This window comes from Somniosus microcephalus, chromosome 15, assembly GCF_052327205.1.
Source record: "Somniosus microcephalus isolate GS21.2 chromosome 15, FLI_Smic_1.0, whole genome shotgun sequence".
Classification (NCBI taxonomy): Eukaryota; Metazoa; Chordata; class Chondrichthyes; order Squaliformes; family Somniosidae; genus Somniosus; species Somniosus microcephalus.
The window spans coordinates 15,364,850-15,436,938 of NC_141001.1; the positions used below are offsets into that span (position 1 = coordinate 15,364,850).

At 51.3% G+C, this 72,089-nt stretch overlaps 1 protein-coding gene across 1 annotated transcript; it reads left to right on the top strand.

Moving 5' to 3' along the window:
- The first annotated feature begins 4,190 nt into the window (after positions 1–4,190).
- LOC147106557 (protein FAM180A) lies at positions 4,191–45,233 on the top strand. The gene is made up of 3 exons (XM_086008455.1): positions 4,191–4,408; positions 5,168–5,253; positions 44,204–45,233. Exons 1-3 carry the CDS (start codon positions 4,315–4,317, stop codon positions 44,537–44,539), a joined length of 516 nt encoding a protein of 171 aa, XP_085864581.1. The 5' UTR covers positions 4,191–4,314; the 3' UTR covers positions 44,540–45,233.
- The last annotated feature ends 26,856 nt before the right edge of the window (positions 45,234–72,089 follow it).

The following is a 72,089-nucleotide window of genomic DNA, read 5'->3' on the forward strand; positions in this document are numbered from 1 at the left end:
CGCGTTCTTCTTTTTATATTTTTCGACGCCGCTCCGTCTAGAACCCGGCTGTATCTTTATCCTCTCTCTCTCCGGTTTGTTTTCTTTTTCTCGACGCCGCTCGGTGTTCAACCCCCGGCTGCGCCCTGCGCTCTTCACCCTTTGTCTTACCCCGTCGACGTTGCTCGGCTTTCTCTCCGCCGTCGGTCGGCTCCAGCTGCCGCTGCTCGGGAAGGGTCTGCACTGGACCTGTCGTCGGTCTCTTGCTGCTCGTCATAGAAACATAGAAACATAGAAGATAGGAGCAGGAGTAGGCCATTCGGCCCTTTGAGCCTGCTCCGCCATTCAATGAGATCATGGCTGATCATCCAAATTCAGTACCCTGTCCCTGTCTTCTCCCCATATCCCTTGATCCCTTTAGCCTTAAGAAATATATCCAACTCTTTCTTGAATATACTTAATGAGCTGGCCTCCACCACCCTCTGTGGCAGAGAATTCCACAGGTTCACCACTCTCTGGGTGAAGAAATTCCTCCTCATTTCAGTCCTAAATGGCTTACCCCTTATCCTTAGACTATGACCCCTGGTTCTGGACTCCCCGGCCATCAGAAACATCCTTCCTGTATCTAGTCTGTCCAGGCCTGACAGAATTTTATATGTTTCGATGAGATCCCCTCTCAATCTTCTAAACTCCAGTGAGTATAAGCCCAATCGACAAAATCTCTCCTCATACGTCATTCCTGCCATCCCAGGTATCAGCCTGGTGAATCTTCGCTGCACTCCTTCCATGGCAAGAACGTCCTTCCTCAGGTAAGGCGACCAAAACTGCACACAATACTCAAGATGCGGTCTCACCAAGGCCCTGTACAACTGCAGCAAGACATCCTTGTTCTTGTGCTCGAACCCTCTTGCTACGAAGGCCAACATACCATTTGCCTTCTTAACCGCCTGCTGCACCTGCATGCTTACCTTCAGCGACTGGTGTACAAGAACACCCAGGTCTCTTTGCACTTCCCCTTCTCCCAATCTATTACCATTCAAATAATAATCTGCCTTCCTGTTTTTGCCACCAAAGTGGATAACCTCACATTTATCCACATTATAGTGCATTTGCCATGTTTCTGCCCAATCACCCAACCTGTCCAAATCGTGCTGGAGTTTCACGACATCCTCCTCACAGCATACCCTCCCACCCAGCTTTGTGTCGTCTGCAAATTTGGAGATATTACATCCAATTCCCTCGTCCAGATCATTAATATATATTGTGAACAGCTGGGGTCCTAGGACCGATCCTTGCGGTACCCCACTAGTCACTGCCTGCCACTCGGAAAACAACCCATTTATTCCAACTCTTTGCTTTCTGTCCGCCAACCAGTTCTCTATCCAAGTCAATACCTTGCCCCCAATCCCATGTGCCTTAATTTTGCACACTAATCTCTTATGCGGGACCTTATCGAAAGCCTTCTGAAAGTCCAAATACACCACATCCACTGGTTCTCCCTTATCTATTTTACCAGTTACATCCTCAAAATATTCCAGTAGATTAGTCAAGCATGGTTTACCTTTTGTAAATCCATGTTGACTTTGTCCGATCCAGTCACTGCTTTCCAAGTGCACTGCTATTACATCTTTTATAATGGACTCTTGCATTTTCCCCACTACCGATGTCAAGCTTACCGGTCTATAATTCCCCGCCTTTTCTCTACCACCTTTTTTGAATAGTGGCGTAACATTAGCTACCCGCCAATCCATGGGTACCGTACCAGAGTCTATCGAGTTCTGGAAGATGACCAGCAATGCATCTACTATTTCTAGGGCCACTTCCTTAAGTACCCTGGGATGTAGATTATCAGGCCCTGGGGATTTATCGGCCTTCAGTCCCATCAATTTTCCAGCACCATTTCCCTACAAATACTGATTTCTTTCAGTTCCACCCTTTCATCAGACCCTATGTTCCGCGGTATTTCTGGGAGGTTATTTGTGTCCTCCTTTGTGAAGACAGAACCAAAATATGTATTTAGTTGGTCTGCCATTTCTTTGTTCCCCATTATAAATTCCCCCGATTCTGACTGCAAGGGACCTACGCTTGACTTCACCAATCTTTTTCTCTTCACATATCTATAAAAGCTTTTACAGTCAGTTTTTATGTTCTCTGCAAGCTTACTCTCATATTCTATTTTCCCTTTCTTAATTAATCCCTTTGTCCTCCTTTGTTGAATCCTAAACTGCTCCCAGTCCTCAGGATTATTGCTTTTTCTGGCCAATTTATATGCCCTCCCCTTGGACCTTATGCTATCCCTAATTTCCCTTGTTAGCCACGGTTGGGTCACCTTTTTTGTTTTATTTTTATGCCAAACTGGGATGAACAAATTCTGTAGTTCATCCATTCAGTCTTTGAATGTTTGCCATTGCCTATCCACCGTCAGCCCTTTGAGTGCCTTCCCCAATCAATCCTACCCAACTCGCTCCTCAGACCATCGTAGTTTCCTTTATTTAAATTGAGGACCCTAGTCTCCGAGTCAACTACTTCATTCTCCATCTTAATGAAGAATTCGATCATATTATGATGGCTGGGGAACCACAGCCTCCCCTGCGAAGTTCAATCTCTGCCTGACGGCTGGGCGGTTGCTCGTGGTCGACGCCCGTGTTCCTGGCCTCAACTATTTTTTTTTTTATGTTGCAGGTAGATTCGAATCGACAATCGTCGCCACTGTTGGATCCGTGATTCAGAGGATATGCTGGTTTAAATAATCACACAGATGCTGCTCATTAACAATAAACAGGTCTTTACTGGAGGAGGGTAGTCTCAAGACTGGGGCTACAGAGGCATGCGCAAAGCTTATATACCGGTGTGGTCACTGCCGGCACTACAGTATACAGGAGCTGTAAAAGTAGTTCTGACTTAAAGGCACATACACTACAGTTCTCAGGACAGGGCCTAGTTACCTGGGGTGTTACTCGGGACAGTGCCTAGTTACCTGGGGTGGTACTTGGGACAGGGCCTCGTTACCTGTGGTGGTACTCGGGACAGGGTCTAATTACCTGAAGTGGTACTTGGGACAGGGCCTAGTTACCTGGGGTGGTACTCAGGACAGGGCCTAGTTACCTGGGGTGGTACTTGGGACAGGGCCTCGTTACCTGTGGTGGTACTCGGGACAGGGTCTAATTACCTGAAGTGGTACTTGGGACAGGGCCTAGTTACCTGGGGTGGTACTCAGGACAGGGCCTAGTTACCTGGGGTGGTACTTGGGACAGGGCCTAGTTACCTGGGGTGGTACTCAGGGCAGGGCCTAGTTACCTGGGGTGGTACTTGGGACAGGGCCTAGTTACCTGGTGTGGTACTCGAGACAGGGTCTAGTTACCTGAAGTGGTACTTGGGGCAGGGCCTAGTTACCTGGAGTGGTTCTCGGGACAGGGCCTAGTTACCTGGGGTGGTACTCTGGACAGGGTCTAGTTACCTGAAGTGGTACTTGGGACAGGGCCTAGTTACCTGGAGTGGTCTCGAGACAGGACCTAGATACCTGGGGTGGTACTCGGGACAGGGCCTAGTTACCTGGAGTGGTTCTCTGGACAGGGTCTAGTTACCCGAAATGGTTGTTGGGACAGGGCCTCGTTACCTGGGGTGAGTCCACTTACAGCATGAGTCCTGGACTAATACTCCTGCCCCACTGTACACTGACACTCTGATACCTGCTTCTCACCTCATGCTTCCACTGTTGCCCCCACAATGTTGTATGGGTTATCGTTCTCTTTCCCACCCCCTCCCTCTGCTCCGCTGCCATCCTGCCCTCTGCTCACTCAAGTTCCACACTGCCCCCTACTCGTGTCCTGTGGAGTCTGTCCAAATCATTCCAGTTTTTGGTGTAATTAAAGCTGAAATATCTGAACAAGTCTTTGTCGGTGTTTGCAACTCCCAACAAAAATATATAGTGGGTGGACAAGCGATCCCCGTGGATAACCTTCACTTCATCTCTGTCCCTACACTGTCACACTGTGGTAAATAGAAGCAGTTTCTAAATAGATTACTCCTTGTACTACAGCACATCTCTTGTCCACTGTTGCTAAGGTTATGCTGTTGCCAAGAGGTGTGGAGGATTAGTTCTACTGGCAGTGCAATGCGATATAAAATGGATAGTGGAACAGGAGCCCCTGAGAGAGCATTGCTTGCCAGGGCCTCGTCTTGAATCCCAGTCCCAGCTAACTGCTGCCAAGCTGTGTGTCTGATTCAGAGAGTAGGAATGTGTTGAGGAGTCGGTGTGTGGAGGGAGAAGAGGAAGAGCGAACGATCAGAGTGCTGCAAGGGTGCAAGGTTTCAGCCCAGAGTGATCTGAAGAGGATGAGGATGGGAGTGAGACTGCGCTGGTCCCTGATGGTCTGTCTCTCATTCACTGCCAGTCTGTGCACAATAAACAGCCTGAAGAATGATGCAGGTCAGCTCTTGTACACTCGGCACTCCTATAGCCCTACCTCCATTGCTCTTCCGTTTCATTCTCATTTCTTTTGAAAGTTTCCTGCTGCGGGCTCAATTACTTTCTTCCCCCTTTGGTTTCAATTCTCGTACAGTGGGAGGGGTGCCAGGGACCTGGGATCAGGAAAATCCCAACACCGCTCTACGGCCGGTCGCTGTATGTACGGGAGAGAAAGACAGGGCCCTGGGGATCTCCTACCCAGTGGGCACGGATAGACCCAGGAAGAGTTTGTAGAATCAGTGGAGCAGGATGAGCCCTCATCCCACAGTGACTTGGGACCAGCTGCCAGGCTGTTGTGAAGCATTTCTCAGCTGCAGCCTTCCCCTGTTCCCAGAGCTGGGACCTGGGTACTGTGCTGGGCAGTCAACAGGGTCCTCAATCAACCTCTCACCGTGCTCTAAAAAACTGTTAATAAACACAGGGAGCTACACACCCACAGGTGTAAACAATGTGGTACAGCTTCCAGACCTGAGTGTTTACCCATGAGCTTTAATTACTGGGTATTAATCCAATAATGTTCATTACTGACAGAATTTACTCACTAGATTCGATTACTGATGGTAGTTACCCAGGAGCTTTAATTACTATGGGGTTGATATGGGACTCGGTGTGGTGGTGGTTTTGCTGGGGTTCTGGTGGGTGGACTGCTGCTGATGAGTATGTGTGAGGGGTGGACTAGATTGATATACATTGCGGTCATTGCCTGTTGTTTGGTTGCAGACCCATTTTGGCGACAAGGTCAATTCGTTCAAGAAGCAATAGTTGTGTTTCATCGAGATGTTGAGGATACCTTCCTGATGTATGAGGTATAGTTCCTCAGAATCTGCTGATCACAGCAATGTCACACGTATACCCACACAGGCATCACAGGGAAATCATGTTTGACAAATTTGCTGGAGTTCTTTGAGGATGTAACGAGCAGGGTGGATAAAGGGGAACCAGTAGATGTCGTGTATTTAGATTTCCAGAAGGCATTCGATAAGGTGCCACATAAAAGGTTACTGCACAAGATAAGAGCTCACAGTGTTGGGGTTAATATATTAGCATGGATAGAGGATTGGCTAACTAACAGAAAACAGAGAGTCGGGATAAATGGGTCATTTTCAGGTTGGCAAACTGTAACTAGTGGGGTGCCGCAGGGATCAGTGCTGGGGCCTCAACTATTTACAATCTATATTAATGACTTGGATGAAGGGACCGAGTGTAATGTAGCCAAATTTGCTGATGATACAAAGATAGGTTGGAAAGCAAATTGTGTGGAGGACGCAAAGAATCTCCAAAGGGATACAGATAGGCTAAGAGAGTGGGCAAAAATCTGGCAGATGGAGCTTAACGTGAGAAAATGCGAGGTTATCCGCTTTGGTAGGAAAAATAAAAAGCAGATTATTATTTAAATGGGGAGAGGTTACAAAATGCTGAGGTACAGAGGGATCTGGGGGTCCTCGTACATGAATCACAAAAAGTTAGCATGCAGGTACAACAAGTAATTAGGAAGGCAAATGGAGTGTTGGCCTTTATTGCAAAGGGAATGGAGTATAAAAGTAGGGAAGTGCTGTTACAACTGTACAGGGCGTTGGTGAGACCACACCTGGAGTACTGTGTACAGTTTTGGTCTCCTTATTTAAGGAAGGACATACTTGCATTGGAGGCAGTTGAGTTCAGAGAAGGTTCACGAGGTTGATTCCGGAGATGAAGGGGTTGTTTTATGAGGAAAGGTTGAGCAGGTTGGGCCTATACTCATTGGAGTTTAGAACAATGAGAGGAGGTCTTATTGAAACATATAAGATTCTGAAGGGACTTGACAGGGTAGATGCAGAGAGAATGATACCCCTCGTGGGGGAACCTAGAATTAGGGGGCATAGTTTCAGAATAAGGGGGCACCCATTTAAATTGGAAATGAGGAGGAATTTCTTCTCAGGGGGTCGTGAATCTTTGGAATTCTCTTCCCAAAGACATCCGCTCACACAGACACACGCTCACACAGACACACACGCTCACACAGACACACACACTCACAGACACACTCACTCACAGACACACACTCACACAGACGCACACACACAGGCACACACACTCACAGAAACACATTCACAGACACACACACTCACACAGACACACACTCACAGACACACACTCACAGACATGCTCACACAGACACACTCGCTCACACAGACACACACTCATACAGACACATACACTCACATACTCACACAGACACACCCACTCACAGATAGACACTCACACAGACACTCACTTACAGACACACACACTCACACAGACACACGTGCTCACACAGACACACATGCTCACACAGACACACCCACTCACAGACACACACTCACAGATACACACTCACAGACACACACACTCACACAGACACACACTCACAGACACACACTCACAGACACACACACTCACACAGACACACACTCACAGACACACACTCACAGACACGCTCACACAGACACACTCGCTCACACAGACACACACTCACAGACACACACTCACAGACACGCTCACACAGACACACACGCTCACACAGACACACGGACTCACAAAGACACACACACTCACACAAACACAGAGACTCACAAAGGCACACACACTCACAGACACGCTCACACAGACACACACACTCACACAGACACACACTCACAGACACGCTCACACAGACACACACGCTCACACAGACACATGGACTCACAAAGACACACACACTCACACAAACACAGAGACTCACAAAGACACACACACTCATACAGACACACACACTCACAGACACATTCACTCACACAGACACACATGCTCACACAGACACACAGACTCACAAAGACACACACACTCACACATGCTCACAGACACATGCTCACACAGACACACATGCTCACATAGACACACGCTCCCACAAACACACACTCACACACACACACACACACTCACACACACACAAGCTCAGACAGACACACGCTCACACAGACACATGCTCACACACACATGCTCACAAAGACACACACGGACACAGACATACACACATACAGGCACACCCTCACACAGACACACAGACACAAACACTCACGGACACACACGCACAGTCACTCACGCTCACACAGACACACACTCACACAGACACACACTCATGCAGACACACCCACTCAGACACAAACTCACACAGACAGACACACTCACAGACACACACTCACACAGACACACACGCTCACACAGACATATGCTCACACACACATGCTCACACTGACACATGCGGACACAGACACAGACACTCACACAGACACACGCTCACACAGACACACACTCATACAGACACACCCACTCACAGACACACACACACTCACAGACACACCCACTCACAGACACATCCACTCACACAGACACACACACTCACAGACACACTCACACAGACACACTCACTCACACAGACACACACTCAGAGACACACACACTCACATACTCACACAGACACACCCACTCACAGATAGACACTCACACAGACACACCCACTCACAGACACACACTCACACAGACACACACACTCACAGACACACACTCACAGACACATGCTCACACAGACACACTCACTCACACAGACACACACACTCGCAGACACACTCGCTCACACAGACACACACACTCACACAGACAAACGCACTCACACAGACACACACACTCACACAGACACACACACTCATACAGACACACATGCTCACACAGACACACCCACTCACAGATAGACACTCACACAGACACACACACTCACAGACACACACTCACAGACACACTCGCTCACACAGACACACACGCTCACAGATAGAAACTCACACAGACACACACACTCACAGACACACACTCACAGACACACTCGCTCACACAGACACACACGCTCACAGATAGAAACTCACACAGACACACACACTCATAGACACACACTCAGAGACACACTCGCTCACACAGACACACATGCTCACACAGACACACTCACTCACAGAGACACACTCAGAGACACACACACTCACATACTCACACAGACACACCCACTCACAGATAGACACTCACACAGACACACACACTCACAGACACACACTCACAGACACACTCGCTCACACAGACACACACGCTCACAGATAGACACTCACACAGACACACACACTCACAGACACACACTCACAGACACACTCGCTCACACAGACAGACACGCTCACACAGACACACACGCTCACACAGACACACCCACTCACAGATAGACACTCACACAGACACACACACTCACAGACACACACTCACAGACACACACGCTCACACAGACACACACGCTCACACAGACACACTTGCTCACAAAGACACACACGCTCACACACGCTCACACACACACACAAGCTCACACAGACACACTCACTCACAAAGACACACATGCTCACACAGACACACATGCTCACACAGACACACATGCTCACACAGACACACGGACTCACAAAGACACACACACTCACACAGACATATGCTCACACATACATGCTCACACTGACACACGCGGACACAGACACACCCACTCACAGACACACACTTACATGACACACCCAATCACAGATACAAACTCACACAGACAAACACACTCACAGGCACACACTCACACTCGCTCACGCAGACACACACTCTCGCAAAGATACACACGCTGAAACAAACACAGGCTCACAAAGACACACACACTCACACACACACACAAGCTCACACACACACACACTCACACAGACACACACACTCACACAGACACACTCGCTCACACAGACACACACACTCACAAAGACACACACGCTCACAGACACACACGCTCACAGACACACATGCTCACACAGATACACACACTCACACAGACACACTCGCTCACACAGACACACACACTCACAAAGACACACACGCTCACAGACACACACACTCACAGACACACATGCTCACACAGATACACACACTCACACAGACACACATGCTCACACAGACACACTCACTCACAGACACACACACTCACAGACACACATGCTCACACAGACACACTCGCTCACAGACACACACACTCACAGACACACGCTCACACAGACACACGGTCACACAGACGCACACGCTCACACAGACACACTCGGTCACAGGCACACACACTCACAGACACACTCGCTCACACAGACACACACACTCACAGACACACACACTCACAGACACACACTCACACAGACACACGGCCACACAGACGCACACGCTCACACAGACACACACGGTCACAGGCACGCACACTCACAGACACACGCTCACACACACACACACTCACACAGACACACAAACTCACACAGACACACACGCTCACACAGACACACATGCTCACACAGACACACCCGCTCACACAGACACACACACTCACAGACACACTCGCTCACACAGACACACACACTCACAAAGACACACACGCTCACAGACACACACGCTCACAGACACACATGCTCACACAGATACACACACTCACACAGACACACATGCTCACACAGACACACTCGCTCACACAGACACACACACTCACAAAGACACACTCGCTCACACAGACACACACACTCACAAAGACACACACGCTCACAGTCACACACGCTCACAGACACACACACTCACACAGATACACACACTCACACAGACACACATGCTCACACAGGCACACTCACTCACAGACACACACACTCACAGACACACATGCTCACACAGACACACTCGCTCACAGACACACACACTCACAGACACACGCTCACACAGGCACACGGTCACACAGACGCACACGCTCACACAGACACACTCGGTCACAGGCACACACACTCACAGACACACTCGCTCACACAGACACACACACTCACAGACACACACACTCACAGACACATGCTCACGCAGACACACGATCACACAGACGCACACGCTCACACAGACACACTCGGTCACAGGCACACACACTCACAGACACACGCTCACACACTCACACAGACACACAAACTCACACAGACACACACGCTCACACAGACACACATGCTCACACAGACACACACACTCGCACAGACACACCCGCTCACACAGACACACACACTCACAGACACACTCGCTCACACAGACACACACACTCACAGACTCACACACTCACAGACACACAAACTCACACAGACACACATGCTCACATAGACACACTCGCTCACAGACACACACACTCACAGACACACGCTCACACAGACACACGCTCACACACTCACACAGACACACAAACTCACACAGACACTCACGCTCACACAGACACACATGCTCACACAGACACACACGCTCGCACAGACACACCCGCTCACACAGACACACACACTCACAGACACACTCGCTCACACAGACACACACACTCACAGACTCACACACTCACAGACACACGCTCACACAGACACACGCTCACACAGACACACACGCTCACACAGACACACGCTCACACAGACACACGCTCACACAGACACATGCTCACACAGACACACACGCTCACACATACACACACTCACACAGACACACACACTCACGCATACACACTCTCACACAGACACACACACTCACACATACACACTCACACAGACACACACGCTCACACAGACACACACGCTCACACAGACACATGCTCACACAGACACACATGCTCACACAGACACACTCGCTCACAGACACACAGACACACATGCTCACACAGACACACTCACACACAGACACATCCACTCACAGACAGACACTCAGACACACGCTCACACAGACACACTCGCTCACACAGACACACTCGCTCACACAGACACACACACTCACAGACACACTCACAGGCACATGCTCACACAGACACACTCGCTCACACAGACACACTCGCTCACACAGACACAAACTCATACAGACACACGTGCTCACAGAGACACACATGCTCACACAGACACACCCACTCACAGACACACTCACACAGACACACACTCACAGACACACACACTCACACAGACACACACTCACAGACACACACTCACAGACACACATTCACAGACACGCTCACACAGAGACACTCACTCACACAGACACACACGCTCATACAGACACACGGACTCACAAAGACACACACACTCATACAGACACACACACTCACAGACACACTCACTCACACAGACACACATGCTCACACAGACACACAGACTCACAAAGACACACACACTCACACATGCTCACACAGACACACATGCTCATAGACACACACTCATACAGACACACACACTCACACAGACAAACACACTCACACAGACACACACACTCACATAGACACACACGCTCACATAGACACACACTCAGAGACACACACTCACACAGACACACACGCTCACACAGACATATGTTCACACACACATGCTCACACTGACACACGCGGACACAGACACAGACACTCACACAGACACACGCTCACACAGACACACACTCATACAGACACACCCACTCACAGACACACCCACACTCACAGACACACCCACTCACAGACACACCCACTCACACAGACACACACACTCACAGACACACTCACACAGACACACTCACTCACACAGACACACACTCAGAGACACACACACTCACATACTCACACAGACACACCCACTCACAGATAGACACTCACACAGACACACCCACTCACAGACACACACTCACACAGACACACACACTCACAGACACACGCTCACAGACACATGCTCACACAGACACACTCACTCACACAGACACATACACTCGCAGACACACTCGCTCACACAGACGCACACACTCACACAGACACACTCATACAGATACACATGCTCACACTGACACACACACACTCACACAGATACACACACTCACACAGACACACATGCTCACACAGGCACACTCACTCACAGACACACACACTCACAGACACACATGCTCACACAGACACACTCGCTCACAGACACACACACTCACAGACACACGCTCACACAGGCACACGGTCACACAGACGCACACGCTCACACAGACACACTCGGTCACAGGCACACACACTCACAGACACACTCGCTCACACAGACACACACACTCACAGACACACACACTCACAGACACATGCTCACGCAGACACACGATCACACAGACGCACACGCTCACACAGACACACTCGGTCACAGGCACACACACTCACAGACACACGCTCACACACTCACACAGACACACAAACTCACACAGACACACACGCTCACACAGACACACATGCTCACACAGACACACACACTCGCACAGACACACCCGCTCACACAGACACACACACTCACAGACACACTCGCTCACACAGACACACACACTCACAGACTCACACACTCACAGACACACAAACTCACACAGACACACATGCTCACATAGACACACTCGCTCACAGACACACACACTCACAGACACACGCTCACACAGACACACGCTCACACACTCACACAGACACACAAACTCACACAGACACTCACGCTCACACAGACACACATGCTCACACAGACACACACGCTCGCACAGACACACCCGCTCACACAGACACACACACTCACAGACACACTCGCTCACACAGACACACACACTCACAGACTCACACACTCACAGACACACGCTCACACAGACACACGCTCACACAGACACACACGCTCACACAGACACACGCTCACACAGACACACGCTCACACAGACACACGCTCACACAGACACACACGCTCACACATACACACACTCACACAGACACACACACTCACGCATACACACTCTCACACAGACACACACACTCACACATACACACTCACACAGACACACACGCTCACACAGACACACACGCTCACACAGACACATGCTCACACAGACACACATGCTCACACAGACACACTCGCTCACAGACACACAGACACACATGCTCACACAGACACACTCACACACAGACACATCCACTCACAGACAGACACTCAGACACACGCTCACACAGACACACTCGCTCACACAGACACACTCGCTCACACAGACACACACACTCACAGACACACTCACAGGCACATGCTCACACAGACACACTCGCTCACACAGACACACTCGCTCACACAGACACAAACTCATACAGACACACGTGCTCACAGAGACACACATGCTCACACAGACACACCCACTCACAGACACACTCACACAGACACACACTCACAGACACACACACTCACACAGACACACACTCACAGACACACACTCACAGACACACATTCACAGACACGCTCACACAGAGACACTCACTCACACAGACACACACGCTCATACAGACACACGGACTCACAAAGACACACACACTCATACAGACACACACACTCACAGACACACTCACTCACACAGACACACATGCTCACACAGACACACAGACTCACAAAGACACACACACTCACACATGCTCACACAGACACACATGCTCATAGACACACACTCATACAGACACACACACTCACACAGACAAACACACTCACACAGACACACACACTCACATAGACACACACGCTCACATAGACACACACTCAGAGACACACACTCACACAGACACACACGCTCACACAGACATATGTTCACACACACATGCTCACACTGACACACGCGGACACAGACACAGACACTCACACAGACACACGCTCACACAGACACACACTCATACAGACACACCCACTCACAGACACACCCACACTCACAGACACACCCACTCACAGACACACCCACTCACACAGACACACACACTCACAGACACACTCACACAGACACACTCACTCACACAGACACACACTCAGAGACACACACACTCACATACTCACACAGACACACCCACTCACAGATAGACACTCACACAGACACACCCACTCACAGACACACACTCACACAGACACACACACTCACAGACACACGCTCACAGACACATGCTCACACAGACACACTCACTCACACAGACACATACACTCGCAGACACACTCGCTCACACAGACGCACACACTCACACAGACACACTCATACAGATACACATGCTCACACTGACACACACACACTCACACAGGCACACACACTCACACAGACACACACTCACAGAGACACACACTCAGAGACACACACACTCACATACTCACACAGACACACCCACTCACAGATAGACACTCACACAGACACACACACTCACAGACTCACAGACACACACTCACAGACACACTCGCTCACACAGACACACACGCTCACACAGACACACTCACTCACACAGACACACACTCAGAGACACACACACTCACATACTCACACAGACACACCCACTCACAGATAGACACTCACACAGACACACCCATTCACAGACACACACTCACAGACACACTCGCTCACACAGACACACACGCTCACACAGACACACACGCTCACACAGACACACCCACTCACAGATAGACACTCACACAGACACACACTCTCACAGACACACACACTCACACAGACACACACGCTCAAACAGACACACTCGCTCACAAAGACACACATGCTCACACAGACACACACGCTCACACAGACACACACGCTCACACAGACACACGGACTCACAAAGACACACACACTCACACAGACATATGCTCACACAGACACACTCGCTCACACAGACACACTCGCTCACACAGACACACGTGCTCACACAGACACACACTCTCACAAAGATACACACGCTCAAACAAACACAGACTCACAAAGACACACACACTCACACAGACACACACGCTCACACAGACACACGGACTCACACAGACACACGGACTCACAAAGACACACACACTCACACAGACACACACGCTCACACAGACACACGGACTCACAAAGACACACGGACTCACAAAGACACACACTCACACAGGCACACACGCTCACACAGACATATGCTCACACACACATGCTCACACTGACACACACACTCGCAGACACACTAGCTCACACAGAAACCCACTCACAGACAAACACACTCACAGACACACATACGCACACAGACACACCCACTCACAGACACACATGCTCACACAGACACACACACACTCACACAGGCACACGGACTCACACAGACACACACTCAGAGACACACACACTCACATACTCACACAGACGCACCCACTCACAGATAGACACTCACACAGACACACACACTCACAGACACACACTCACAGACAAGCACACTCACAGACACACACGCTCACACTGACACACAGACTCACACAGACACACACGCTCACACAGACACACACTCTCACAAAGATACACACGCTGAAACAAACACAGGCTCACAAAGACACACACACTCACACAGACACACACACTCACACAGACACACGCTCCCACAAACACACACTCACACAGATACACACACACTCACACACACACACAAGCTCACACACACACACACTCACACAGACACACACACTCACACAGACACACTCACTCACACAGACACACACACTCACACAGACACACGTGCTCACACAGACACACACTCTCTCAAAGATACACACGCTCAAACAAACACAGACTCACAAAGGCACACACATTCACACAGACACACCCAATCACAGATACAAACTCACACAGACACACACACTCACAGACACGCTCACACAGACACACTCACTCACACAGACACACACACTCACAGACACACGCTCACACAGACACACACGCTCGCAGACACACTCACTCACACAGACACACACGCTCACACAGACACACGGACTCACAAAGACACACACACTCACACAGACACACACGCTCACACAGACACACGGACTCACAAAGACACACGGACTCACAAAGACACACACTCACACAGACACACACGCTCACACAGACATATGCTCACACACACATGCTCACACTGACACACACACTCGCAGACACACTAGCTCACACAGAAACCCACTCACAGACAAACACACTCACAGACACACATACGCACACAGACACACCCACTCACAGACACACATGCTCACACAGACACACACACACTCACACAGGCACACGGACTCACACAGACACACACTCAGAGACACACACACTCACTACTCACACAGACGCACCCACTCACAGACACGCACTCACAGACAAGCACACTCACAGACACACATGCTCACACTGACACACAGACTCACACAGACACACACGCTCACACAGACACACACTCTCACAAAGGTACACACGCTGAAACAAACACAGGCTCACAAAGACACACACACTCACACAGACACACACACTCACAGACACACACTCACAGACAAGCACACTCACAGACACACATGCTCACACTGACACACAGACTCACACAGACACACACACTCACACAGATACACACACACTCACACACACACACAAGCTCACACACACACACTCACACAGACACACACACTCACACAGATACACACACACTCACACACACACACAAGCTCACACACACACACTCACACAGACACACATGCTCACACAGACACAGTCGCTCACACAGACACACACACTCACACAGACACACGTGCTCACACAGACACACTCGCTCACACAGACACACACACTCACACAGACACACACGCTCACCGACACACACGCTCACACAGACACACTCGTTCACACAGACACACACACTTACACACACACAAACGCTCACACAGACACACACACTCACAGACACACTCGCTCACACAGACACACACACTCACAGACTCACACACTTACAGACACACAAACTCACATAGACACACATGCTCACACAGACACACTCGCTCACAGACACACACACTCACAGACACACGCTCACACAGACACACGGTCACACAGACGCACACGCTCACACAGACACACTCGGTCACAGACACACACACTCGCAGACACACGCTCACACACACACACACTCACACAGACACACAAACTCACACAGACACACACGCTCACACAGACACACATGCTCACACAGACACACACGCTCGCACAGACACACCCGCTCACAGACACACAAACTCACACAGACACACATGCTCACATAGACACACTCGCTCACAGACACACCCACTCACAGACACACGCTCACACAGACACACGCTCACACAGACGCACTCTCTCACACAGACACACACACTCACACATACACGCACTCACACAGACACACACGCTCACACAGACACACTCGATCACAGACACACAGACACACATGCTCACACAGACACACTCACTCACAGACACACACACTCACACAGACATACACGCTCACACAGACACATGCTGACACAGACACACGCTCACACAGATGCACACGCTCACACAGACACGCACACAAACAGACACATCCACTCACAGACAGACACTCACAGACACACGCTCACACAGACACACACACTCACACATACACACTCTCACACAGACACACACGCTCACAGACACACACGCTCACACAGACACACGTTCACACAGACACACATGCTCACACAGACACACTCGCTCACAGACACACAGACACACATGCTCACACAGACACACTCACTCACAGACACACACGCTCACAGACACACACGCTCACACAGATACACACACTCACACAGACACACACACTCGCACAGACACACACGCTCACACAGACACACTCGTTCACACAGACACACACACTTACACGGACACAAACGCTCACACAGACACACACACTCACAGACACACTCGCTCACACAGACACACACACTCACAGACACAAACACTCACAGACACACGCTCACACAGACACACTCGCTCACAGACACACAGACACACATGCTCACACAGACACACTCGCTCACAGACACACACGCTCACAGACACACACGCTCACACAGATACACACACTCACACAGACACACACACTCACACAGACACACACGCTCACACAGACACACTCGTTCACACAGACACACACACTTACACGGACACAAACGCTCACACAGACACACACACTCACAGACACACTCGCTCACACAGACACACACACTCACAGACACAAACACTCACAGACACACGCTCACACAGACACACGGTCACACAGATGCACACGCTCACACAGACACACTCAGTCACAGACACACACACTCACAGACACACGCTCACACACACACACACTCACACAGACACACAAACTCACACAGACACACACGCTCACACAGACACACATGCTCACACAGACACACACGCTCGCACAGACACACCCGCTCACACAGACACACACACTCACAGGCACACTCTCTCACACAGACACACACACTCACAGACTCACACACTCACAGACACACAAACTCACACAGACACACATGCTCACATAGACACACTCGCTCACAGACACACACACTCACAGACACACGCTCACACAGACACACGCTCACACAGACGCATATGCTCACACAGACACACTCTCTCACACAGACACACACACTCACACATACACACACTCACACAGACACACACACTCACACATACACACTCTCACACAGACCCACACTCACACAAAGACACACTCACACAGACACACACGCTCACACAGACACACACGCTCACACAGACACACGTTCACACAGACACACACGCTCACACAGACACACACGCTCACAGACACACAGACACACATGCTCACACAGACACACTCACTCACAGACACACACACTCACACAGACATACACGCTCACACAGACACATGCTCACACAGACACACGCTCACACAGATGCACACGCTCACACGGACACGCACACACACAGACAGACACTCACAGATACACGCTCACACAGACACACTCGCTCACACAGACACACACAGACACAGACACATCCACTCACAGACTCACACTCACACAGACACACGCTCACACAGACACGCTCGCTCACACAGACACACTCGCTCACACAGACACACACACTCACAGACAGACACTCACAGATACACGCTCACACAGACACACTCGCTCACACAGACACACACAGACACAGACACATCCACTCACAGACTCACACTCACACAGACACACACACTTACAGACATTCACACCAGACACACACACTCACATAGACACACACTCACAGACCCACACTCACGCAGACACACTCTCACACAGACACACACACTCACACAGACACACACTCACAAACACCCACTCACAGACACACACACTCACAGACACACATGACACAGACACACACGCTCACACAGACACATACTCATAGACACACACACTCACACAGATAGACACATACTCACACAGACACACACGCTCACACAAACACACACACTCACACACACACTCACACAGACACAGACACCCTCGCTCACACGGACACACACGCTCACACAGACACACACGCTCACACAGACACACACGCTCACACAGACACTCACGCTCACACAGACACACACTCACACAGACACTCACGCTCACACAGACACACACACTCACACAGACACACACGCTCACACAGACACACACACTCACACATACACACACACTCACACAGACACACACACTCACACACTCACACAGACACCCACTTACAGACACACAAACACACACACTCACACAGACACACACACACACTCACGCAGACACACACACTCAGACACACTTCCTCATACAGGCACATACACTCACAAAGGCACACGCTTACACAGACACACACGCTCACACAGATACACACTCACTCAGACACACACACTCACTCAGACACACACACTCACACAGACACACACACTCACACAGACACCCTCTCACAGACACACTCGCTCACACAGACACACACACTCACAGACACATACACTCACAGACATTCACACCAGACACGCACACTCACACAGACACACACACTCACAGCCCACACTCACGCAGACACACACACACACAGACACACACTCACAGACACACACACTCACACAGACACTCACGCGCACACAGACACACACGCTCACACAGACACATACTCACAGACACACACGCTCACACAGACAGACACATACTCACGCAGACACACACTCACGCAGACACACACTCACACAGACACACACACTCACACAGGCACACACGATCACAGAGACACCCACTCACAGAGACACTTGCTCACACAGACACACACACTCACACAGACACCCACTCACAGACACACACACTCACACAGACACTCACGCTCACACAGACACACACTCACACAGACACACACACACACACAGACACACACACTCACACAGACACCCTCTCACAGACACATTCGCTCACACAGACACACGCACTCACAGACACATACACTCACAGACATTCACACCAGACACACACACTCACACAGACACGCACACTCACACAGACACACTCGCTCACACAGACACACACACTCACAGACACATACACTCACAGACATTCACACAGACACACGCACTCACACAGACACACGTGCTCACACCGACACACACACTCACACAGACACACACGCTCACACAGACACACACGCTCACACATACACACACACTCACACAGACACACACACTCACACAGACACACATACTCACACAGACACACACGCTCACACAGACACACACGCTCACACAGACACACACGCTCATACAGACACACACACTCACACAGACACACACGCTCACACAGACACACACACTCACACAGACACACACACTCACACAGACACACACGCTCAGACAGACACACACGCTCACACAGACACACGCTCGCACAGACACACACGCTCACACAGACACACACACTCACACAGACACACACTCACACAGACACACACACTCACACAGACACACACACTCACACAGACACACACACTCACACAGACACACAGGCTCACACAGACACACACGCTCATACAGACACACACACTCACACAGACACACACGCTCACACAGACACACACACTCACACAGACACACACACTCACACAGACACACACACTCACACAGACACACACACTCACACAGACACACACGCTCACACAGACACACATGCTCACACAGACACACACACTCAAACAGACACACACGCTCACACAGACACACACGCTCACACAGACACACGCTCACACAGACACACACACTCACAGACACACACACTCACACAGACACACATGCTCACACAGACACACACGCTCACACAGACACACACGCTCACACAGACACCCACGCTCACACAGACACACACACTCACACAGACACACACATTCACGCAGACACACACACTCAGACGCACTTGCTCACACAGGCATACACACTCACACAGACACACACGCTCACACAGACACACACGCTCACACAGACACACACACTCACACAGACACACACGCTCACACAGACACACATGCTCACACAGACACACGCTCACACAGACACACACACTCACAGACACACACACTCACACAGACACACATGCTCACACAGACACACACGCTCACACAGACACACCCACTCACACAGACACACACACTCACACAGACACACTCGCTCACACAGACACTCACGCTCACACAGACACACACACTCACACAGACACACACACTCACACAAACACACACACTCACACAGACACACACACTCACACAGACACACACGCTCACACAGACACACACGCTCACACAGACACACACACTCACACAGACACACACACTCACACAGACACACACGCTCACACAGACACACACGCTCACACAGACACACGCACACACAGACACACACACTCACAGACACACACACTCACACAGACACACATGCTCACACAGACACACACGCTCACACAGACACACACGCTCACACAGACACACACACTCACACAGAAACACACACTCACGCAGACACACACACTCAGACACACACACTCACACAGACACACACGCTCACACAGACACACACGCTCACACAGACACACGCTCACACAGACACACACACTCACAGACACACACACTCACACAGACACACATGCTCACACAGACACACACGCTCACACAGACACACACGCTCACACGAACACACACACACACAGACACACTTGCTCACACAGACACACACTCACACAGACACACACGATCACACAGACACCCACTCACAGAGACACTTGCTCACACAGACACTCACGCTCACACAGACACATTCTCACAGACACACACACTCACACAGACAGACACATACGCACAAAGACACACACGCTCACACAGACACACACACTCACACAGGCACACACACTCACACAGACACACACACTCACACAAACACACACACTCACACAGACACACACACTCACACAAACACACACACTCACACACACACTCACACAGACACAGACACCCTCGCTCACACGGACACACACGCTCACACAGACACACACGCTCACACAGACACACACGCTCACACAGACACTCACGCTCACACAGACAGACACATACTCACGCAGGCACACACGACCACAGAGACACCCACTCACAGAGACACTTGCTCACACAGACACACACACTCACACAGACACACACGATCACACAGACACCCACTCACAGAGACACTTGCTCACACAGACACACACGTTCACACAGACACACACACTCACACAGACACCCACTCACAGACACACACACTCACACAGACACTCACGCTCACACAGACACACACTCACACAGACACACACACACACACAGACACACACACTCACACAGACAACCTCTCACAGACACACTCGCTCACACAGACACACGCACTCACAGACACATACACTCACAGACATTCACACCAGACACACACACTCACACAGACACGCACACTCACACAGACACACTCGCTCACACAGACACACACACTCACAGACACATACACTCAAAGACATTCACACAGACACACGCACTCACACACACACACGCGCTCACACCGACACACACGCTCACACAGACACACACGCTCACACAGACACACACGCTCACACATACACACACTCTCACACAGACACACACACTCACACAGACACACATACTCACACAGACACACACGCTCACACAGACACACACGCTCACACAGACACACACGCTCATACAGACACACACACTCACACAGACACACACGCTCACACAGACACACACACTCACACAGACACACACACTCACACAGACACACACGCTCAGACAGACACACACACTCACACAGACACACACGCTCACACAGACACACACGCTCACACAGACACACACGCTCACACAGACACACACTCACACAGACACACACACTCACACAGACACACACACTCACACAGACACACACGCTCACACAGACACACACGCTCATACAGACACACACACTCACACAGACACACACGCTCACACAGACACACACACTCACACAGACACACACACTCACACAGACACACACACTCACACAAACACACACACTCACACAGACACACACACTCACACAGACACACACGCTCACACAGACACACACGCTCACACAGACACACACACTCACACAGACACACACGCTCACACAGACACACACGCTCACACAGACACACGCTCACACAGACACACACACTCACAGACACACACACTCACACAGACACACATGCTCACACAGACACACACGCTCACACAGACACACACGCTCACACAGACACACACGCTCACACAGACACACGCTCACACAGACACACACACTCACAGACACACACACTCACACAGACACACATGCTCACACAGACACACACGCTCACACAGACACACACGCTCACACAGACACACACGCTCACACAGACACACACGCTCACACAGACACACACGCTCACACAGACACACACGCTCACACAGACACACACACTCACACAGTCACACACACTCACAGACACACACACTCACACAGACACACATGCTCACACAGACACACACGCTCACACAGACACTCACGCTCACACAGACACACACACTCACACAGACACACACACTCACGCAGACACACACACTCAGACGCACTTGCTCACACAGGCACACACACTCACAAAGGCACACACGCTCACACAGACACACACGCTCAAACAGATACACACTCACACAGACACACACACTCACACAGACACACACACTCATAAAGGCACACACACTCACACAGACACACACTCACACAGACAAACACGCTCACACAGACACACACGCTCACACAGACACACACACTCACACAGACATACACACTCACACAGACACACACTCACACAGACACACACACTCACACAGACACACACACTCACACAGACATACACGCTCACACAGGCACACACACTCACACAGACACACGCTCACACAGACAAACACGCTCACACAGACACACATGCTGACACAGACACACACACTCACACAGACACACACGCTCACACAGACACACACACTCACACAGACACACACGCTCACACAGACACACATGCTCACACAGACACACACACTCACACAGACACACACGCTCACACAGACACACACACTCACACAGACACACACACTCACACAGACACACACACTCACACAGACACACACGCTCACACAGACACACACGCTCACACAGTCACAGACACTCACACAGACACACACACTCACACAGACACACGCTCACACAGACACACACGCTCACACAGACACACACACTCACACAGACACACACGCTCACACAGACACACACGCTCACACAGACACACACGCTCACACAGACACACACACTCACACAGACACACATGCTCACACAGACACACACGCTCACACAGACACACACACCCACACAGACACACACACTCACAAAAACACACACGCTCACAGATACACACACACTCACACACACACACGCTCATACAGACACACACACTCACACAGACGCACACGCTCACACAGACGCACGCACTCACACAGACACACACACAGACACAGACACACACACTCACACAGACACACACGCTCACACAGACACACACGCTCACACAGACACACACGCTCACACAGAGACACGCACTCACACAGACACACACGCTCACACAGACACACACGGTCACACAGACACACATGCTCACACAGACACACGCACTCACACAGACACACACTCACACAGACACACACGCTCACACAGACACACACTCACACAGACACACACGCTCACACAGACACACACACTCACACAGACACACACGCTCACACAGACACACACGCTCACACAGACACACACGCTCAAACAGACACACGCACTCACACAGACACACACGCTCACACAGACACACACGCTCAAACAGACACACGCACTCACACAGACACACACTCACACAGACACACACGCTCACACAAACACACACTCACACAAACACACACGCTCACACAGACACACATGCTCACACAGACACACACACTCACACAGACACACACTCACACAGACACCCACTCACAGACACACACGCTCACACAGACACACACACTCACACAGACACACACTCACACAGACACACACTCACACAGACACACATGCTCACACAAACACACACTCACACAAACACACACGCTCACACAGGCACACGCACTCACACAGGCACACGCACTCACACAGACACACACTCACACAGACACACACGCTCACACAAACACACACTCACACAAACACACACGCTCACACAGACACACACACTCACACAGACACACACTCACACAGACACCCACTCACAGACACACACGCTCACACAGACACACACACTCACACAGACACACACTCACACAGACACACACTCACACAGACACACACGCTCACACAGGCACACGCACTCACACAGACACACACTCACACAGACACACACGCTCACACAAACACACACTCACACAAACACACACGCTCACACAGACACACATGCTCACACAGACACACACACTCACACAGACACACACTCACACAGACACCCACTCACAGACACACACGCTCACACAGACACACACACTCACACAGACACACACTCACACAGACACACACTCACACAGACACACACACTCACACAGACACACACTCACACAGACACACACACTCACACAGACACACACGCACACAGACACACACTCACACAGACACACACGCTCACACAGACACACACGCACACAGACACACACTCACACAGACACACACACTCACACAGACACACACTCACACAGACACACACACTCACACAGACACACACGCACACAGACACACACTCACACAGACAGACACACTCACACAGACACACACTCACACAGACACACACACTCACACAGACACACACGCACACAGACACACACTCACAGACACACACGCTCACACAGACACACACACTCACACAGACACCCACTCACAGACACACACACTCACACAGACACACACACTCACACAGACACACACACACACACAGACACACACGCTCACACAGACACACACACTCACACAGACACCCTCTCACAGACACACTCACTCACACAGACACACACACTCACAGACACACACACTCACACAGACACACACACTCACACAGACACACACGCTCACACAGACAGACACACTCACACAGACACACACACTCACACAGACACACACACTCAAACAGACACACACACTCACACAGGCACACAGACTCACACAGACACACACTCACACAGACACACACGCTCACACAGACACACACAGACACACACACCCACACAGACACACACGCTCACACAGACACACACGCTCACACAGACACACACACTCACACAGACACACACACTCACACAGACACACTCACTCACAGACACACACGCTCACACAGACAAACACACTCACACAGACACACACGCTCACACAGACACACACACTCACACAGACACACGCTCACACAGATACACACACTCACACAGACACACACGCTCACACAGACACACACGCTCACACAGACACACACACTCACACAGACACACACACTCACACAGACACACACGCTCACACAGACACACACACTCACACAGACACACACGCTCACACAGACACACACGCTCACACAGACACACACGCTCACACAGACACACACGCTCACACAGACACACACACGCACACAGACACACACGCTCACACAGACACACATGCTCACACAGACACACACGCTCACACAGACACACACACTCACACAGACACACACACTCACACAGACACACACGCTCACACAGACACACGCTCACACAGACACACACACTCACACAGACACACACACTCACACAGACACACACGCTCACACAGACACACACACTCACACAGACACAGACACACACACTCACACAGACACACACACTCACACAGACACACACACTCACACAGACACACACACTCACACAGACACACACACTCACACAGACACACACGCTCACACAGACACACACGCTCACACAGACACCCACTTACAGACACACACTCACACAGACACACACACTCACAAAGGCACACACACTCACACAGACACACATGCTCACACAGACACACACACTCACACTGGCACACACGCTCACACAGACACACACACTCACACAGACACACACACTCACACAGACACACACACTCACACAGACACACACGCTCACACAGACACACACGCTCACACAGTCACAGACACTCACACAGACACACACGCTCACACAGACACACATGCTCACACAGACACACACACTCACACTGGCACACACGCTCACACAGACACACACACTCACACAGACACACACACTCACACAGACACACACACTCACACAGACACACACGCTCACACAGACACACACGCTCACACAGTCACAGACATTCACACAGACACACACACTCACACAGACACACGCTCACACAGACACACACACTCACACAGACACACACGCTCACACAGACACACACGCTCACACAGACACACACGCTCACACAGACACACACACTCACACAGACACACATGCTCACACAGACACACACGCTCACACAGACACACACACCCACACAGACACACACACTCACAAAAACACACACGCTCACAGATACACACACACTCACACACACACATGCTCATACAGACACACACACTCACACAGACGCACACGCTCACACAGACGCACGCACTCACACAGACACACACACAGACACAGACACACACACTCACACAGACACACACGCTCACACAGACACACACGCTCACACAGACACACACGCTCACACAGAGACACGCACTCACACAGACACACACGCTCACACAGACACACACAGTCACACAGACACACATGCTCACACAGACACACGCACTCACACAGACACACACTCACACAGACACACGCTCACACAGACACACACTCACACAGACACACACGCTCACACAGACACACACACTCACACAGACACACACGCTCACACAGACTCACACGCTCACACAGACACACACGCTCAAACAGACACACGCACTCACACAGACACACACGCTCACACAGACACACACGCTCAAACAGACACACGCACTCACACAGACACACACTCACACAGACACACACGCTCACACAAACACACACTCACACAAACACACACGCTCACACAGACACACATGCTCACACAGACACACACACTCACACAGACACACACTCACACAGACACCCACTCACAGACACACACGCTCACACAGACACACACACTCACACAGACACACACTCACACAGACACACACTCACACAGACACACATGCTCACACAAACACACACTCACACAAACACACACGCTCACACAGGCACACGCACTCACACAGGCACACGCACTCACACAGACACACACTCACACAGACACACACGCTCACACAAACACACACTCACACAAACACACACGCTCACACAGACACACACACTCACACAGACACACACTCACACAGACACCCACTCACAGACACACACGCTCACACAGACACACACACTCACACAGACACACACTCACACAGACACACACTCACACAGACACACACGCTCACACAGGCACACGCACTCACACAGACACACACTCACACAGACACACACGCTCACACAAACACACACTCACACAAACACACACGCTCACACAGACACACATGCTCACACAGACACACACACTCACACAGACACACACTCACACAGACACCCACTCACAGACACACACGCTCACACAGACACACACACTCACACAGACACACACTCACACAGACACACACTCACACAGACACACACACTCACACAGACACACACTCACACAGACACACACACTCACACAGACACACACGCACACAGACACACACTCACACAGACACACACGCTCACACAGACACACACGCACACAGACACACACTCACACAGACACACACACTCACACAGACACACACTCACACAGACACACACACTCACACAGACACACACGCACACAGACACACACTCACACAGACAGACACACTCACACAGACACACACTCACACAGACACACACACTCACACAGACACACACACACACAGACACACACTCACAGACACACACGCTCACACAGACACACACACTCACACAGACACCCACTCACAGACACACACACTCACACAGACACACACACTCACACAGACACACACACACACACAGACACACACACTCACACAGACACACACACTCACACAGACACCCTCTCACAGACACACTCACTCACACAGACACACACACTCACAGACACATACACTCACAGACATTCACACCAGACACGCACACTCACACAGACACACACACTCACACAGACACACACACTCACACAGACACACACACTCACACAGACACACACGCTCACACAGACACACACACTCACACAGACACACACACTCACACAGACACACACACTCACACAGACACACACACTCACACAGGCACACAGACTCACACAGACACACGCTCACACAGACACACACGCTCACACAGACACACACAGACACACACACCCACACAGACACACACGCTCACACAGACACACACGCTCACACAGACACACACACTCACACAGACACACACACTCACACAGACACACTCACTCACAGACACACACGCTCACACAGACACACACACTCACACAGACACACACGCTCACACAGACACACACACTCACACAGACACACGCTCACACAGACACACACACTCACACAGACACACACGCTCACACAGACACACACGCTCACACAGACACACACACTCACACAGACACGCACACTCACACAGACACACATGCTCACACAGACACACACACTCACACAGAAACACACGCTCACACAGACACACACGCTCACACAGACACACACGCTCACACAGACACACACGCTCACACAGACACACACACGCACACAGACACACACGCTCACACAGACACACATGCTCACACAGACACACACGCTCACACAGACACACACACTCACACAGACACACACACTCACACAGACACACACGCTCACACAAACACACACGCTCACACAGACACACGCTCACACAGACACACACACTCACACAGACACACACGCTCACACAGACTCACACGCTCACACAGACACACACGCTCACACAGACACACATGCTCACACAGACACACACGCTCACACAGACACACACACTCACACAGACACACACACTCACACAGACACACACGCTCACACAAACACACACGCTCACACAGACACACGCTCACACAGACACACACACTCACACAGACACACACGCTCACACAGACTCACACGCTCACACAGACACACACGCTCAAACAGACACACGCACTCACACAGACACACACGCTCACACAGACACACACGCTCAAACAGACACACGCACTCACACAGACACACACTCACACAGACACACACGCTCACACAAACACACACTCACACAAACACACACGCTCACACAGACACACATGCTCACACAGACACACACACTCACACAGACACACACTCACACAGACACCCACTCACAGACACACACGCTCACACAGACACACACACTCACACAGACACACACTCACACAGACACACACTCACACAGACACACATGCTCACACAAACACACACTCACACAAACACACACGCTCACACAGGCACACGCACTCACACAGGCACACGCACTCACACAGACACACACTCACACAGACACACACGCTCACACAAACACACACTCACACAAACACACACGCTCACACAGACACACACACTCACACAGACACACACTCACACAGACACCCACTCACAGACACACACGCTCACACAGACACACACACTCACACAGACACACACTCACACAGACACACACTCACACAGACACACACGCTCACACAGGCACACGCACTCACACAGACACACACTCACACAGACACACACGCTCACACAAACACACACTCACACAAACACACACGCTCACACAGACACACATGCTCACACAGACACACACACTCACACAGACACACACTCACACAGACACCCACTCACAGACACACACGCTCACACAGACACACACACTCACACAGACACACACTCACACAGACACACACTCACACAGACACACACACTCACACAGACACACACTCACACAGACACACACACTCACACAGACACACACGCACACAGACACACACTCACACAGACACACACGCTCACACAGACACACACGCACACAGACACACACTCACACAGACACACACACTCACACAGACACACACTCACACAGACACACACACTCACACAGACACACACGCACACAGACACACACTCACACAGACAGACACACTCACACAGACACACACTCACACAGACACACACACTCACACAGACACACACACACACAGACACACACTCACAGACACACACGCTCACACAGACACACACACTCACACAGACACCCACTCACAGACACACACACTCACACAGACACACACACTCACACAGACACACACACACACACAGACACACACACTCACACAGACACACACACTCACACAGACACCCTCTCACAGACACACTCACTCACACAGACACACACACTCACAGACACATACACTCACAGACATTCACACCAGACACGCACACTCACACAGACACACACACTCACACAGACACACACACTCACACAGACACACACACTCACACAGACACACACGCTCACACAGACACACACACTCACACAGACACACACACTCACACAGACACACACACTCACACAGACACACACACTCACACAGGCACACAGACTCACACAGACACACGCTCACACAGACACACACGCTCACACAGACACACACAGACACACACACCCACACAGACACACACGCTCACACAGACACACACGCTCACACAGACACACACACTCACACAGACACACACACTCACACAGACACACTCACTCACAGACACACACGCTCACACAGACACACACACTCACACAGACACACACGCTCACACAGACACACACACTCACACAGACACACGCTCACACAGACACACACACTCACACAGACACACACGCTCACACAGACACACACGCTCACACAGACACACACACTCACACAGACACACACACTCACACAGACACACATGCTCACACAGACACACACACTCACACAGAAACACACGCTCACACAGACACACACGCTCACACAGACACACACGCTCACACAGACACACACGCTCACACAGACACACACACGCACACAGACACACACGCTCACACAGACACACATGCTCACACAGACACACACGCTCACACAGACACACACACTCACACAGACACACACACTCACACAGACACACACGCTCACACAAACACACACGCTCACACAGACACACGCTCACACAGACACACACACTCACACAGACACACACACTCACACAGACACACACGCTCACACAGACACACACACTCACACAGACACAGACACACACACTCACACAGACACACACACTCACACAGACACACACACTCACACAGACACACACACTCACACAGACACACACACTCACACAGACACACACACTCACACAGACACACACGCTCACACAGACACACACACTCACACAGGCACACACACTCACACAGACACACACGCTCACACAGACACACTCGCTCACACAGACACACACGCTCACACAGACACACACACTCACAGACACACACACTCACACAGACACACACACTCACACAGACACACACGCTCACACAGGCACACATGCTCACACAGACACACACGCTCACACAGACACTCACGCTCACACAGACACACACACTCACACAGACACACACACTCACGCAGACACACACACTCAGACGCACTTGCTCACACAGGCACACACACTCACAAAGGCACACGCTTACACAGAAACACACGCTCAAACAGATACACCCTCACACAGACACACACACTCACACGGACACACACACTCACACAGACACACACGCTCACACAGACACCCACTTACAGACACACACTCACACAGACACACACACTCACAAAGGCACACACACTCACACAGACACACACTCACACAGACACACATGCTCACACAGACACACACGCTCACACAGACACACACACTCACACAGACACACACACTCACACAGACACACACTCACACAGACACACACGCTCACACAGGCACACACACTCACACAGACACACACGCTCACACAGACACACACGCTCACACAGACACACACACTCACACAGACACACACGCTCACACAGACACTCACGCTCACACAGACACACACGCTCACACAGACACACACGCTCACACAGACACACACACTCACACAGACACACACGCTCACACAGACACACACACTCACACAGACACACACACTCACACAGACACACACATTCACAAAGGCACACGCTCACACAGACACACACGCTCACACAGACACACACGCTCACACAGACGCAGACACTCACACAGACACACACACTCACACAGACACACGCTCACACAGACACACACACTCACACAGACACACACGCTCACACAGACACACACGCTCACACAGACACACACGCTCACACAGACACACACACTCACACAGACACACACACTCACACAGACACACGCTCACACAGACACACACGCTCACACAGACACACACACTCACACAGACACACACGCTCACACAGACACTCACGCTCACACAGACACACACGCTCACACAGACACACACGCTCACACAGACACACACACTCACACAGACACACACGCTCACACAGACACACACGCTCACACAGACACACACGCTCACACAGACACACACACTCACACAGACACACACGCTCACACAGACACACACACTCACACAGACACACACACTCACACAGACACACACGCTCACACAGACACACACACTCACACAGACACACACGCTCACACAGACACACACACTCACACAGACACACACACTCACACAGACACACACGCTCACACAGACACACACGCTCACACAGACACACACACTCACACAGACACACACGCTCACACAGACACACACGCTCACACAGACGCAGACACTCACACAGACACACACACTCACACAGACACACGCTCACACAGACACACACACTCACACAGACACACACGCTCACACAGACACACACGCTCACACAGACACACACGCTCACACAGACACACACACTCACACAGACACACACACTCACACAGACACACGCTCACACAGACACACACACTCACACAGACACACACGCTCACACAGACACACACGCTCACACAGACACACGCTCACACAGACACACACACTCACAGACACACAAGCTCACACAGACACACACGCTCACACAGACACACACGCTCACACAGACACACGCTCACACAGACACACACACTCACACAGACACACACGCTCACACAGACACACACGCTCACACTGACACACACACTCACACAGACACACACACTCACACAGACACACACGCTCACACAGACACACACACTCACACAGACACACACGCTCATACAGACACACACGCTCACACAGACACACACACTCACACAGACACACACGCTCACACAGACACACACGCTCACACAGACACACACACTCACACAGACACACACGCTCACACTGACACACACACTCACACAGACACACACGCTCACACAGACACACACGCTCACACAGGCACACACACTCACACAGACACACACGCTCACACAGACACACACACTCACACAGACACACACGCTCATACAGACACACACACTCACACAGACACACACGCTCACACAGACACACACGCTCACACAGGCACACACACTCACACAGACACACACGCTCACACAGACACACACGCTCACACAGGCACACACACTCACACAGACACACACGCTCACACAGACACACACACTCACACAGACACACACGCTCATACAGACACACACGCTCACACAGACACACACGCTCACACTGACACACACACTCACACAGACACACACGCTCACACAGACACACACACTCACACAGACACACACGCTCATACAGACACACATGCTCACACAGACACACACACTCACACAGACACACACGCTCACACAGACACACACGCTCACACAGACACACACACTCACACAGACACACACGCTCACACTGACACACACACTCACACAGACACACACGCTCACACAGACACACACGCTCAAACAGGCACACACACTCACACAGACACACACGCTCACACAGACACACACACTCACACAGACACACACGCTCATACAGACACACACACTCACACAGACACACACGCTCACACTGACACACACACTCACACAGACACACACGCTCACACAGACACACACGCTCACACAGGCACACACACTCACACAGACACACACGCTCACACAGACACACACACTCACACAGACACACACGCTCATACAGACACACACACTCACACAGACACACACGCTCATACAGACACACACACTCACACAGACACACACGCTCACACGACACACACGCTCACACAGGCACACACACTCACACAGACACACACGCTCACACAGACACACACACTCACACAGACACACACGCTCACACAGACACACACACTCACACAGACACACACGCTCATACAGGCACACACACTCACACAGACACACACGCTCACACAGACACACACACTCACACAGACACACGCACTCACACAGACACACACACTCACACAGACACACACACTCACACAGACACACACGCTCACACAGACACACACGCTCACACAGACACACGCACTCACACAGACACACACGCTCACACAGACACACACACTCACACAGACACACACGCTCATACAGACACACACGCTCACACAGACACACACACTCACACAGACACACACGCTCACACAGACACACACGCTCACACAGACACACACACTCACACAGACACACACACTCACACTGACACACACACTCACACAGACACTCACGCTCACACAGACACACACGCTCACACAGGCACACACACTCACACAGACACACACGCTCACACAGACACACACACTCACACAGACACACACGCTCATACAGACACACACACTCACACAGACACACACGCTCACACAGACACACACGCTCACACAGGCACACACACTCACACAGACACACACGCTCACACAGACACACACGCTCACACAGGCACACACACTCACACAGACACACACGCTCACACAGACACACACACTCACACAGACACACACGCTCATACAGACACACACGCTCACACAGACACACACGCTCACACTGACACACACACTCACACAGACACACACGCTCACACAGACACACACACTCACACAGACACACACACTCACACAGACACACACGCTCACACTGACACACACACTCACACAGACACACACGCTCACACAGACACACACGCTCAAACAGGCACACACACTCACACAGACACACACGCTCACACAGACACACACACTCACACAGACACACACGCTCATACAGACACACACACTCACACAGACACACACGCTCACACTGACACACACACTCACACAGACACACACGCTCACACAGACACACACGCTCACACAGGCACACACACTCACACAGGCACACACACTCACACAGACACACACGCTCACACAGACACACACACTCACACAGACACACACGCTCATACAGACACACACACTCACACAGACACACACGCTCATACAGACACACACACTCACACAGACACACACGCTCACACAGACACACACGCTCACACAGGCACACACACTCACACAGACACACACGCTCACACAGACACACACACTCACACAGACACACACGCTCACACAGACACACACACTCACACAGACACACACGCTCATACAGGCACACACACTCACACAGACACACACGCTCACACAGACACACACACTCACACAGACACACGCACTCACACAGACACACACACTCACACAGACACACACACTCACACAGACACACACGCTCACACAGACACACACGCTCACACAGACACACGCACTCACACAGACACACACGCTCACACAGACACACACTCACACAGACACACACATTCACAAAGGCACACGCTCACACAGACACACACGCTCACACAGACACACACACTCACACAGACACACACTCACACAGACACACACGCTCACACAGACACACACTCACACAGACACACACACTCACACAGACACACACGCACACAGACACACACTCACAGACACACACACTCACACAGACAACCACTCGCAGACACACACGCTCACACAGACACACACACTCACACAGACACACCCGCTCACACAGACACACACACTCACACAGACACACACTCACACAGACACACACGCTCACACAGACACACATGCTCACATAGACACACACACTCACACAGACACACACTCACACAGACACCCACTCACAGACACACACGCTCACACAGACACACACACTCACACAGACACACACACTCACACAGACACACACGCTCACACAGACAGACACGCTCACACAGACACACACACTCACACAGACACACACTCACACAGACACACACGCTCACACAGACACACATGCTCACACAGACACACACACTCACACAGACACACACTCACAGACACACACGCTCACACAGACACACACACTCACACAGACACACATGCTCACACAGACTCACACGCTCACACAGACACACACGCTCACACAGACACACACACTCACACAGACACACACACTCACACAGACACACACGCTCACACAAACACACACACTCACACAGACACATGCTCACACAGACACACACACTCACACAGACACACACACTCACACAGACACACACGCTCACACAGACACACACACTCACACAGACACAGACACACACACTCACACAGACACACACACTCACACAGACACACACACTCACACAGACACACACACTCACACAGACACACACGCTCACACAGACACACACACTCACACAGACACACACACTCACACAGACACACACGCTCACACAGACACACACGCTCACACAGACACACACACTCACAGACACACACACTCACACAGACACACACACTCACAGACACACACACTCACACAGACACACACGCTCACACAGGCACACACGCTCACACAGACACACATGCTCACACAGACACTCACGCTCACACAGACACACACACTCACACAGACACACACACTCACGCAGACACACACACTCAGACGCACTTGCTCACACAGGCACACACACTCACAAAGGCACACGCTTACACAGACACACACGCTCAAACAGATACACCCTCACACAGACACACACACTCACACAGACACACACACTCACACAGACACACACGCTCACACAGACACCCACTTACAGACACACACACACACAGACACACACACTCACACAGACACACACACTCACGCAGACACACACACTCAGACGCACTTGCTCACACAGGCACACACACTCACAAAGGCACACGCTTACACAGACACACACGCTCAAACAGATACACACTCACACAGACACATACACTCACACAGACACACACACTCACAAAGGCACACACGCTCACACAGACACACTCTCACACAGACACACACGCTCACACAGACACACACGCTCACACAGACACACACACTCACACAGACACACACACTCACACAGACACACACTCACACAGACACACACGCTCACACAGGCACACACACTCACACAGACACACACGCTCACACAGACACACACGCTCACACAGACACACATACTCACACAGACACACACGCTCACACAGACACTCACGCTCACACAGACACACACGCTCACACAGACACACACGCTCACACAGACACACACACTCACACAGACACACATGCTCACACAGACACACACACTCACACAGACACACACACTCACAAAAGCACACGCTCACACAGACACACACACTCACACAGACACACGCTCACACAGACACACACACTCACACAGACACACGCTCACACAGACACACACGCTCACACAGACACACACGCTCACACAGACACACACGCTCACACAGACACACACGCTCACACTGACACACACACTCACACAGGCACACACACTCACACAGACACACACGCTCACACAGACACACACACTCACACAGACACACATGCTCATACAGACACACACGCTCACACAGACACACGCTCTCACACAGACACACATGCTCATACAGACACACACGCTCACACAGACACACACACTCACACAGACACACACGCTCACACAGACACACACACTCACACAGACACACACGCTCACACAGACACACGCACTCACACAGACACACACGCTCACAGACACACACTCACACAGACACACACGCTCACACAGACACACATGCTCACAGAGACACACACACTCACACAGACACACACTCACACAGACACCCACTCACAGACACACATGCTCACACAGACACACACACTCACACAGACACACACTCACACAGACACACACGCTCACACAGACACACACTCACACAGACACACACACTCACACAGACACACACGCACACAGACACACACTCACAGACACACACGCTCACACAGACAACCACTCACAGACACACACGCTCACACAGACACACACACTCACACAGACACACCCGCTCACACAGACACACACACTCACACAGACACACACTCACACAGACACACACGCTCACACAGACACACATGCTCACACAGACACACACACTCACACAGACACACACTCACACAGACACACACGCTCACACAGACACACACACTCACACAGACACACACTCACACAGACACACACGCTCACACAGACACACACACTCACAGACACATGCTCACACACGCTTTCTTGCGTACAGAGATATCCACATGTAAGGTCTTGGGAATTGAACATTTTCTGTGCGGTAATAATGAGTTCAAGCTGGCAGTGTTACAGCATGTTTTTTCCAGAGCTCATTTCTTGGATCCTTCTCTCTATTTGCATTCTCAGTCTCGGAGCCTTTTTTTAAATGGGATATCACAGTGCCGCTCATCAGCAGCTCACAGGTAGTTCTTTTCCGTTCATCAAAGTCAGGCTGGACTTTTGTGGGATAGTCCTGTGCATGTACACAATACTTGTACAGGCACCTGTCGAAGTCCATGTCTCTGAGTGAGTCAGGAGCTGTTGACGTGCACTGTGTAAGTACTCTGGTATGTAATAGTCTAATAGCAGCTCCCAGGTCACAGCAAGCCCATCTGCTGGGCAGCGGCGGGTGAATTTGGTGTTGGTGCTGGGTAATGAGATGGGGGTGTGGGGGGGAGGGTAAGGGTGCTGCACTGAGCCCTGGGCGAGGATGGTGCGGAGAGATTGGCTCTGACCGGTCCTGGCCTCCTGCTGATGCTCAGCATTCCTACAGCTGCCTTTCCCATCACCAAGCAGTGCTGGCTGGGGATCGCACGGTGAGGCTGGGCCGGCCGGCAGATCACCAGGAGGAACTCCCGCTCCGCTCCGCTGGGTTTATGTGACGGCAGGGTGCTGACACCTCGGTTACATGTGGAAACAGGAATACACCATAACGCTGGCGGAGAGGGAGCGGATCCCAGCAACTTCCCGCCTGTCTCTGTTACTGTAGCGCACACAATATCCCAGGATGGATAGTAGAATCCAAACATCTGTGGCTGTCGGACAGAGCACTCAGGGCATGGACACACCGTCAGGCACACCGGACCGGGTGTCAGCAAGGTGATTCAAGTCAGGGTTCAGACCTAGGCCCATGTTGAGCCTTGAATTCAGACCCAGGTCAGAGTTGAGGCCTGAGTTCAGACCCAGGTCAGAGTTGAGGCCTGAGTTCAGACCCAGGTCAGAGTTGAGGCCTGAGTTCAGACCCAGGTCAGAGTTGAGGCCTGAGTTGAGCCTTGAGTTCGGACAGAGGCCTGAGTTGAGCCCTGAGTTCGGACCCAGGCCTGAGTTGAGCCCTGAGTTCAGACCCAGGTCAGAGTTGAGCCCTGAGTTCGGACAGAGGCCTGAGTTGAGCCCTGAGTTCGGACCCAGGCCTGAGTTGAGCCCTGAGTTCAGACCCAGGTCCGAGTTGAGCCCTGAGTTCGGACAGAGGCCGGAGTTGAGCCCTGAGTTCGGACCCAGGCCTGAATTGAGCCCTGAGGTCGGACACAGGCCTGAGTTGAGCCCTGAGTTCAGACCCAGGCCTGAGTTGAGCCCTGAGTTCAGACCCAGGTCAGAGTTGAGCCCTGAGTTCGGACCCAGGTCAGAGTTGAGCCCTGAGGTCGGACACAGGTCAGAGTTGAGCCCTGAGTTCAGACCCAGGCCTGAGTTGAGCCCTGAGTTCAGACCCAGGCCTGAGTTGAGCCCTGAGTTCGGACACAGGCCTGAGTTGAGCCCTGAGTTCGGACCCAGGCCTCAGTTGAGCCTTGAATTCAGACCCAGGTCAGAATTTAGCCCTGAGTTCAGACCCAGGTCAGAGTTGAGCCCTGAGTTCGGACACAGGCCTGAGTTGAGGCCTGCGTTCGGACACAGGCCTGAGTTGAGCCCTGAGTTCAGACACAGGCCTGAGTTGAGCCCTGAGTTCAGACACAGGTCAGAGTTGAGCCCTGAGTTCAGACCCAGGCCTGAGTTGAGCCCTGAGTTCGGACACAGGCCTGAGTTGAGCCCTGAGTTCGGACCCAGGTCAGAGTTGAGCCCTGAGTTCAGACACAGGCCTGAGTTGAGGCCTGAATTCAGACCCAGGTCAGAGTTGAGGCCTGAGTTGAGCCCTGAGTTCGGACAGAGGCCTGAGTTCAGCCCTGAGTTCAGACCCAGGTCAGAGTTGAGCCCTGAGTTCGGAGCCAGTCCTGAGTTGAGCTCTGAGTTCGCACCCAGGTCAGATTTGAGCCCTGAATTCAGACCCAGGTCAGAGTTGAGCCCTGAGTTCGGACACAGGCCTGAATTGAGCCCTGAGTTCAGACCCAAGCCTGAGTTGAGGCCTGCGTTCGGACACAGGTCAGAGTTGAGCCCTGAGTTCGGACACAGGTCAGAGTTGAGCCCTGAGTTCGGACCCAGGCCTGAGTTGAGCCCTGAGTTCGGACCCAGGCCTCAGTTGAGCCTTGAATTCAGACCCAGGTCAGAGTTTAGCCCTGAGTTCAGACCCAGGTCAGAGTTGAGCCCTGAGTTCGGACCCAGGTCAGAGTTGAGCCCTGAGTTCGGACACAGGCCTGAATTGAGCCCTGAGTTCAGACCCAGGCCTGAGTTGAGGCCTGCGTTCAGACACAGGCCTGAGTTGAACCCTGAGTTTGGACCCAGGCCTGAATTGAGCCCTGAGGTGGGACACAGGCCTGAGTTGAGCCCTGAATTCAGACCCAGGTCAGAGTTGAGCCCTGAGTTCAGATCCAGGCCTGAGTTGAGCCCTGAGTTCAGACACAGGCCTGAGTTGAGCCCTGAGTTCGGACACAGGCCTGAGTTGAGCCCTGAGTTCGGACACAGGTCAGAGTTGAACCCTGAGTTCGGACACAGGCCTGAGTTGAGCCCTGAGTTCGGACACAGGCCTGAGTTGAGCCCTGAGTTCGGACACAGGCCTGAGTTGAGCCCTGAGTTCAGACACAGGCCTGAGTTGAGCCCTGAGTTCGGACACAGGTCAGAGTTGAGCCCTGAGTTCGGACACAGGCCTGAGTTGAGCCCTGAGTTCGGACACAGGCCTGAGTTGAGCCCTGAATTCGGACACAGGCCTGAGTTGAGCCCTGAGTTCGGACACAGGTCAGAGTTGAGCCCTGAGTTCAGACCCAGGCCTGAGTTGAGCCCTGAGTTTGGACACAGGCCTGAGTTGAGCCCTGAGTTCGGACACAGGTCAGAGTTGAGCCCTGAGTTCGGACACTGGCCTGAGTTGAGCCCTGAGTTCGGACATAGGCCTGAGTTGAGCCCTGAATTCAGACCCAGGTCTGAGTTGAGCCCGGGCTCCCTCTTCCCACCTTCTGGAACCAATCTATGGAACATAGTGCATCCTATTATTCAAGTATCTGAGCAGTGAACCCGAGCTCCTTTGTGTGGAAAGATGGTGATGTACTGTTTTCTGTGTAACTGCTCCTGTTTTTTCAGTTCTTGTTAGGGGGCCTGGAGATTGATGAGAACAGCACTGTTACTCTGAAGGATGAGGAACTATCTTCAATGCACTCAGCCAAAGTGTTCCACAGCATAATGAACACACACGTTCCAAAGACTCCCTCTGCCATCAGGAAAAGGCTGGCTGATGTTTCAAACACAGGAGAAGCTTTGGAAATGGACACATTTGAACAACTGGTGCTGGCGGCAGTCTACACAGCCCATCGAGCACAGCGCAGCAATGAGACGGACAGGCAGGCCTGGGGCGGGCTGTTCTGTCATCTGGTGGCTGCGCTAACCCACGATCTGTCAGAGAAGGTGGTCATGTGTTAGACTCTCAAGTTGTGCCTTCAGATCCCAGTCTGTGAGGGCCCAGTGTCTTGCTCTTTCTGATAATTATCATTCTAACCCAGTTATTACAGGACATCAGTTCAGTGAAAGGAACAAAGCTTGGCTCCCTGATATGGTGGGAATCGGCCAATCAGCATCCAGATGCTCCAGAATGTGTCAATCCCGTACCCTGATAGTTTGCTGCTGTTTTTGTGACACAGATTTTTATAGGAAGACAGACAACCTGTTGCCAGGCAACGCACTGTTGCACACTGATTTATACCAACGGTTGAGGGCCCTATTATCCTCACAGATATATTTGTTATGTTCTCCTAATACAACAAACATCGCCAAACTTTTGCCCTGGTGTCACGATTCCTTCTTTCCTCCAACTCACAGTAAAACGCCTTCCTGCTTCAACACAGCAACTACACTTCACAAGCATGTCGCTGGTAGTAAAGCACTTTGGGTCATACTGAGGACATGAAAGGTGCTGTGTAAATGCAAGTTGTTTCTTTTTCGTTCTCATCAGACGACCCCTGGCACATCATTTGAAAAACAGCACCTAAGTGAGGGGCAGGGTAGAGGCTCCCAGCGAGGTAACTACACCTCAGTGAGGGACAGGGTAGAGACTCCCAGTGAGGTAACTATACCTCAGTGAGGGACAGGGTAGAGGCTCCCAGTGAGGTAACTACACCTCAGTGAGGGACAGGGTAGAGGCTCCCAGTGAGGTAACTACACCTCAGTGAGGGACAGGGTAGAGGCTCCCAGTGAGGTAACTACACCTCAGTGAGGGACAGGGTAGAGGCTCCCAGTGAGGTAACTACACCTCAGTGAGGGACAGGGTAGAGGCTCCCAGTGAGGTAACTACACCTCAGTGAGGGACAGGGTAGAGGCTCCCAGTGAGGTAACTACACCTCAGTGAGGGGCAGGGTAGAGGCTCCCAGTGAGGTAACTTCACCTCAGTGAGGGGCAGGGTAGAGGCTCCCAGTGAGGTAACTACACCTCAGTGAGGGGCAGGGTAGAGGCTCCCAGTGAGGCAACTACACCTCAGTGAGGGGCAGGGTAGAGGCTCCCAGTGAGGTAACTTCACCTCAGTGAGGGGCAGGGTAGAGGCTCCAGTGAGGTAACTACACCTCAGTGAGGGACAGGGTAGAGGCTCCCAGTGAGGTAACTACACCTCAGTGAGGGACAGGGTAGAGGCTCCCAGCTAGGTAACTACACCTCACTGAGGGACAGGGTAGAGGCTCCCAGTGAGGTAACTACACCTCAGTGAGGGACAGGGTAGAGGCTCCCAGTGAGGTAACTACACCTCAGTGAGGGACAGGGTAGAGGCTCCCAGCGAGGTAACTACACCTCAGTGAGGGACAGGGTAGAGGCTCCCAGTGAGGTAACTACACCTCAGTGAGGGGTGAGGTAGAGACTCCCAGTGAGGTAACTACACCTCAGTGAGGGGCAGGGTAGAGACTCCCAGTGAGGTAACTACACCTCAGTGAGGGGCAGGGTAGAGGCTCCCAGTGAGGTAACTTCACCTCAGTGAGGGGCAGGGTAGAGGCTCCAGTGAGGTAACTACACCTCAGTGAGGGACAGGGTAGAGGCTCCCAGTGAGGTAACTACACCTCAGTGAGGGGCAGGGTAGAGGCTCCCAGTGAGGTAACTTCACCTCAGTGAGGGGCGAGGTAGAGGCTCCCAGTGAGGTAACTACACCTCAGTGAGGGACAGGGTAGAGGCTCCCAGTGAGGTAACTACACCTCAGTGAGGGACAGGGTAGAGGCTCCCAGTGAGGTAACTACACCTCAGTGAGGGACAGGGTAGAGGCTCCCAGCGAGGTAACTTCACCTCAGTGAGGGCCGAGGTAGAGGCTCCCAGTGAGGTAACTACACCTCAGTGAGGGGCAGGGTAGAGGCTCCCAGTGAGGTAACTGCACCTCAGTGAGGGGCAGGGTAGAGGCTCCAGTGAGGTAACTACACCTCAGTGAGGGACAGGGTAGAGGCTCCCAGTGAGGTAACTACACCTCAGTGAGGGACAGGGTAGAGGCTCCCAGTGAGGTAACTACACCTCAGTGAGGGACAGGGTAGAGGCTCCCAGTGAGGTAACTGCACCTCAGTGAGGGACAGGGCAGATGCTCCCAGTGGGGTAACTACACCTCAGTGAGGGACAGGGTAGAGGCTCCCAGTGAGGTAACTGCACCTCAGTGAGGGACAGGGTAGAGACTCCCAGTGAGGTAACTACACCTCAGTGAGGGACAGGGTAGAGGCTCCCAGTGAGGTAACTGCACCTCAGCGAGGGACAGGGTAGAGGCTCCCAGTGAGGTAACTACACCTCAGTGAGGGACAGGGTAGAGACTCCCAGTGAGGTAACTACACCTCAGTGAGGGGCGAGGTAGAGGCTCCCAGTGAGGTAACTGCACCTCAGTGAGGGGCAGGGTAGAGGCTCCCAGTGAGGTAACTTCACCTCAGTGTGGGGCAGGGTAGAGGCTCCCAGTGAGGTAACTTCACCTCAGTGAGGGCCGAGGTAGAGGCTCCCAGTGAGGTAACTACACCGCAGTGAGGGACAGGGTAGAGGCTCCCAGTGAGGTAACTACACCTCAGTGAGGGACAGGGTAGAGGCTCCCAGTGAGGTAACTACACCTCAGTGAGGGGCAGGGTAGAGACTCCCAGTGAGGTAACTGCACCTCAGTGAGGGGCAGGGTAGAGGCTCCCAGTGAGGTAACTTCACCTCAGTGTGGGGCAGGGTAGAGGCTCCCAGTGAGGTAACTGCACCTCAGTGAGGGACAGGGTAGAGGCTCCCAGTGAGGTAACTTCACCTCAGTGAGGGACAGGGTAGAGGCTCCCAGTGAGGTAACTTCACCTCAGTGAGGGACAGGGTAGAGGCTCCCAGCGAGGTAACTACACCTCAGTGAGGGGTGAGGTAGAGACTCCCAGTGAGGTAACTACACCTCAGTGAGGGGCAGGGTAGAGGCTCCCAGTGAGGTAACTACACCTCAGTGAGGGACAGGGTAGAGGCTCCCAGTGAGGTAACTTCACCTCAGTGAGGGGCGAGGTAGAGGCTCCCAGTGAGGTAACTACACCTCAGTGAGGGACAGGGTAGAGGCTCCCAGTGAGGTAACTACACCTCAGTGAGGGACAGGGTAGAGGCTCCCAGTGAGGTAACTACACCTCAGTGAGGGACAGGGTAGAGGCTCCCAGTGAGGTAACTACACCTCAGTGAGGGACAGGGTAGAGGCTCCCAGTGAGGTAACTACACCTCAGTGAGGGACAGGGTAGAGGCTCCCAGTGAGGTAACTACACCTCAGTGAGGGACAGGGTAGAGGCTCCCAGTGAGGTAACTTCACCTCAGTGAGGGGCGAGGTAGAGGCTCCCAGTGAGGTAACTACACCTCAGTGAGGGACAGGGTAGAGGTTCCCAGTGAGGTAACTACACCTCAGTGAGGGACAGGGTAGAGGCTCCCAGTGAGGTAACTGCACCTCAGTGAGGGACAGGGTAGAGGCTCCCAGTGAGGTAACTGCACCTCAGTGAGGGACAGGGTAGAGGCTCCCAGTGAGGTAACTGCACCTCAGTGAGGGACAGGGTAGAGACTCCCAGCGAGGTAACTACACCTCAGTGAGGGGCGAGGTAGAGGCTCCCAGTGAGGTAACTGCACCTCAGTGAGGGACAGGGTAGAGGCTCCCAGTGAGGTAACTACACCTCAGTGAGGGGCAGGGTAGAGGCTCCCAGTGAGGTAACTGCACCTCAGTGAGGGACAGGGTAGAGGCTCCCAGCGAGCTACTGGTCCTGTCCAACAGCTATGATCTTATTAAATAGCGGAGCATGCTGGAGGGGCCGAATGGCCTACTCCTGCTCCTATCTTCTATGTTTCTCTGTTTCTATGTAACAGGTGCGATGTACTCGCTACTTGTGAGAACAGCGAGAAAGACTGTGGGAGGACAGCCACAATTCAGGCCAAGGCACCATGGCTCAGAAGCTGTCCAAGTGGGTGAAGAGCAGAATAGAAATGTGGTAGTGATAGGGGATTCTATAATTAAGGGGATTGTTAGCGTTCGCTGCAGCCAAGAATGGGAAGGGTAAGGGATATCTCGAGGCAGCTGGATAGGAACTTTGAAAGGGAAGGGGTAAATCTAGTTGTTGTGGTCCATGTCGGAACAAACAATGTAGGTAGGAACAGGGAGGAGGTCTTGCTGAAGGAGTATCAGGCGTTAGGAGCTAAATTAAAAAGCAGGACCTCAAGAGTAATAATCTCTGGATTACTGCCCGAGCCACATGCAAATTGACATAGTAACAGTCAGATCGGACGAATGAACATGTAGCTAAAGGGCTGGTGTGAGAAAGAGGGGTTCCTTTTCATGGGACACTGGCACCAGTGCTGGGGCAGAAATGAGCTGTATCAATGGGACGGGCTCCACTTTAACCGGGATGGGACCTGTGTCCTAGCAGAAAGGGCAAATAGGGAGGTGGCAAAGGCTTTAAACTAGTAAGACGGCGGAGGGATCTACAAGAAATGAAACCAACCTAAATATAGACAAAACAGGAAAGGAGACTGTTGTGTATGTACCTTTAAGGGAATAACTGGTCTCAGACTGCAGTACCGGCAGTGACCACCCCTGTATAAAAGGCCCTAGCAGGCTTCTGTAGTTTCAGTTTCCAGGTTGTCTCCATTCAGTAAAGACTTGTTATAATCAACTCCTGCAGTCCGTGTCTCAATTATACACAGACATAATACTGGCGACGAGTAAGAAATGAACTTAGCTGCAACTCAGCAGCACCTCAGACGATGTTATTGATGGTCGAAGCCAGAAGAAAGAAAAAAAAAATAATCCAAAGGAACTCGAGAAACGGGCGTCGACTGTGGGCAACCGCCCTCCAAATCATCGAATTGAAAAGTTGCAGGAGAGACTGTCGAGAGCCAGGCTTGGTTCTCCAGTCTGTGGTTTCCCAGCTAATTGGGCTGGTGGCAGGTAGTGCACTGATCCTTCCTGGGCTGCGGCGGGCTAGAGCTCGATCGGGTGGCTCTGCAACGGGGCCGGGCAGCGAGTCGGGAAGCAAAGAGAGAGAGAGAGGGTGGAGCACACAGGGCGCGGCCGGTGCTTCGAAGCCGGGCAGCGTTCGGACCTAAGAAGAGGGAGGGAAGTGTCCCAGAGGGTCCGCTCCATGACGGGAACGGTTCTTCAATTAACGGACCAAATATTGAAGCGCGATAGAAAAATAAAAATACCGCGGAGAGCGGCGTTGGCAGCAGCGATCGGGGAGGCGCGAAGACCATAGGGCGTCGCCATTACAGGATAGTAAAATAAATATAATCGCCAGCAACAGCGTTGGCAGCAGCGGCAGCGGCGGGAAAGCGCGGGAGGCGCCATCTTAACTCGGCAGGGAAGAAGGAAAAGCGTGGGAGGCGCCATTTTGATCCATCGGGGATGAAGGAAAAGCACGGGAGGCGCCATCTTAGATTTTCAAGATGCCAAAGACTGGCGATATCACTGCCTTCGATAATGCAATAGAAGACTGGACCACGTATGTGGAAAGAGTCGAGGTATATTGCGAGGGAAACGAAATAGCCGATGAGAAAAAGGCATCGGTATTGCTAAATTTAATGGGCGCAAGAACGTACGGCCTATTGCGGGACCTGATTACTCCAGCCAAACCGAAGGCGAAGAGTTTTAACAAAATTGTTGCTATCCTACAGGGACACCTAAATCCTACACCGCTGCTGATAGCAGAACGATTTAAATCCCACAGGAGAAATCAGCATAAAAATGAGAGCAATGCTGATTACCTTACGGAACTACGCAAGCTATCAAAGCACTGCCAGTTCGGAGCAGGACTGGCAGATACCTTACGGGACAAATTTGTCTGTGGACTCCTGAGTGAAGGAACCCAGAAGAGGTTACTCTCAGAGAAAGAGCTGACGCTAGATAAGGCTTTCAGCGTGGCAGTATCGTACGAAGCAGCAGCAAGGGGAGCTGCGGAAATACAACAAAAGCCACAGGAATACGGCACCCACGAAATGACACGGGGATTTGCAAAATGTTATCGCTGCGGCAGAACAAACCATGACCAGAAGGACTGCTGGTCCAAGGACAAAATATGCAGGCAATGCGGAAAGATGGGACACATTGCACGAGTTTGCAGGTCTGGGAGAAGACCAACGACAACAAAAAGTCTACTAAGGAACCGTACAGGAAAGTACAAAAGATGACGGACAGTAGTTCCGAAGACCAGATGAGCGATAGTGAATCCGGGAACAAGAGACTAAGCTGTCTCAAACTTCACAACGTAATCACAAAAGAGGATCACCGAGCCATTTGGGTCACCCTCACGATAGCAGGGTCCCAAGTCAAAATGGAATTGGATACAGGATCAGCTCTAACCGTCATGAATCGACGAGAATACGAGCGGCTATTCTCACACATACCCTTGAGAGAGACATCCATTGTCTTGAGGACATATACGGGGCAAAAAGTATACCCCAGAGGAAAAATAAGGGTGCCTGTCGAACACAACGGCAAGAAAATATGGAAATTGTATCTCTACATTCTGCAAGATGGTGGACCACCGTTATTGGGATGTGAATGGATCAGAAAGATAAGTTTAGACTGCCACTCCATTCAGGCACTGACGGTGGCTGGTAAAAAGGATGACGACGTCACTCCTGGACGATTGTCAACAATCTTAGCTGACGCCAAAGAGGTATTTCAACAAGAACTGGGCACAGTTAAAGGCGTAACCGCCTCGATAAAAATAGAGGAGAATGCAATTCCCAAGTTTTTCAAAGCAAGACCAGTACCATATGCAATTCGCCCAGCCGTCGAGGCAGAGCTGGAGAATCTGGAGAATGCAGGCGTGTTATCTAAGGTAGACTGGAGCGAGTGGGCGACACCCATCGTTCCTGTCATGAAGAAAACGTTAAACAATAAGTCTGAGGAGCCAAGGAAGGTTCGCATCTGTGGGGACTTCAAGGTGACAGTGAACCCAGTCCTTCACACAGTACAATATCCTCTTCCAAGGATAGAAGATATCTTCGCCTCACTATCTGGAGGGAAGCGTTTTACAAAAATTGACCTAGCACAAGCATATTTGCAGATGGAGGTTGAAGAATCCTCTAGGAAGTATCTCACGATAAACACTCACAAAGGTCTTTACCAGTATAATCGACTGGTATTCGGAGTAGCATCAGCTCCGGTGATATGGCAAAGAGCGATGGAACAAGTCCTGCAAGGGATTCCGGGGACTCAGTGTTACTTGGACGATATCCTAGTGACAGGTGAAGATGACAGTGAACACCTTGCCAACCTAGAGCAGGTGCTCACTAGACTACGTGAACATGGGCTACGAGCCAATCGCCCCAAGTGCGAGTTTTTTAAGAAACGGATATCGTATTGTGGCCACGTGATTGATGAAGAGGGGTTGCATAAGTCCCCTGACAAAATTGAAGCGGTCGTTAAGGCTCCAGCGCCTGAAAATGTGTCGCAACTGAGGTCATTCCTCGGATTGGTGAATTACTACCATAAGTTTTTGCCGAATTTGTCCACAATTCTGCATCCACTGAACGCCCTACTACAAACGGGAGTAGCATGGAAATGGAGCGATGAATGTAAGCGGGCCTTTCAGAAGAGTAAGGACCTAATCACTTCAAGAGAAGTATTGGCTCACTACAACCCATCACTATCGATAAGACTGGCGTGTGATGCGTCTCCCTACGGCATTGGGGCGGTACTGTCACATAAATTCCTTGATGGTTCAGAGAGGCCGACCAGGAGTTTTAAGATAGGTCAACCAGTTTTGGCCCGGGACTACCGCACAGAGAAATGGCAGCCAGGAACGATCTGTACACGGCAAGGACCTCTAATGTATACCGTGGATGTTGGAGAGAGCATTGTAAGGTGCCATGCTGACCAGATTCTGGAGTCACTGGAAAACGTCAACTCCACACCACGATCTGATACAGCTGGCGATGAAACCGAAGTACCAATTGCATCTACCGCAGAATCGGTGATATTGGAAGCAGACGAACCAAACAACGACATTGATCCTGACTCAACCTTGCCAGAAGAACCTGATCTCCCAAAGAGGCGTTATCCAGACAGAATCAGGAAGCCTCCTCAAAGACTGAACTTATAATTGCTTAACTTCAACCAATGTATCTAGCAACCGTAACTGTAATTGTAATTAGTTATTATTTAGTTGTTAAATGAATGTTATGTACTGTTTATCTAAAAGGGGAGGAATTGTTGTGTATGTACCTTTAAGGGAATAACTGGTCTCAGAATGCAGTACCGGCAGTGACCACCCCTGTATAAAAGGCCCTAGCAGGCTTCTGTAGTTTCAGTTTCCAGGTTGTCTCCATTCAGTAAAGACTTGTTATAATCAACTCCTGCAGTCCGTGTCTCAATTATACACGGACATAATAGAGAGCATAGGAACGAGTAAAGTAAGGGAGGACATTGATGGTCAGGGAAGAAATAGAGTTATAGAACAGGGGGGAGAAATTCGGTATCGCCCCATTTGGGACGCAATTATCGGCCGGGTGCAAAGTTTAGCGCCTGGTGCCAGTTAGCGCCTCCAACTGCAAACTTGGTTTTTATCGCCCCTGGAGGTGATTGGAGCGCTAAGTCAGGTGCTACACACCTCTCTTAAGGCGCTAACGCGAGGCACTACCTCAGAGCGCTGGTGAAGCTCATGTGATGTCAGTCAGCAATGGAATACAGACACAATGGCGCTGGCCAGTTCTTAAAGGGAAGGGTTGATCTTGCTCCCCATCCAGACCCTGCTCATTGTAGCCTTGAATCTCGGCCTGGAGAGACCTGTACATCAATTCTGCTGGAAAGAACAATGGAGAGGTAAGTGAAAGAGCTCAGAGTGCAGCCCCCAAAGTCTCTTCTAAATCGATGCAAGGAAGGTCAAATCAAAATGAACCTGCAAAGTGCTGCTCAGTACCCAAAACTCCTTCACACAGCGTTGAATCTCTCCAGAAGTCTCTCTCTCTCTCAGAATGCGTGGTGCAAAAATGTCGGCATCAAAAAAAGGCAGGAAGCGGTCGCCTTTAAATAGCGCTCCCCCCGTCCCTTCCTGACTGCAAAACACTCCCCTCAACCTGTCGTTGCTAGTGGTAGGTGGTAAGGCAGGGGGCGCCACTCAATATCTGGTCCGGGGCGCTACCGGGGCGTTGCACGCTCGACTGACGTCACGATCTGCGGGCGCAGGAGATCGTGGCAGTAGTGTTTATTGCCGATACAAAATGTCTGGTCAATTTCGCGAGTGGCGCAAACATCACCGCGCCCGGGCACTAGTTGCTTTGCGCCCCATTAGCGCCCTCTTAGGGCGCTAACGGGAGGCGCAAAGCAACCAAATTTTCCCCCCCAGGAGTTTAAACAGATGGTTAAAAATAAAGTAAAAGGAACTGCTATTAAAATGAGTTAAACTGTCTGTACAGCAATGCACACAGTGTCCGTAATAAAATAGGGAAGCTGGAGGCAATCATGCGTTGTGAGGAACCAGACATTGTCGGAATTACTGAGACATGGCTACAGAAAAGTCAGGACAGGGAATTAAACATTGCAGGGTATCAAGGGGAAAAATCGGGTTGCTTTGCGCCTCTCGTTAGCGCCCCCTAACGGGGCGCAAATCCCCTCGCGCCCATGCGCAGCGCCGCTAATGCCCCAGCCGCAAACTTCCTTGCGCCCCCTGACCTATCGCCGGACAATATGTGCAATAGGATCAGGGGGCGGTTTGGCAGCGGCGGCGGCGCAAGTTTAAGGACAGGTGTCAGACGGCCATTTTTATTTTGGTCAACTGCCAGCACCTGCCCCCTTTCACTTTTCTATGCGGGATGCTGGCCGCAATCACTCAGCCCGGCACTCCTCTTTAGTGCCGGCCTGTTTTCACGGCACCCCACTCCCTGGTGATCTAGCAGGGCCCCGATGCGTGCAGTGCTAGGCCCCTCCCCTTTAATCAGGGGAGGAGGCCTGCAATGACACGGTACTATGTGCCACCGCGCATGGTGCTGCTACATGTAGCGCCGTGATATTCAGTAGTAGCGCCTCAAGCAGGAGCTGGAACGCTTTCCAGTAGTGCCCCACCTCCTGCTTGGGGCGCTACTACTGAATTTATGGCGGGAGGGCGATAACTTTTTCGGGGCGCCACCCAATTTTTACCCCAAAGTATTTCGAAAAGATAGAGAGGGAAAAAGGGGAGGTGGAGCAGCTGTACTTATTAGGGATAACATAATGGCTGTAGAAAAAAGCGACGCAGCTATCAGCAAGACAGAAATAGAATCCATGTGGATAGAGATAAAAGATAATAAAGGATCAATCACACTAATAGGGGTAGTTGACAGACCACCTAATAGTGGAAGGGAGGTGGAGGAAGAACTATGCAAACAAATTAGGGAAATGAGTAAAAGACACAGGGGGAGAAATTCAGTTTTTAGCGCCAGCCGCTAGCGCCTTAAGAGGGCGATAAGTGGGTCGCGAAGTGGCTAGCGCCCGGGCGCGGCGCGAACTGCGCCTCTCACGAAATTGAGCGGCGGCGTAAAACCGCAACGCCCACTCACCTGCGCGCGCAGATCCTGACGTCATTTCATGGTGCAACGCCCTTGGTGCGCCCCGAGCCGGAACTTCAGTGGCGCCCCCCTTCTTTCCGCCTGGTGCTCCCAGTGACTGGTTGACTGGAACAGTTCCCAGTCGCTGTGGGGCTGGGGGGGCGCTATTTAAAGGGGGCTCTTCCTGGCTTCTTAGTGGTAGCCATTTTTGCACCACTCCTGTGTGAGAGATTTGCAGAGAGACAAGGGGAGAGAGCTTTCTGCATTGACTCAGCGCTCGCACAGGTACTTCTGGCTTCAGGCCAGAGCTTTGCAGTTGGATTGATTTTTCAGTGCCATAGCCTTGAGTGGCCACATATAATGGGGGCTGCAATGGGTGGAAATGTTGGGTTTCTGCATTGCATTGAAAGGGCTCAGAGACGCCGAGAGAGAGTGCCAATCATGGCCAGGCGGAGTAGGGCCAACAGGCGTCGGCACAGGAGGCCTTACCCTCCCAGGGTATACCGCCAGCAGTTCTCATACCTCAACATGTCTGAGGAGCAGTGTATTTGGAGGCTTCGATTCAGAAGGGAGGTGGTCACTGAGCTCTGCCACCTGCTTCAGACAGATCTGCAGCCTCAGCTGAGGAGCAGGACGTCTCTGTCGGTGGCAGTGAAGGTGACAGTGGCTCTCAACTTCTATGCCACCGGCTCCTTCCAATCCGCTACTGGGGACATTGCCAATGTCTCCCAGTTCGCGGTGCATTGCTGCATCCGCCAAGTCACGAATGGCCTATTCAAAAGGAGTCATCAGTACATTTCCTACCCCATGACCCTGGACAAGCAGCAGGAGCGCACAATGGGATTTGCAAGAATAGCGGGCTTCCCCATGGTCCAGGGCACCATTGACTGCACGCATGTGGCTTTGCAGGCGCCTCTAGAGAATGCTGAGGATTACCACAACCGGAAGTGGTTCCATTCGTTGAACGTGCAGTTGGTGTGTGACCACAGACAGCTGATACTAGCTGTCAATGCCCGCTTTCCAGGCAGCAGCCATGACGCCTTCATCCTGCGCCAGACTTCTGTGGCAGACCTTTTCGAAGCCCCTGCTCACCCAGGAGGCTGGCCTCTCGGGGACAAGGGCTATCCTTTGTGCACCTGGCTGATGACCCCGCTCCGTGCGCCCAGCACCCCTGCTGAAGAGCGATACAATGACAGCCATCAAACGACCAGGAACATCATTGAGCACACAATCGGCGTGCTAAAGCAACGGTTCCGCTGCCTGGACCATTCCGGGGGAGCCCTTCAGTACTCGCCTGAGCGTGTCTCCCATTTCGTTGTAGTGTGCTGCATGCTGCACAACCTGGCTATCCTCAGGACTCAGCCACTGCCAGCAGACATTGGAGGACCACCAGAGGAGGAGGAGGAGGAGCACCAAGACGGGAGGGAGGCACAAAGTGCAAGGGCCGTCCGTCAGTGGCTTATTGCAAGTCGGTTCTAGGCCCCCTCTCAGGGAATGGCTTGTGCCATTGAAAGAACATGAATGGAACCGGTCCACAAACCCTGAGCTGGTCAAGGCAACAAATAGTTCAAAGTACAAACATGCACAATCTGAATAAAGACAATTATTTATTTAACAAACTCTGTGCCCTTCCCGCATGACAAACAAATACAGAGAAACCCCCAAAAAAACAGTCAAACACATAACTGGCTCGAACAACCTGCAGACAATGAACAAAAGAGTTAACCAAAAATGACCATGATCCTCGGCCTTCACAAAAAAAATCACAGCATTTTGCCACACCTCCAACTTTTTGGCCTGCGAGGGTGATCTGCCTCGCTTGCATAGACATAGACATAGACATAGAAGATAAGAGCAGGAGTAGGCCATTCGGCCCTTTGAGCCTGCTCCGCCATTCAACGGATCATGGCTGATCATCCAAACCCGGTCCCTACACCGACAGCCATCCCACCCAAGCCCTATCCCCGTAACCCCACGTATTTAATCCCCCCTAACACTAAGGGTCAATTTTTATCATGGCCAATCAACCTAACCCGCACATCTTTGGACTGTGGGAGGAAACCGGAGCACCCGGAGGAAACCCACGCAAACACGGGGAGAATGTGCAAACTCCACACAGACAGTCACCCGAGGCCGGATTTGAACCCGGGTCCCTGGCGCTGTGAGGCGAGATTGGCCCCTTCCCACCCTGCAACTCCTCCACAATGGGACCCCAGTGGCTGCAGCAAGGCTGGGGGAAGGCTGCTGAGTGTCAGGTACTGAGTCGGCAGATGCCCTTGGGGGACGGCCTGGCCCAGCACTTGGCCTGGAGGGCCCAGCTGCTGACTGCTCCAACTCTGCTTGGGCGGCAGCAGTCTGTCCTACGGGTGGTGGCAGCTGCAGTGGAGGAGTGACAGTGTTGGCAGCAGGAATGCTGCCATCCTGACAGAGCACAGGCACTCCCTGGTCAGACGACACACTGGCACTCGCACGGGGCAGCACTGAAGACATGCGCAGCAATCTGCTGAAGCACAGACTGCTGGCCTGCTGCGGCGCGGCGAGGGCCCCGGCGAATCCTGCCCGATCCAGCGAGGGCTCGTGTGGCCCTAATCTGTGTCTGCATCAGGCCAGCCACTGACTGCATGGCACAACTAAGCACTTGCGTGGAAGCCGCCTGTGCTGCCTGTGCTGCACCGAAGTCCTGCAGACTCCTTGCCTGTGCTGCCCCGAATTCCTGTACACTCCTTGCCAGTGACTCTATGGAGTCAGGCATCCTTGCCACTGCAGCCACAAGGAGGACATAAATAGCCTCCCAGAAATACCGCGGAACATAGGGTCTGATGAAAGGGTGGAACTGAAAGAAATCAGTATTTGTAGGGAAATGTTGTTAGGAAAATTGGTGGGACTGAAGGCCGATAAATCCCCAGGGCCTGATAATCTACATCCCAGGGTACTTAAGGAAGTGGCCCTAGAAATAGTAGATGCATTGCTGGTCATCTTCCAGAACTCGATAGACTCTGGAACAGTATCCATGGATTGCAGGGTAGCTAATGTTACCCCACTATTCAAAAAAGGTGGCAGAGAAAAGGCGGGGAATTATAGACCGGTAAGCCTGACATCGGTAGTGGGGAAAATGCTAGGGTCCATTATAAAAGATGTAATAGCAGAGCACTTGGAAAGCAGTGACAGGATCGGACAAAGTCAACATGGATTTACAAAAGGTAAATCATGCTTGACTAATCTACCGGAATTTTTTGAGGATGTAACTGGTAAAATAGATAAGGGAGAACCAGTGGATGTGGTGTATTTGGACTTTCAGAAGGCTTTCAATAAGGTCCCGCATAAGAGGTTAGCGTGCAAAATTAAGACACATGGGATTGGGGGCAAGGTATTGACTTGGATAGAGAACTGGTTGGCGGACAGAAAGCAAAGAGTTGGAATAAACGGGTTGTTTTCCGAGTGGCAGGCAGTGACTAGTGGTGTACCACAGGGATCGGTCCTAGGACCCCAGCTGTTCACAATATATATTAATGATCTGGACGAGGGAATTGGATGTAATATCTCCAAATTTGCAGACGACACAAAGCTGGGTGGGAGGGTATGCTGTGAGGAGGATGTCATGAAACTCCAGTACGATTTGGACAGGTTGGGTGATTGGGCAGAAACATGGCAAATGCACTATAATGTGGATAAATTTGAGGTTATCCACTTTGGTGGCAAAAACAGGAAGGCAGATTATTATTTGAATGGCAATAGATTGGGAGAAGGGGAAGTGCAAAGAGACCTGGGTGTTCTTGTGCACCAGTCGCTGAAAGTAAGCATGCAGGTGCAGCAGGCGGTTAAGAAGGCAAATGGTATGTTGGCCTTCGTAGCAAGAGGGTTCGAGTACAAGAACAAGGATGTCTTGCTGCAGTTGTACAGGGCCTTGGTGAGACCGCACCTTGAGTACTGTGTGCAGTTTTGGTCACCTTACCTGAGGAAGGACGTTCTTGCCATGGAGGGAGTGCAGCGAAGATTCACCAGGCTGATACCTGGGATGGCAGGAATGACGTATGAGGAGAGATTGTGTCAATTGGGCTTATACTCACTGGAGTTTAGAAGATTGAGAGGGGATCTCATCGAAACCTATAAAATGCTGTCAGGTCTGGACAGACTAGATGCAGAAAGGATGTTTCTGATGGCCGGGGAGTCCAGAACCAGGGGTCATAGTCTAAGGATAAGGGGTAAGCCATTTAGGACTGAAATGAGGAGGAGTTTCTTCACCCAGAGAGTGGTGAACCTGTGGAATTCTCTGCCACAGAGGGCGGTGGAGGCCAGTTCATTAAATATATTCAAGAAAGAGTTGGATATATTTCTTGAGGCTAAAGGGATCAAGGGATATGGGGAGAAGGCAGGGACCGGGTACTGAATTTGGATGATCAGCCATGATCACATTGAATGGTGGAGCAGGCTCGAGGGGCCGAATGGCCTACTCCTGCTCCTATCTTCTATGTTTCTATGTTTCTATGAGCTCAGTGTGCCTGTTCTCTGCCTGGGCACCCATTTCAGTGAGGAGCCGCACCTCCTCTGCGCTCACTGTAGCAGGACTGGAGGCCAGACTCTCCCTCCAGGGAGAAGGCCGCCGAGCTTCCCTACCCCCCCGCATTGCTGCAGCCCGCTGGGCCCCGGAGCTTCACCCTCCTCAGACCCTTCCCCCCTGCTCCCCTCCAGGGAAGACGTGTCCCCATTATGGCCATGGGCTGCCTCAGCTGAGGGTGGCACTGATGGTCCGGCTTCCTCTTCCTCCTCCTCGCCTTCAGAATCACTCACAGTGGCAGCTTGAGGGCCCGCCTCCTCGCCTGGCGAATCAGCATCTGAAAGCAGGGAGGTACAAGAGTTGCTTTAGAGTGAGGACAGGGCAGCAGCGAGGGAGGCATGAGTGCTGCAATGCACTGCATTGGTTCGATAGTGGCAAAGGATGCTGGTGTGAGGCACAAGTGGAAGGAGAGAGGTCAAAAAGGTGATGACCTTACCATTGCTGTCCAGAACGGGGTCGGCATCTCCAGTGGCAACGGGGCCAATCATCCGTCCTGCCATAATCCGTTCCACTCACTGCTCCAGATCACTGAGGTCTTTAAGTTCAGGACGGCCTCCCCCGGTCCGTTGCTGCTGCCTCCTATTGTGTGCCAGCTTGCCCTGCAAGAGAAAGGACGGGCTCTCAGTACAGTGTCAAGCCCTGATCTTGGCTGCACTGCCTCCCATGGTGGAATAGCCCTTGCAGTGTCAAGCCCTGATCTTGGCTGCACTGCCTCCCATGGTGGAATAGCCCTTACAGTGTCAAGCCCTGAGCTTGGCTGCACTGCCTCCCATGGTGGAATAGCCCTTGCAGTGTCAAGCCCTGATCTTGGCTGCACTGCCTCCCATGGTGGAATAGCCCTTACAGTGTCAAGCCCTGAGCTCGGCTGCACTGCCTCCCATGGTGGAATAGCCCTTACAGTGTCAAACCCTGATCTTCGCTGCACTGCCTCCCATGGTAGAATAGCCCTTACAGTGAGTAAAGTGGTGAATGTGCATGTGAGTTTCATGAGAGGCCCATAGGTGTTGGATGAGGGCTGGGCATTGGGGCTTTCAGGACCCTTTGGTCATAAAGTGAGGTGCACATGCAGGGATGAAGAGGATACTGGAAAGGGTACTCACCCTGACAACCCGAGTGAGGTCGTTGAACTTCTTCCTGCATTGCGTTGGGGTCCTAGGTACCATGCTGCTGGAGGTCACTCTGTGTGCCACCTCCCTCCAAGTTTTTCGATATTCGTTGGGCAGCGGCCTCCTGCCACTGTCCGGAAACAGGATAGGTTGCCTGCGCTCCACTGCGCCAACCAGAACCTTCAGGGCCCCCTCACTTAACCGCTGCGCTCGCTCCTTGGCCCTCCCCATGGTCGTAGGCATTACAATGTCGCAGCAGGTCTGTCCAGGCCGAGAATCAGGGCTCCAATGTGCAGAGCGTGGCTACAAGCCAAATCGACCCTCCCCCTTTAAGAGGTGACCGGCGCCAGCGTGCCTGCCTGCAATCGCTAACTGGCCGAACCTGCGCTGCGCCCGCCCTTGGTGGTAGCGCCTCGCCTCTCCGGCTTAGCGCCTTAGGATAGTCGTGCAGCGCCTGCTTTAGCGCAGCAAGAACCTCTTGGGGCGAAGCAACTCAATTTCGCTGAAGGTGGCGATAATTTGCACTGGGCGCTAAATTTAGCGCACGCTCAACTGTAGCGCCCCAAACGTGCCGATACTGAATTTCTAGGCCATAGAATAATAATTATGGGGAATTTCAACTACCCCAAAATTAATTGGACAGAAGAAGTAGGTAAAGGGGATAAGGGACTGGAGTTCCAACAATGTGTACAGGACTCCTTTCTAACCCAGTATGTAAAAAGCCCAACACGGGAGGATTCACTATTGGATCTAGTAAAGGGGAATAAACAACACCAGAAGCAAAAACTGCAAAACAGCTAAAGTGACATCACAACCGGGGAAGGAGCTGATTGGTGAGTAGGTAGGCGGTAAGTGTTTTTAGCAAATAGTCTAATAAATAGAGGCATGGCAGGGCACCTCGATCCCGTGGAATGCACATCCTGTGCCATGTGGGGACTCCACAACGCTTCCCGTGTCCTGAACAACCACATGAGCAGTCAGTGTCTTCAACTGGAGGAGCTCAAGCTCCGGGTTTCAACGACATAGGGAGAAAGAGGGATGAGGTCCTGCAGACATATTTCAGGGAGCTAGGAAAGAGATTATAAAGCAGGACCTCAAAGGTAGTAATCTCCGGATTACTCCCAGTGCCTCGTGCTAGTGAGTATATAGAAATAGAAGGATAGCGCAGATGAATGCGTGGCTGGAGAGATGATGCAGTAGGGAGGCTTTAGATTCCTGGGACATTGGGACCGGTTCTGGGGGAGGTGGGATCTGTACAGGCCGGACGGGTTGCACCTCAACAGGGCCGGAACCAATATCCTCGCGGGGAGATTTGCTAGTGCTGTTAGGAAGGGTTTAAACTAATTTGGCAGGGGGATGGGCACCAGGATGTAACATTAGAAAGGGGAAATAAAGTGCTCAATGGATTGGGAGAGGCAGAGAGCGCTAAAGTAAGAAATAGTAAGGTATTAGGTGGGGTCAAGCTAAGAGAGAATACAGGATGGTCTAAGGTGGGTTTACAGTGTATGTATGTGAACACACGAAGCATAGTAAACAAGGTAAGTGAGCTGCAGGCACAAATAGCCACATGGGAATATGATGTTGTGGCAATAACTGAGACCTGGCTCAAAAAGGGCAGGATTGGTTATTAAATATTCCTGGTTATAAGGTGTTCAGGAAAGATAGGGAAGGAAAGATAGCAGGTGGTGTGGCAGTATTGGTCAACATAAGAACATAAGAAATAGGAGGAGCAGTAGGCCATTCGGCCCCTCGAGCCTGCTCAAAGGCTTTCTGAAAATCAAGGTGTATGACAGCAAGCTTCCTGCCATCATCCATTAGCATCACCTCATCAAAGACCTCACTCGGGTTAGTCTGCTAGATCCATGCTGGGATTGTCTAACAGCTGCTGACGTCTCTATCACATGCCAAATACTGGGGTACAACCCTGCAGCATCTCCCTCATCTCCCACCGTAACTTATTTCTATGGAGTTTCCTTATGGCGAGAGATGGGAAGAACCCCTGTGGAGATTCCAGGCAAATGTCTTCCGGAATCTTCCCCACAACCATCAAACGAACTGGACGTATAATCCCCAGGGCCTGATTTCTTCCTGTTCTTAAATATTAGACCCACGTGCGCCTCCTTCGGACGAATGGAATGGGTTGCTAAAATATGAAACATAGCTCGCGTGATAATGACCCTGAGGCCAGAAAGTCGGGCCGAGTCAGTGGGGCATCCCACCGAAGTGCCCCTCCCCCCTTCAGAGATAGGCCCCAATCAAAGGGGGAGGGGCAGGAAGCCGAGGCCACAACTCCACTGCCTTTACCAATAAACTTGTTAATCAACTTGTGGCAATTTTCCTTTAACCACATTTATTTTTTGATCTACAAAAGTTGACCAATCAGCTCTCCATATCTGTTGTGTTGATCTCAAGAAGGATTCCATGGTTTCCCCGGTTTTATTTATTCTAAGCTTCATTGAATTTTCAGGAAATGGAGTTAGGTCGCAGATCAGCCATGATCTCATTGAATGGCGGAACAGGCTCGAGGGGCTGAATGGCCTCCTCCTGTTCATATGTTCATAAAAGACTGCGCGTTATAACAAGATCAGAGCACAGGACTACGGGGATTCACACTTTGCCATCCTTGACATTTATCCATTTGTTTGAACTCTTGCTGCTACTTTCAGCCTTTGATGGGAGCAGTGGCCTGTGGCACTCGCCAAATCTCCGCTGTTGGTCCCCGGATGGAAGCTGAGGAAAACAGCTGGTGACGTGAGCAGGACGATGCATCATGTGACACTCCTCTGGCTAAGGCTTTAGGGGAGTCACCGGCTCATTTAAAATAAGCAGGTTAACACCCGCATCAGAATATCGGGTCGGGGACCATCATACGAATGAGTTATGTGTTCAGCCACAAACATCACCGACTGTCCTTTCCAGCCTGGAGGGTAACAGTGTTGTTTTAGACACACAGGAATATCACAGCCGCAAAACGGGCAACCGTAAGCTGAATGTCTCCCCGTGTCTGTGCATTGGGACAGTTAATTCCCAAACTTCAGCTCAAACAAGGCTCCGCTATCCTATCCTGCACCAGGTCCCGTTCACCCATTACCCATATCCTCGCTGACCTTCATTGGCTCCAAATACCCCCACACCTCCAATTTAAAATTCTCATCCCCGTTTTCAAATCCCTTCATGGCCTCGCCACCTCCTGTCTCTGTAACCTCCTCCAGCCCTACAACCCTCCACCATTACCATCTCTGTCTCTCAATCTGGCCTCTTGTGCATCCGCCCACCCCACATACTTTGTCGAACCATTGTTGGCCATGGCTTCAGCCGTCTTGCCCAAATGCTAATTCCCTCCGCCTCTTCACCTTCCTCTCCTCCTTTAACACCCTCCGTAACAACATGTCTTTGACCGAGCTATTGGTCACGTCTCCTAATAATTGCTTCTGTGACATTTCAGTCTAATTATATCCTGTGAAGCATACCTCACTGGGAGCCTCTACCCTGCCCCTCACTGAGGAGTAGTTACCTCACTGGGAGCCTCTACCCTGCCCCTCACTGAGGAGTAGTTACCTCACTGGGAGCCTCTACCCTGCCCCTCACTGAGGTGTAGTTACCTCACTGGGAGCCTCTACCCTGCCCCTCACTGAGGTGTAGTTACCTCACTGGGAGCCTCTACCCTGCCCCTCACTGAGGTGTAGTTACCTCACTGGAAGCCTCTACCCTGTCCCTCACTGAGGTGTAGTTACCTCACTGGGAGTCTCCACCCTGTCCCTCACTGAGGTGTAGTTACCTCACTGGGAGTCTCCACCCTGTCCCTCACTGAGGTGTAGTTACCTCACTGGGAGTCTCTACCTCGCCCCTCACTGAGGTGTAGTTACCTCACTGGGAGCCTCTACCCTGTCCCTCACTGAGGTGTAGTTACCTCACTGGGAGCCTCTACCCTGTCCCTCACTGAGATGTAGTTACCTCACTGGGAGCCTCCACCCTGTCCCTCACTGAGGTGTAGTTACCTCACTGGGAGTCTCTACCTCGCCCCTCACTGAGGAGTAGTTACCTCACTGGGAGCCTCTACCCTGTCCCTCACTGAGGTGTAGTTACCTCACTGGGAGCCTCTACCCTGCCCCTCACTGAGGTGTAGTTACCTCACTGGAAGCCTCTACCCTGTCCCTCACTGAGGTGTAGTTACCTCACTGGGAGCCTCTACCCTGTCCCTCACTGAGGTGTAGTTACCTCGCTGGGAGCCTCTACCCTGCCCCTCACTGAGGTGCAGTTACCTCGCTGGGAGCCTCTACCCTGTCCCTCACTGAGGTGTAGTTACCTCACTGGGAGCCTCTACCCTGTCCCTCACTGAGGTGTAGTTACCTCACTGGGAGCCTCTACCCTGCCCCTCACTGAGGTGTAGTTACCTCGCTGGGAGCCTCTACCCTGCCCCTCACTGAGGTGTAGTTACCTCACTGGGAGCCTCTACCTTGGCCCCTCACTGAGGTGTAGTTACCTCACTGGGAGTCTCTACCCTGCCCCTCACTGAGGTGCAGTTACCTCACTGGGAGCCTCTACCCTGTCCCTCACTGAGGTGTAGTTACCTCACTGGAAGCCTCTACCTCGGCCCTCACTGAGGTGTAGTTACCTCACTGGGAGCCTCTACCCTGCCCCTCACTGAGGAGTAGTTACCTCACTGGGAGCCTCTACCCTGCCCCTCACTGAGGTGCTGTCACCTCGCTGGGAGCCTCTACCCTGTCCCTCACTGAGGTGCTTGCATTACATAAGATTACATAGGGTTACGTAGGATATGCGGCACAGGAACAGGCCATTCGGCCCAACCAGCCCATGCTGACGTTTATGCTCCACAAGAGCCTCCTCCTGTCTTTCCTCATCTAACCCTCTATTCCCTTCTCCCTCATATACATGTCCAGCCTCCCCTGAAATGCATCGATACTATTCGCTTCAACCACTCACTGTGGTAGCGAGTTCCACATTCTCACCACTCTCTGGGTAAAGAAGTTTCTTCTGAATTCCCTATTGGATTTCTTGGTGACTATCTTATATTGATGGCCTCTGGTTTTGCTCTTCCCCACACGTGGAAACATTCTCTCTGTGTCTACTCAATCAAAACCTCTCATGATTTTATAGACCTCTATTAGGTCACCCCTCAGCCTTCTCTTTTTCAAGAGAAAAGAGACCCAGCCTGTTCGTCCTTTCCTGATATTTATACCCTCGCATTTCTGGTATCATCCTTGTAAATCTTCTCTGCACCCTCTCCAGTGTCTCTATATCCTTTGTATAATATGGCGACCAGAATAACATAAGAACATAAGAAATCGGAGCAGGAGTAGGTCATTCGGCCCCTCGAGCCTGCTCCGCCATTCAATAAGATCATGGCTGATCTTCTACCTCAACTCCACTTTCCTGCACTATCCCCATATTCCTTGATTCCCTTAATATTCAAAAATCTATCGATCTCAGTCTTGAATATGCTCAACAACTGAGCCTCCACAGCCCTCTGGGGTAGAGAATTCCAAAGATTCACCGCCCTCAGTGAAGAAATTTCTCCTCACCTCAGTCCTAAATGGCTGACCCCTTATTCTGAGACTGGGACCCCTGGTTCTGGACTCCCCAGCCAGGGGAAACATCCTCACTGCATCTACCCTGTCAAGAGCTGTAAGAATTTTGTATGCTTCAATGAGATCAATGGGTACGGTAACATAGTGGTAATGTCACTGGGCTCGTAATCCAGAGGCCTGGACTAATGATCCAGAGCCGTGAGTTCAAATCCCACCACGGCAGCTGGGGAATTTAAATTCAGTTAATTAAATAAATCTGGAATAAAAAGCTAGTATTAGTAATGGTAACCATGAAACTATCAGATCGTTGTAAAAACCCATCTGGTTCACTTATGTCATTTAGTAGAAGGAAATCTGCCGTCCTTTCCTGGTCTGGCCTATATGTGACTCCAGATCCACAACAATGTGGTTGACTCTTAGCTGCCCTCTGAAATGGCCGAGCAAGTCAGTCAGTTGTAACAAGCCGCTACGAAACAATAATAAGAATGATACCAGATGGACCACCCAGCATTGACCTTGGCACCGGCTACAGGCACGGCAACAGCGCAGTCAACCCTGCAAAGCCCCCCTCACCAACATCTGGGGTATCAAAATTGGGAGAGCTGTCCCACAGACTAGTCAAGCAGCAGCCTGACAGAATCATACCGTTCAGCCAATGTCCCAGACTCCTCCATCACCATCCCTGGGTATGTCCTGTCCCACCGGCAGGTCAGACCCACCAGGGGTGGCGGCACTGTGGTATACAGTTGGGAAGGAGTGGACCTGGAAGTTCTCAACATTGACTTCGGACCCAATGAAGTCTCATGGCTTCAGGTCAAGCATGAGCAAGGAAACTTCCTGCTGATTACCACCTACCGCCCTCCCTCAGCTGATGAATCAGTGCTGTATGTTGAACACCACTTGGAAGGAACACTGAGAGTAGCAAGGGCACATGGGGAATTCAATGTCCATCACCAAGAGTGGCTCGGTAGCACCACTGCTGGCCGAGTCCTGAAGGACATAGCTGCGAGTCTGGACCTGCTACAGGCGGTGAGAGAACCAACACGAGGGAAAAACCTACTTGGCTTCGTCCTCACCAATCTAACTGTCACAGATGCATCTGTCCATGACAGTATTGGTAGCAGTGACCATGGTACAGCCATTGTGGAGACTCGTGGTCCTGGCGCAACCCAAACTGGGCATCAGTGAGCAGGATATTGGTGAGTAAGTGCTAACCTGGGGAAGCTGCAACACAGGACTACATGCATGCTAAAAAGCAGAAGTCCTGACAGGGCTAAGCGATCCCACAATCAATGGATCAGATCAAAGCTCTGCAGTCCTGCCACATCCAGTCATGATTGGTGATGGACCATTACACAACTAACGGGAGGAGGAGGCGCCATGAATATCCCCATCCGCAATGATGGTGGAGCCCAGCACGTGAGTGCAAAAGACAAGGCTGAAGCGTTTGCAGCCAGAAGTGCCAAGTGGATGATCCATATCGGCCTCTTCCTCAGGGCCCCACCATCACAGAAGCCAGTCTTCAGCCAATCTGATTCACTCCACGTGATATCAAGAAACGGCTGAGTGCACTGGATACAGCAAAGGCAATGGGCCCCGACAACATCCCGTCTATCGTGCTGAAGACTTGTGCTCCAGAACAAACCGCGCCTCTAGCCAAGCTGTTCCAGTACAGCTACAACACTGGCATCTATCCGACAATGTGGAAAACTGCCCAGGTATGCCCAGTCCACAAAAAGCAGGACAAATCCAATCCGGCCAATTACTGCCCCATCAGTCTACTCTTAATCATCAGCAAAGTGATGGAAGGTGTCATCGACAGTGCTATCAAGCGGCACTTACTCACCAATAACCTGCTCATTGATGGTCAGTTTGTGTTCATCCAAGACCACTCGGCTGCCGACCTCATTACAGCCTTGATCCAAACATGGACAAAGGAGCTTAATTCCAGAGGTGAGGTGAGAGTGACTGCCATTGACATCAAGGCAGCATTTGACCAAGTGTGACATCAAGGAGCCCTAGTAAAATTGAAGTCAATGGGAATCGGGGGGTTAAACTCTCCACTGGCTGGAGTCATACCTAGCACAAAGGAAGATGGTTGTGGTGGTTGAAGGTCAATCATCACAGCCCCAGGACATCGCTGCAGGAATTCCTCAGGGCAGTGTCCTAGGCCCAACCATCTTCAGCTGCTTCATCAATGCCCTTCCCTCCAACATAAGGTCAGAAATGGGGATGTTCGCTGATGACTGCACAGTGTTCAGTGCCATTCACAACTCCTCAGATAATGAAGCAGTCCATGCCCACATGCAACAAGACCTGGACGATGTTCAGGCTTGGGTCTGATAAGTGGCAGGTAACATTCGCGCCACACAAGTGCCAGGCAATGACTATCTCCAACAAGCGAGAGTCTAACCACCGCCTCTTGACATTCAATGGCATTACTCGCCAAGGCTTCTTTGGCAGCACCTCCCAAACCCACGACCTCTTCCACCTAGAAGGACAAGGACAGCAGGCGCATGGGAACACCACTACCTCAAAGTTCTCCTCCAAGTCACACACCATCCTGACTTAGAAGTATATTGCCGATCCTTCATCGTTGCTGGGTCAAAATCCTGGAGCTCCCTACCTAACAGCACTGTGGGAGTACCTTCACCACACGGACTGGAGAGGTTCAAGAAGGCGACTCACCCCCACCTTCTCAAGGCAGGGCAATAAATGCTGGCCTTGCCAACGAAGCCCATATCCAATTCTTCTAAACTCTAGAGAATATAGGCCTAGTCTACTCAATCTCTCCTCATAGGACAATCCCCCCATCCCAGGAATCAGTCTGGTGAACCTTCGTTGTTCTCCCTCTATGGCAAGCATATCCTTCCTTAGGTAAGGAGACCAAAACTGTACACAATACGCCAGGTGTGGTCTCACCAGGGCCCTATATAATTGCAGTAAGATGTCTTTACTCTTATACTCAAATCCTCTTGTAATAAAAGCCACCATGCCATTTGCTTTCTTAATTACTTGCTGTACCTGCATGTTAACTTTCAGTGATTGGTGTACAAGGACACCCAGGTCCCTCTGAACACCAACATTTCACAGTGTCTCACCATTTAAAAAATACTCTGCTTTTCTAGTTTTCATCCCAAAGTGGATAATTTCACATTTTTCCACATTACAGGAAACTTTGTGCTATCCGGAGGTGAGCTATCCGGCAATCTGGAGCCACCAGCAAAAATCAGCAGCCGTTTTTTATTCTTTTTGTTTGTTTTTTTTGCTTTGTTTGAACAGTCAAGTTGTGCAAGGTCTGTAGCTATAGCAACAGCTTCAGCTACAGAGCTTGCAGGCCACACCTGAATGTTTAGAAGCTGTTGCTAAGCAACAGTGTTTGTTGTCAAATACGGAGATAAGAACCTCCGTATCTCTCAACATTAACTCTGGAGAGTACGGCAGTTTTGAGGCAATGGCAGCAGCTCGGTCCCGTGGGTGCCGGATAGCACAAAGTTTCCTGTATATTCCATTTGCCATGTTCTTGCCCATTCACTTTGCCTCTTTGCATCCTCCTCACAACATTCCTTACATTCCCACCCAACTTTGTATCATCAGCAAACTTGGATATATTGCATTTGGTCCCCTCATCCAAATCAAGGAGACTGTTTCAGTGCTGGAGAGGGAGGATGTCCTGGACAGGTCAAGGACAGAATTTAAATGGCTAGAGTTAAGAAATAATAGAGGTGCCATTACACTACTAGATGTATTCTATAGATCACCAAATCGTGGGAAAGATATGGAGGAGCAAATTTGCAGAGAAATTAGAGAGGTGCAAGAACTATAGATTAGTAATAATGGGGGACTTCAACTATCCTAATATAGACTGGGATCATTATAGAAGGGGAAGAATTTCTGGAGTGTGTTCAGGAGAACTTTCTTGATCAGTATGTTTCTGGCCCAACGAGGGAGGAGGTATTGCTGGATCTGGTTCTGGGGAATGAGGTAGGTCAAGTGGAGCAAGTGTCAGTCAGTGAACATCTAGGAAAGTGATCATAGCATCATAAGGTTTAGATTAGCTATGGAAAAGGACAGGGAGCAAAAATGTTTAACTGGGGGAAGGCCAATTTCAGTGGGATGAGAACGGATCTGGCCCGGGTAAATTGGAATCAAGAATTGGCAGACAAAACTGTAATGGAACAATGGGCTGCCTTTAAAGAGGAGATGGTTCAGGTACAGTTGAGGCACATTCCCACCAGGGGGAAAGGCAGGGCAACTAAAGTCAGAGCTCCCTGGATGACGAAACAGATACAGAATATGATGAAGCAGAAAAAGAGTGCGTATGACAGATGTCAGGTTGCAAATACATCTGAGAATCAGGCTACATATAGAAAGGTCAGAGGAGAAGTGAAAAAGGAAATAAGAGGGGCAAAGAGAGAGTATGTGAATAGATTGGCAGCTAACATAAACGGTAATCCAAAAGTCTTCTATAGGCATATAAATAGTAAATGGGTAGTAAGAGGAGAGGTGGGGCCAATTAGGGACCAAAAAGGAGACCTACGCATGGAGGCAGAGGGTATGGCTGAGGTACTAAATGAGTACTTTGCATCTGTCTTCATCAAGGAAGAAGATGCTACCACAGACATAGTAAAGGAGGAGTTAGTGGAGGTACTGGATGGAATAAAAATTGATAAAGAAGAGGTATTAGAAAGGCTGGCTGTACTTAAAGTAGATAAATCACCAGGAGTGGATGGGTGCATCCTGGGATGCTGAGGGAATTGAGGGTGGAAATCGCGGAGGTACTGGCCATAATATTTCAATCCTCCTTAGATACGGGGGGTGGTACCAGAGAACTGGAGAATTGCAAATGTTACCCAATTGTTCGAAAAAGGGTGTAAAGATAAACCCAGAAACTACAGGCCAGTCAGTTTGACCTCGGTAGTGGGGAAGCTTTTAGAAACAGTAATCAGGGACAAAATTAACAATCACTTGGATAGGTGTGGATTAATTCAGGAAAGCCAGCACGGATTTATTAAAGGCAAATCGTGTTTAACTAACTTGATTGAGTTCTTTGATGAGGTAACAGAAAGGGTTGATGAGGGTAATGCGGTTGATGTAGTGTACATGGATTTCCAAAAGGCATTCGACAAAAGTGCCACATAATAGGCTTGCCAGCAAAGTTGAAGCCCATGGAATAAAAGGGACAGTGGCAGCATGGATACGAAATTTGCTAAGTGACAGGAAACAGAGTAGTGGTGAATGGTTGTTTTTTGGACTGGTGGAAGGTATACAGTGGTGTTCCCCAGGGATCGGTTCTAGGACCACTGCTTTTCTTGATGTATATTAATGACTTGGATGTGGGTGTACAGGGTACAATCTCAAAATTTGCAGATGACACAGAACTTGGAAATATAGTGAACAGTGAGGAGGAGAGTGATAGACTTCAGGAAGACATAGACAGGCTGGTGAATGGACAGACACGTGGCAGATGATATTTAATGCAGCAAAGTATGAAGTGATACATTTTTGGTAGAAAGAATGAGGAGAGGAAATATAAGCTAAATGGTACAATCCTGAAGGGGGTGCACAAACAGAGGGACAGAGAGAGTATGTGTACACAAATCGTTGACGGTGGCAGGGCAGGTTGAGAAAGCAGTTAAAAAGGCTACAGGCTCCTGGGTTTCATAAATAGAGGTATAGAGTACAAAAGTGTGGAAATTATGATGGACCTGTATAAAACACTGGTTTGGTCCCAACTGGAGTACTGTGTCCAATTCTGGGCACCACACTTTAGGAAGGATGTGAAGGCCTTAGAGAGGGTGCAGAAAAGA

Coding starts and splice junctions, on each gene's coding strand:
- LOC147106557 (XM_086008455.1), top strand. CDS start 4,315: ATGAGGATGGGAGTGAGACTGCGCTGGTCCCTGATGGTCTGTCTCTCA. Junction 4,409..5,167: donor CAGCCTGAAGAATGATGCAG/GTCAGCTCTTGT, acceptor GTTTGGTTGCAG/ACCCATTTTGGCGACAAGGT. Junction 5,254..44,203: donor ATACCTTCCTGATGTATGAG/GTATAGTTCCTC, acceptor CTGTTTTTTCAG/TTCTTGTTAGGGGGCCTGGA.